This window comes from Danio rerio, chromosome 5 (genome assembly GCF_052040795.2).
Source record: "Danio rerio strain M-AB ecotype USA chromosome 5, GRCz13ab, whole genome shotgun sequence".
In the NCBI taxonomy this organism is placed as follows: Eukaryota; Metazoa; Chordata; class Actinopteri; order Cypriniformes; family Danionidae; genus Danio; species Danio rerio.
The window spans coordinates 56,119,766-56,183,873 of NC_141025.1; the positions used below are offsets into that span (position 1 = coordinate 56,119,766).

The following is a 64,108-nucleotide window of genomic DNA, read 5'->3' on the forward strand; positions in this document are numbered from 1 at the left end:
TGCTTCATGCTGTTGATGCCAAATTCTAACCCTACGATGCGAATGTCGCTGCAGAAATGGAGACTCATCACACCAGGCAACTTTTTTCCAATCTTCTATTGTCCATCTTTAGTGAGCCTGTGCGAATTGTAACCTAAAGATTGTTGTGTGTGAAAATCCCAGAAGATTAGCAGTATCTTAAATACTCAGACCAGCCTGTCTGGCACCAAGAACCATGCCAAGTTCAAGTCACTAAAATCACCTTTTTTCCCCATTCTGATGCTTGACTTGAACTGCAGCAGATCGTCTTGACCATGTCTACATGCCTAAATGCATTGAGTTGCTGCCATGAGATTGGCTGATTTGAAATTTGTGTTAAGGAGCAGTTGGAAAGGTGTACCTAATAAAGTGGCCGGTGAGTATGTATTTAAATATACAAGGATTCTGTATTGACATGCGATACATTATGTACTGAGCTCAAATGCTCTGCGAGAACACATACTTTAACAAATAGAAACACACTAACAACTGAGAAATCCTTTAGATCGGTTTGACACCACACACGTGCACACATATTATCAAAACACATGAAAACACAGAAACACGCTGCTACTGTATTACACAGACCACAAAGGAAATGTGTCAGGGGCCACAAAAAGTGATGAACCTTGTTGTTGAGTGAATCTTAATCTCTGAATCAATGTTCCATCTGCAGAACAACATTAGTAAGGCAGCTCATAAACCAAGTCACATCCTCTGCATTATATTTACCTCAGAAGAGCCATTCAGTATGTAAAACTCATTAGTTCACAAATGTAGACAGGAGCATTTTGCTGAAATAACACAATCTCACAGCAAATCTTTTTTTTTTTAGTAACTAATTTGTGTGACTATGATCTTATTTGTATAGTCTCATTTGCGGGTTTTCCTCATTCACCAGTGACAGTTTTACCCCTTTTACAATATTTAATATAAGTTTTTGTTCAGTTCATATTTTTTTAATTTTGAGGTCCCGGAACAGATTGGGGTAAAGGATCTGGCATGTTACTAGAAGAGGGATAGATGTCGTGGACAAAAGTGAATATCGGGGGCTGGTGAAAGTAAAAAGGGATAGGGAGGGGGATCGGTAAAATGAGGTGCCGAATTAGATTTCACAGGTGCCGGATCTGGCTTGTTCTGGCACAAAATAAGCCCTACTTTTGTGTCTCCAGAATGTTCCTGTAAAGTTTAAGCTTGAAACACCCATCAGATTATTTATTATACCTTTAAGAAAATTTTTATTTTCTGCTCTGAACACAATGTAGCTGTTTTTGTTGACTGTTCCGTATTGTAACATCAGTTTTTCCCACCCACCATTCCCATATAACTGTCAGAGTGTGCCTCAATCTCCGCCTCAGCTGCGTCAGATAAACAGCACAGTTACAAAAATGAAGGAAGCAGATCTCATTTGTGAGAAATACGACAGTGAGAACTTTCCCAATGATTATTTGATGTATTGGGGAGTTCTAGTTGGGGAATTCAAGTCTTTTGATGAGTCACACAGAATGTTGTTTCAAAGTTTACACACGTGCGTGTTTAACTTTACACTGTTTTTGCCTAGCAAATGTGACATGATACACATTAATATCCACTGCTGTATAAATATGTTATGTTAATGTACAAAATAAACCTGATTTACAAACAGGGTTTGAAGCATCTTCTTTTATTATTGTACTGACACGCGGTGTGGTGAAGTAAAGATGGTAAAATCGCTGTAATTTATTACAAACATGCACTGTTTGGTGAAACTTATTCTTGATCACATTTGATGATGATTGATGATCACAGTGAGCTGAACAGATCTTTTAATCCCAATTGCTTTGCGCACGTCCTGTCTTGTGGATAAGATTATTGTTATTACAGAGACATGTTAATACGTGGCTGTCAATCGATGCATTGGGCGGTGAAATTGCACTCCTACGTAACGTTGCGGTGGGCCTCAAAATGGGAGGTATTTGGAAAACATTTTAACGTCTGGAAATTTAAAAAAAGAGAGATTTGTGTATCGATCACTCTACAGTGAACACATGGACACTAACACACTGTTCTGTCAAAATATGATTTTCATCATAGATGCCCTTTAAGGGGTGTCGTTTGGGAGCATGCCTCCTCTTAAATGTTGTACGTTTTTGTATGATTTTGTACAAATTAGCCACTTTTTTTGGCAAAACATAAAATAGCAACGTTTCCACATGAGATCGGACAGGATAAATATGTACTAACAGCTATAAACAAGGTAGAGCGGTGTAACCAGTTTTTATATTTTGACTTGTTTTTTTTGCTGAGATTGCGTTTCCTTATAATCCTCCATGACTGAATCATATTTGAAATAAAGCAAATCAAGTAATTATTGTAAATGCTTATGTATTCAACCCCTCCTCCATTTAAAGTTTTCAATTCCACACTCTCTCACCTATCCCTTCTCTCTTTACACTTTTCCATGAAAGCGAGCAGAGCAGGAAGTGGTGGCGTCCTTGACTCGGCAGGCTCTCTGCCTGTTCTTCTCCCCCACTGACTGCAACCCTCAGTGGAGTCAGTGACTTGTAACCACCTGGGCAGGAGAAGCGTCAGGATACACAAGACTTCATATCAATAATTGAAAGCAACTCTGCCCCCTCATTTTAATTTATTGATAAGCCCACCTCGCAATATTCCTTAATTACTCGGCCACCTGCACGCCCACCCTATAGAATACAGAGGAGGGCATTACAGGAGGGCTGAAAATGATCCGCTGCGTAAACAATTGTATCTTTGTGTGGCTAAGACGGAGAGGTAAGTGTTGGGTTACATTAGTGCCCTCGTGTTGATCATGATAGTGCACATTTCTTTGAAGCTTATTGGCATTGCTCAAACAATAGGCCCTCACAAGCTGTCATGCCGCAATGACTGTGAAATGTTGCAAGTGTCTTTAATGCAGGTATTTAAAGAATCTCTACAATTACAACCAAGGGTTGTGGGGCATTCTTAAGGAAAGAAAGGTGTGCCTGACCAGCTATTCTTCTTAATTAAGTTAACCTTTTTAACAAACAATGTTAAAGGAGACCTATATGCAAATATAGTTGTAGTTGTCACAGTACCTGCTGAAGATAATGTCATGGGCTGTTTCTCAATACCAAATACGCAAAGTTTGGGCTTGCATCCTTGGCAGTTCAGACTTAGAAGAATGATCTCCCAAGGACACAAGTCAGGTACTTCTTCAAATGGACTGGCAGTGTACTTTATAACATCACTTACCTCACCATGGACTCATTGGTTTCAATTCACAGTAACAATAAAATGATTTAATTGTATAAAGCACGACCTTATAATTATTTAATATTATGAATAAATATTTTTGATTTAAGAAAATATAAACGTAAATCACCATAAATGTGGAGTGAAATGGTTTATTAATATACACAGACAGTGTACAACACTTAACATACCAGAGTCCGCATAAATGAAAGCAGATCGTCAAATACAAGCCATCTTGTAAATGAACTGCCGATTTGAGTTTAAAACAACTACATTCTCGCATGAATAACTCCTAAAACTTTATTTTGTGACACAACAGAAGATTATTTTTTAAATCGTGTGGGTTTTCCCATCCGCAACTAGCTTTCGCTGGTTGGGCTGCAATGCATTCTGGGATACCTGTGCTTCGCAAGTTCGCACAAATCACTTCTTGATGCATCCTCGACAAAAAGGGCTGAGCAAGTACACATCAGATCATTTTATCTGCACTTGGGAAAATGTGAACTTGGAATGGAACAGTACTTCGGCGACGGTTGATGACATTTCATGAGGACACAAGAATCCAAGTACAGACAAAAAGGTATATTGAAAAACAGCCATGGACCAAGATGCATTATAAATTTTAGAATACACAAATGAACACCAGAGTGACCTGTCTTCTTTTGAGCCATATGAGATAACCCTGTTTTTGAATCTGCCACTATGCTGTTGCATAGACATCTGTAGCTCAGCCCTTAATCTGTCACCAAAATGCCACAATTTAGATCAAAGCCTAAAAGGGACAGTTTCAAAGAGTTATAAAATATTTTAGGGGTATTTTGAGCTAAAACTTCACAAACACTCTCTTGAGACATTGAAGACTTATATTACATCTTGTAAAAAGGGATATAATAGGACCTCTGTAAATGAACTTAGCTGTGCATTTACCAAAAATTAAAATGACCATATATAATATATATTTGTATAAAATATTTTTTTTCTTTAAGACAAACAGTATTTTTATATTTAATCTCGGTTCTTCAATGCTGTTTAATTGTGTTGGATAGTGGCTTTTATTATGAAGCATAAAACAACCCATATACTGCCAGGTTAACACGTCTTATGTGTGATGTAGACAGATAGACATATGTATGCTGTATTGTAAGAGTAATATGCTGTATATTATTATATAGTGATCCCAAGCCAACTTGTTTTCTTGTTAGACATTGTCTTCTTTGGCAAACAAACTGTGTGGTACATGGTTTCCTGCTTCTATTTCCTAAATATTTTGTGACAAAAAGATTATTAAAAAAATTTTTGTTACAAAACGCAATGATATAATTTATAAGACGTGTCAATCACCTGTATGAGCTAGTTTCATGATGGATTTATGCACTTTTGGAAGCTTCAAAATAAAAGCCACTGGTCAAAAGCATTATATAACATGGAATAGTCTGGATAAATTATTATAATAAATAGAAAAGACAGGTGAATGCATTTTTGAGGGTGAATAAATTATAGCATCATTTTATTTTTTGCTTTTACTCTAAAATTTGACATGTGATTCTTTTGAGATTGGATCAATCTTAAAATAGGTTGGAACTGCATTCTGGTCTAGCTGAAATAATTCTGTAATGTGAATAACATTTTGTTGGTTAGACTGGATACTTTCTGAACATATCTCATGAAGGACAGGTTTTAGCTTCCAAAAAAGAACTCAGAATGTTTAAACAATGCTGGTAAGACCAGAATTTCAAGTTACTCAAAATACACTGCCAGGATTAGCTTCAAGACATCGTTGACACCCAAACATTCAAAATCAAAATCTGCTCAAGCCTACTTTGGTAAATATTTTACTATTAAACCTATTATATATAAGTCACAGATGAAATGCTCTCAGGTTTTTCATAATAAATAATTTTGGTGGTCTAGACAAATCTGCTAAGTTAAGAAAACACATGCAAACAGAAAAACACTGAGAAAATATCTTTATCAGTTTGACAACACGTGTATGAAACATTCACCTGCTTTGAATGTTAGCACTCAATTGATTGGGTGTTATCAGTGATTATCAGCTTATAGATATGGGCCAGTAGGGGCTCAGAAGGCTGTTATGATCCATCCACATGGATAATAAGCCATACTTATAGAGAAGACTCCAGATCCAGATCTGTTTATCATTATTGTGACAGTTGGGTTTAGTGTTGGGGTAGACGTTAATAAAATACAATTAATGGAAAATTTTATAAATATTGTTTTTTTACAATGGCTTTGACAGTTTTTTCAATACATTTAACAAGTTTCCTAAACTCTAAACACAGTTAATACAAATTCCATCTTTGTTGGCTATACAATTAACCCATTTCTTGTTGCTTTGACACAAAATGCAACCAGTTAACACCAATTTAAAATGCTTAAAACTTCTTTTACACACACGCTCAACCAAGATCAAAACAATGTAATATTACAGTCCAATTTACAAATACTTTCACACAGTATGTCAGAACAGATAACACCATGCTCTAAACAGAACTTACATAGGATAAAGTCAAAGTGAATTGTGAATTGAAACACACATATATTTTATTCCATTGCCAAGGAGAAACAGCTTATTGCAGTTATGTATGTATGTATGTATGTATGTATATATATATATATATATATATATATATATATATATATATATATATATATATATATATATATATATATATATATGCATATATATATATATATATATATATATATATATTTATATATATATATATATATATATATATATATATATATATATATATATATATATGCATATATATACTAAACACATTTACTAAATCTAGCCATCATTTTCCATTATCATAAACACATGTGTTTAGACAACTGTTCATTTGGTTTAGAGGATTGGCTTTTGTGTTTTAGCATTTGAGAAAAAAAACTGTAATCTGAATATCTGGAAATAAATGTGTTTATGCCTTTATTAAGATTTTCATGGTAATGTTTACTTTCACCGTCTCATTTAGGGAAACTCTCGAGATAAATAAGTTATATTTCTGACCTTAATAATAAATCTACATAAAATTCTGCATTTTCCGCCTTCTTTATTCAGCCACATAAACTTCTGGGACTTATAGAGGGAGTTCAGTGCTCAAGTCTGCATCTGTGCATCCTCAATACAAAAACACATCTGGGAACTTTCACGCATCCCCTGTTCTTGCAGTCTTGAGTTTTGGAACTGAACTCTGGCAGGTGATGATGACGTTACATGGGAACACAACGACCAAAGACAGCTGAAGAATGCATATTGACAAAACAGCCCATGACTGAGTCAAAGAAATGTTAAACATATAAAAATCATTTATAAATCATAGACAAAGACTGATGAAAGAAAGACTCAGTCAGAAGAAATGACTTTGAGAATGACCTATGAAGTTTACAAATGATTATTTTTCATATTTTTTTTCCGTAAAACTTTTTATTTCAGCCATTTTGCGAAAATGCTGTCAGGTATGATTAACATTATGAGGTGAAAGTTTAATTACAGCCCCCTAAATGAGTATTATTTAATATTAAAAACTATCCTAAATTACATAATATGTTAACATACATAAACTACCCTCTGGGGTCAGGACAACAGCAGCTGGGCTGGACTGAACATGTCCTTAGCCACAGGGGTTTCGGTGGCTCGAAAGACCCACCCCTAACTGACAAAGGTCCAGAGTTTGTCTCATACATGAGCTCATTTGGCCTATTTTGACTGCTATGCTGTAATACATTGTGAAAATAACCCTTGTAGGGTTTAAAACCAAGCAGAATGCTCTTTTGAATGCTGCTTCAGCTTGAAACCTCATAATAAAGTAAAAAATGAGGCTAATAACTGCAAAAGGATCCATATTTTGAAAAAAAAAAAATAACCACTCTTTTCAACAGGCTGGCTACGGGCCTGCTGAAAGAAGCAGACATGACTGAGTAAAGACAACAAACCAGCACAGGATTAAAAACAGAAGGAGAACAAATAGGAGAGCAAACACATTAGCTAATGAGGGAAAGCAGGTGGGGTAAATAAACAAAACAGCAGGCAACTATAGGTCCAGAGACCACGTACTGTACATTAAGAGAAAAAAAACTTGTGCTCACAGAACACATGAGACAAGAACACACAACTTAGGGACATACAAACAAAGAAAACACCCTCTGCTCTCACAAAAAATTAGACAAGAACACATAATCAATAAGGTACCTTTTGTCCTCATGCAAATGCTGTGTTTTCACACCAAACAAGAGACAACGTAAAAACACATGGCTAATAGAAGCACAAGCCAGTGTTTTGGCAAGTACAAAAGTATGACCATTAAAATCCCCAAAATATACAATGTTGATGTTGATTTATTACTGTGAATAAACATCTGTAAATTGAAGCATTTTGGATGACTATGTTCCATTATTTGATATATCAGTTTTGTTATTAGTGTAACTGATCATCCAATGAATTCAGTGTAATCGCTTGCCTAATTTTTGGCCGGTCATGGCTTTAGTGAGCAGTTGAAAAACGCAGTGAAATGCGCCTTTCCTGCTAACTGTGGTCAAACAACCTTATCAAGTGGCACAATGAACAGCTAAAAGTTTTTAAAAGGCTTTTGTTTTTTGGTCATACAGTTAACAATCAGACATAGACTATAATTAACTATGTAAAAAAACATTACTTTTAACTCTTAACTTTTAATTCACTTTTAACAAAACAGTTTGTTCTGGCTTTTTGTTTTGGCCACAGGCTGTCTTAAATGCATTTCATTTCACCTCAAATGTTATTCATTATTTTGGTTTATTTTGTAATGACCAACAAAACATGCATTAAAATTAAAATACACATGATCCCAAATTAAGTTTGTGGTGAAAAATGATGTCCCACCCCCTTTCTGACCCACATGCCTTTTCCTATCTCATTTAGATACGACATCCTTAATGACGTCTTTTAATTAACAAATTTAACAGAACAAAACAAGTCAAGTCATTCATTCATTGTGTTTCAGCTTTGTCCCATATCAGGGGTCAGCAAAGTGGGATAAACCGTCAAATATTTCTGCATATGTATTACACAGCGGATGCTCTTCCAGCTGCAACCCAGTACTGGGAAACACTCAAATGTTACAAATGAAAAACAATATTATGAGAAAGTAAATGTCATGAGTGTTAGCTGGAGTACCCATCAAACTCACTAGAGGGCACTCCAGACATATGTAAACTCCACCAGCCATTCATTCCAACTACACATCCCATCATGCTGTGTGCTAATCAACCACCTACAGCTGTTATCAATCCAGACACTGATTACAATAACAATAGCATGTCATAGTTTGCCAACATTTTTAAGATGACAAAATGTTGTCTTATGGATGCTTGAAATGGGGTCTTCAAATGAGAGGTTGCTATCAAATATCACACGACACAACTACACATCCTGTCATGCTTTGTGCTAATCAACCACCTACAGCTGTTATCAATCCATGACATTAACTACAATAAAAGCAAATATGATGTGCTTTAAGGTGCAGTCTGTCACACTGTTATCGTAATGTGACGTGGGAGGCTGACAACAGAGGTGCTGATCCAAATGCAGGGTTTATTAGCAGGATGGCCTGGCAAGGAATGATCAACAAGGTATGCAAGGTAAGAGAAAGATGTACCCGCTAAAATATTTTGATATTCTAGGAATAGCCAGTTGTCCAGAATGAAGTGGGAGTAGTGGACGTGAGGGGCAGTAATACAACGGGAGCTCAGCTAAGTCATTCAGATTCTTAGTTCTAGAAAGCACTCCAGCAGCTGCATTTTGAACTAGCTGCAGTTTGTTGATTAGACCTACAGGGCAACCACCTAGTAATGCATTATAGTCTAACTGAGAGATCAAAGTCGTGAATATGCTTTTGTGCATTAGCAAGTCATAGTTTGGCAGCATTTTAAGATGAAAAAAATGTTTTATAGATGTTTGAAATGACAGCAAAACTTTTGACTGCAACAAAGACTTTTATCTGAACGACAACCAAACATTGATTATTGATCAGATGTACTAGACCCATCATGTTGTCATTATGATTTGAATTTATGATGCAAGCTGAGATTGCATCACTCAGCCATGCAATGTCAGACACAATGCACTCAAATGGAGCTAGTGACTTCACTGTGAGGGGTAGGGTTAGGGCTGGGGTTAAGTGAGCCTATTTAAAAGCACTGGATGCAGCCCAGATTGCACTGCACCAGGTTTGCATCCAGACTCCTCTCTCAGTTAGAGCAAAATAAATCAAAACCTCAATTAAAGTGAAAACACAAAAATAATGAAATATATGTGAAAAATAAAGGTATAAATATTACTTAATATTATATGATTTTTTAAAGTAAAGATGATTTACACCCACCTCTCCCATGTGCAGTCAGCGCAAAAGGGAAGAGACGGGTGCTAAATAGGAAATTAAACTATGAACGTTTTTCCTAACAAATGCTTAAAAGATCAAATGATAAATCAAATGCTCAAATAAATCAAATCCTCAAACCAACATCGCAAATGATGAATCAAATCCTCAAACCATTTTTAATTGATTTTAATTTATTTGAGCATTTGATTTATCATTTGAGCTTTTGAGCATTTGAATTTTCATTTAAATCTTTTTAGGAAGAAAAACTTCCATAATAATATTTTGTGTAATTATATATACCTAAAGAAAGTGACATGATTTTCATACCTGTTTTACGAGCTCAATATTAATGTACATTTATGATTATACACACGTGATTATAATAATAATAATAATAATAATTAACACAGCCTAAATAAAAGCAGAAAATAAGTTGTGATCTCAACATAACTTTTATTATGTCGAGATCACGAGATAATTAAGTCGTGATCACGAGAAAACAACTTTTTGTTATGTCGAGATCATGAGAAAATTAAGTCGTGATCACGACATAACAAAAAGTTTTCTCGTGATCACGACTTATTTTTTTCTTTTATTTAGGCTATGTGTTTATTAATGGGGTTTGCCATAGGCAAAGTCCATTCTTACTATTGTGCTGGTTTATTATTCTTAATTCTGCCAAAAGTTCGGCGCGTAACTTGTCCCGCAGCTTTCGCCCCAGACCCTTGAAAGTGGTGTCAAATCGTCCGGCTCTATCGGGAATGGTGTGCTATGACTTTTATAAGCGGTGGGGGGTTTTTTGGCCCCTGCGGGGCCAAAAAACCCACCCAAAAATCCCATAGACTTAACATTGAGCCGAACTTTGACGAATCACAGCGCCGAATGTGAATTTCATAGAAGTATGGGATTCACAGCATCTGTAGGGGGTTGCAGCCTAAGTGAGAACATACCTCGCAAGGGGGTATAAGTTGCACCCCTGGGGCTCTAGGACGTCCCAAAGTTCTCCCATTGACTTACATTGGCCCCATTGACTCCCATTCATTTTTCTAGAAGAGCACTAAACGCGCCGCGAAATGGGACGACCTTTAAAGCGTTGTAGCGCCAAGTGTGAAATTCGTAGAAATATGGGATTCGCAACATCTGTAGGGGGTTGCAGCCTGTATGAGAACATACCCCAAAAAGGGGTATAAGTTGTACCCCTGGGGTGCTAGGACGTCCCAAAGGGGTCCCCATTGACTTTACATGGCACATTGACTCCCATTCATTTCTTGACTCACATGTCAATCACAGTACATAGCAGTGTCATACAGACTTGGGGGTTGGCTTACTTGACTGAGGCAACCAATCAGCATCTCAATATGATTTTGAAGCTCACAAGCCACGCCCCCCCAAACCATTTAAAGACCCTTAATAACTGCCCCATTGACTTAACACGGGGTGGGACATCCCATTGCACATCCCATTGACTTCCATTATAAAGGTCACACATCTGTAACATTACATAGGAGTGTCATAGAGACATGGGGGTGGGCTCATTTGACTCAGGCAACCAATCAGCATCACTATATGATAATGAAGCTCACAAGCCACGCCCCCAAATTGATCCCATACACTTCTATTATAATAGGGCTAGATGCATATCTTTGCATTGCAGTGTCATATAGGCTTAGGGGTTGGCTCATTGGACCCAGACAACCAATGAGCATCTCAATATGGTAATGAAGCTCACAAGCCACGCCCCCAAACTGGTCCCATAGACTGCCATTTTAACTGGCCTACATGCATATCTTTGCTTAGCAGTGTCCTATAGACTTAGGGATTGGCTCATGGGACTCAGACAACCAATGAGCATCTCAATATGATAATGAAGCTCACAAGCCACGCCCCCAAATTGGTCCCATAGACTTCCATTAAAATAGGCCTACATGCATATCTTTGCTTAGCAGTGTCCTATTGACTTGGGGGATGGCTCATCTGACTCAGACAACCAATAAGCATCTCGATATGATAATGAAGCTCTTAAGCCACGCCCCCAAATTGAGTCCATACACTTACATTAAAATATGCCTACATGCATATCTTTGCATAGAAGTGTTATAGAGACATGGGGGTTGGTTCATCTGACTTAGCCAACCACATTCAAGTTCACTATGTAACCTCGCCTATAGCAACAAAACAGAGTACCCTAGCAACCATTCATCAACAGCTATATCTCAGCATCAGAACATCGTAGAGACTTGGGGATTGGCTCGTTTGACTCATGCTAGCAAACGGAACTTCCTATATGGTACACATGCTAGCAGTGACTAGCTACATGCTAATATGGACTAGCCAAGTACTGTAACTTGCTAGAAATGCTCACTAAGTATAAATATTTTATCAGGCATGTATGTGAGGCTTGCCTAGTAACCACCCAGGGTACCCTAGCAACTGCCTAGCAACCACCCAAATTACCCTAGCAACCGCCTAGCAACCACCTAGCAACCGCCTAGTAATGCGTTAGTAAGGGCCTAGCGACCACTCAGGACACCCTAGCAACCACCTAGCAACGCCTTAGCAACCACTCAGGACACCCTAGCAACCGCCTAGCAACACCTTAGCAACCACCTAGCAACCACTTAGGACACCTTAGCAACCGCCTAGCAACACCTTAGCAACCACCTAGCAACCACTCAGAACACCCTAGCAACCGCCTAGCAACCACTCAAGACACCCTAGCAACCGCCTAGCAACACCTTAGCAACCACTCAGGACACCCTAGCAACCGCCTAGCAATACCTTAGCAACCACCTAGCAACCACTCAGGACACCCTAGCAACCACCTAGCAACACCTTAGCAACCACCTAGCAACCACTCAGGACACCCTAGCAACCGCCTAGCAACCACTTAGGACACCTTAGCAACCACCTAGCAACACCTTAGCAACCACCTAGCAACCACTCAGAACACCCTAGCAACCGCCTAGCAACACCTTAGCAACCACTAAGCAACCACTCAGAACACCCTAGCAACCACCTAGCAACCACCCAGAACACCCTAGCAACCGCCTAGCAACATCTTAACAACCACCATTTCTTACCTTTCCAGTGCTATTGCCCAGTTTAGTACCATTTTGTACCCCATCGATTTGCCACGCAAACCCCATTCACATTTCCTTTAGGAAATGTACAATTCTAGTTATTATTATTATTATTATTATTATTATTATTATTATTATTATGTTGCAAATGTCTGGCTAGAGAGTCTGCACCGGCCCTGTTAACAGGGATAGCCTGCAGACGTGCAAATGTGATAGGCGTTCAAAGCAGCCATATGAGAGCAAACGCTCAAGCTCATGATTATGATTATAAACACGTATGATTATAGCCTATACCTTTATTTACAATACTCTCTCTGTTACCATTTTAAAATAACTTTATTTGGCCCAAAATAATTGCTGCATATGAATGCAGTTATGAAAAATGATGAAGATGCTAACTCTTTGAGTTTAGTAAAGTTAGCAAAAGATTCGTAGATTCGTATTTTCAGGATCAAAAATAACTCGACCGAAACATTGTTCCTACACAAATGTAGTGCAGACTCACTGGCCAGATATCAATAATAATAATAATAATAATAATAATAATAATAATAATAATAATAATAATTAATAATACAAATAAGCAAAATAAATAAATAAATAATAAATAAGTCGTGATCACGACATAACAACTTTTTGTTATGTCGAGATCACGAGATAAGTAAGTCGTGAGATTACGACATAACAAAAAGTTGTTTCTCGTGATCACGAACTAATTATCTCGTGATCTCGACATAACAAAGTTGTTCACGACTTATTTTCTGCTTTTATTTGGGCTATGTGTTTATTATTATTATTATTATTATTATTATTATTATTAATATGTTGCAAATGTCTGCTAGAGAGTCTACACCGGCCCTGTGAACAGGGCCTGCAGGCGCGCAAATGTGCAACACATTAGGCGTTCAGAGCAGCCATGAGAGCAAACGCTCAAGCTCATGATGTACATGATTATAAACACGTATGATTATAGCCTACCATTATTTACAATACTCTCTCTGTTACCATTTTAAAACAACTCTATTTGGCCCAAAAGAATTGCTGTATGAATGAAATTATGAAGAATGATGAAGATGCTAATCTTTGAGTTCAGTAAAGTTAGCAACAGTTTCGCAGATTGTATTTTCCGGATCAATAACTTGACCGAAACAGATTTCCTACACATCGAGATGTAATCACCATTTTTCTAAAAATGAACTTTTCTACATGTAGGCTAGTTGCTTTAATATGGAAACAGTTGAGGGAATATGGTTGTAAATATTAATATATAATGAATATAATTATGAATAAACATTAATCATGAGCCCGTTTGCACTCTGTTCTCAACGCCTTATGTGTTCCAGGAATGCGCAGCTATTCTCTCCCTGTTTGCAGTGCAGACTCCCTGTCCAGACTAGCCAGATATCAACATTAATATTAATAATAAATAATAATAATTATAACAACAACAACAATAATAATAAATACATAAATAAATAAAAGCAAAAAAATAAGTCGTGATCACGACATAACAAAAAGTTGTTTTCTCGTGATCATGAATTAATTATCTCATGATCTGGACATAACTAAAAGTTGGCGAGATCACGACTTATTTTCTGCTTTTATTTTAGGCAATGTCTTTATTATTATTATTATTATTATTATTATTATTATTACTATCATTTATTCATTCATTCATTTTCTTGTCGGCTTAGTCCCTTTATTAATCCGGGGTCGCCACGGAACCCCGCAAACATGCCAGTGTGGGCCCACTGTGGTTAAGTGTGGGTTTACTGTGGGACAGTGTGGGCAAGACAATCCCACAGAAAAACACATGTGGGGCCCATGTGGGGTAGCCCATGCAGGCCCCTAAAATATTTTCCCCTTTGGGACCCACATGGGTTTTTCTGTGGGCAAGCCCACAGTGGGCTTGCCCACAAAAAAACACATGTGGGCCCCATAAGGGTCAGCCTATTTGGGGCCCAATGGATTTTACCCTTTGGGGCCCAATGTGGGTTTTCTGTGGGCAATACCACAGTGGGCTTGCCCACAGAAAAACCCATGTGGGCCCCATATAGGTCAGCCCAAGCAGGGCCCAATGGATTTTCCCTTTGTGGCCCCAACTTGTATTTCGTGGGTAAATTTAAGTTAAATTTTATATTTAGCTTGTATATAAAAATTACAATAAATCATTTTCATTTTAGTCAAAATAGTGTGAAGGACAAAAACTGCCTTGCTGCTGAGAGAAAATCATCCAGAAATTATAGTTTTATATATAATCTTGATCACATATGATCACAGTGTGGACCCTGTAAGTGTGGGTTTACTGTGGGACAGTGTGGGCAGGACAATCCAACAGAAAAACACATGTGGCTCCCATGTGGGGTAGCCAATTGAGCCACCCAAAATATGTTTGTTTATTGTCCACTTTTTTAGAAAATTTTGACACCAAAAGTGTTTAAAAAAAAGTGTCCTTAAGTGTGAAAAAAAAATCATAACTGGAGCAGTTATTTTCTAGGGGAAAGTGTGACACCCTGAATGGTTAGTCACACGTTTATATGTATGTTTTTTTCTTTTAAGTATATATAATAAAATCTGCTTCTCTTTGTTAATTTTCTTCATGATTCATCTAAAGCTGTATTTAAATATCATATGTGAAGAGTGGGTGGGACCGGGATGGTTTGTTTACAGGGTTGCTATGGTAACGGGGAACCGCAAGAGTGTCATTACAAGAGCGCCTTGATTTTGAACAACAACGCAGCCGTCTCATCTTTTAGGTAGGTAAATTCTATCACAAAATCGATGAAATGTACAGTTAGTGTACAGTGTTTAAAACTGTTGATTCATCTATAAAAGAGTCGACTCATAGTGCTTCAAACGAGTCGCCTTGATACCGATTCATTAGGTGTTTCGCCATGACGTACGAACGAAACCAAGTTATTCACGTGCACGCGCAAACCCGGGAGATTTCAAACCTGAGGCCCCGCCCTCTGACGCAGAAACCCAGACACACACACACACACACACACACCCACAAACACACACACACACACACACACACAAACATGCCGGTTGATTGAAATCACACTGCAGATGGATATATTGAGTCTCTACCCAAAGATGAAACCTCAGCATTATAGCCAAGCAGTTGGAAACTACTGGAAACTTCTGCAAACTACATGCTACAAAGAATACTTCATCAGCATTTGTTAAAGGAAGGATCAGTAAAGAGTAACTTACTGATGGACGTCAGGATGGATTTTTCTTCCTCCATTTCTCAAGTGTAAGTACGTGCGATTAAAGTTGTTGCCTCGTTGATTCTAGCTTGCAAATGTATTTAGTTGTGATTTGTTACTTGTAACCGCGTGTACTGTATCAGGTTAACTGGCTATATTCTCTCATCGCGTGCAAAGTCACGTTAAAAACGCGACGCGTGCTGCTTTGTTAACGGAGCTCCGTGGACGAGGAGTATGGCGAGTGTGTGTGTCTGTGTGTGTGTGTGCGCGCGCTGTCGTCCGGACGTGTGTGTGTGTGTGTGTGTGTGTGTGTGTGTGTGTGTGTGTGTGTGTGTTTGCGCGCGCGCGCGCGTTGTCGTCCGGAGCAGGGTTAAGTGCGTGTGTGTGTGCAAAATGTGTGTGTGTGTCTGTGAAAAGAGCAGAGTGAGAAGCTAGGAGATCTCCTCAACTGTTTTTGGAGTTTTTGCTCAATAAAATAGTTAGTCGTCTGAATTTTCAAGTCCATAGTCTGTATTTACATTGACCCACTGGCAGCGAAAATCCACGCCTACGCTATCGAGCGTGTATGAACTGTGATTACTTTTATATTGCTGATTAGCTGTTTGGCATTTCACTCTGACTGAAGGCAGTCGACCAATCGCAACAGACTGTCATTGGTCCAATCAGCGCAGATTAGCTTCGCGCTAAGGAGGGGTTTGGGAACAAATGAATGGCAGGCACTTTTTTCCAGGGGTTTCAGTACAGCGTAACCAAGTGTGCCGCAAGCCTGCGTTTGAGTGAAGGTCTCGGCCGTTAGATCGCCCCCTGGGGGCTGGCTGCAGTACAAGTCATAAAGCCCGCCTCCTCCGTGTTAATGAAGGAGACTTGAGCCCAAATAAAAAAAAATTATTACACTTGCAATAAAAAGTCCGGAAAGATGGTTCTGGTCGATTAAGGCACTGGTTATTGTGCTGAAATAGGTGCAGATCTTCATTTTTGTAAACAGTTTGTTTTTAGCAGTAATTTAATGCTGGGCGTGTCTTTGTGATTGACAGCTGTGATTGACCGTTTCTCAAAGCAGCGTGTCTGAGCTTCGGCAGGAGACTGAAGTGTTATTTTTCGATTTCTGTGTTATTTTACCATGACAAAATGAGTTCAGCAGTAAACTACAGTTTCTGACATACATGATCCTGGTGGAACACTGTTTATTCGCTAAAGTCAGGGCTTTTTTCGGGCTTATTAGTTTGCTGATACACGCCTAGCCACCCAGATGGCAAAATACACTCGGACCAGTTCGGCTAGATTCTCGCCTGCCGGAGACTTACCCCTCAGAGCTCAGACTGACTACCTCAGCTGGACCTTCTCCGGATGCCTGGACTCACTGCCCAATTTCAGCCCGAGTCAATCGAGCCAGATGCGGCGGCCGAGCGAGCTGGCGCTGCCGCATGCGAGCCGGAATCAGCCCGCGACGCCGCGAGTATGTTATGCGCTGCAGCCCGGAGCTGGCGCGATAGAATATATAAAACCCTCATATTTGTTAACGATATTACATCCATTTGTGTTGATATGACAGCAAACGCATGCTGAGAAGTTCGGGGGGCGTGGTTGATTTTACATAAAGCGTTTGGTTGGAAGCTCGACTCTGCTCATTTTCGCGGCTCCTCCTCTGGCTCCATCAGACAGTCCTTCTGCGCATGTCAAGGCTCCAATTTCAGCAGTCTTTTGCGACAGTTTGTGCCCGTCAAGCAGGCGTTTTGCCCTCAAGGCGTTCAATGGGAAAAGGGGCTGTCGCGTCGTCCATATTTTTTACAGTCATTGAGCGTAACCGCTACTACGTCATCGGGTGGGCGAGGCCTATCTGTTAATTTGCATAGGTCACTGATCATGCGCAGATTGTGAACAGCCGTTAGATTCAGATACCTGTACGTAATCGCAGGGGTTTCGTGTCCAATGCCTTTTATATGCAGTACAAAATAGCTGTCCTGACCGCAGGTGTTTCATGTAAAGTCAGTGTTATATTAAACAAATTAACTTAAGATACATCTCAGATTACATTAATACTGTTATAACTTAAGATACCTGTCCCGATCCTAGGGCTTTTGTGTCAAATACTTTATATATCATGTACAGTAGCATCAAATACCTCTCCTGATCCCAGGAGATTCATGTATGATCACTTTTATATGCAGTAACATCAGATACCTGTCCTGATCCCAGGGGTTTCATGTATGATCACTTTTATATGCAGTAACATCAGATACCTCTCCTGATCCCAGGGGTTTCATGTATGATCACTTTTATATTATATACAGTAACATCAGATACCTGTGCTGATCTCAGGGGTTTCATGTATGATCACTTTTATATTATATACAGTAACATCAGATACTTGTCCTGATCTCAGGTGTTTCATGTATGATCACTTTTATATTATATACATTAACATCAGATACCTGTCCTGATCTCAGGTGTTTCATGTATGATCACTTTTATATTAGTTAACATCAGATACATGTCCTGATCCCAGGGGTTTCATGTATGATCACTTTTATATTAGTTAACATCAGATACCTGTCCTGATCCCAGGTGTTTTGTGCATGATGACTTTAAATAAAAATAGAAAATAAATATGAGTTATGTTAATTAACTAAGATCGAGAAAGAAAAATTAACCACGGTTTATTACAGAAAATGTGGTATTTATTTGTTTAAACATGACTGAATACCATATTTTAAACTACAAAAACACGGTTAATCTTACCACAACCATTATTATTTGGTTTAAAATGGAAGTACAAAAGCCCAGAGACATTAAAACGGATTAAAACGAGGTGAGCTGTTTTTGCTAATGAAATCTTTAAAATATAACATTATAACAACAAAAAAATAACCTGTATGATTGTTTTTCCTTCGTTATCCACCGCGGTAGGTTCTTTATCCATAATCATCCTGTTTGAAATGACCGCGCTAAAAAAGAACCTGTACTGCGCATGATCGGTGACCTCTCAGTATTGTTTTTTTTTTTTAAGGGGGCGTTTCCCAAACACAGATCAAGCCACGCCCATTTTACGTCATGGTAATGAAACCCCTGGAATTTAGTGCATGCCACAAATGAATCACTGGACGATTCATACAGGAGTCGCTGGGATACTTAGGTAAAAATAAATGCAGATTATAAGACCACGAAAGTGTTTTTTGACCTTGCATGCATATTAAACTGTTGTTGGAGACCCTTACAACCAAGATATGACCTTATTTCATGTATATTATGGGCTCTTTAACTAAAGGGCTCCACCACGATGAAATCCTCTGTAAATGCTATGTTACAGAATTGTTTACGTTTGGATTACACAGAGCTGTCCCAGAGATGCAGAGCAGATGTGTGATACTGTGCTGACACTCCACTAGCCCAGCAACTGCTAGAAGGGCTAGGTCATTAGGAGCATGCTCATCTGCAAAGCATTTAAAGGTAGAGTATGTAATGTTTCTATATTATAACCCTCTGTAACAGGAGTTAAAAAGGAAATCTGAAGGAAAAATTACTAGTCATATACAGTACGAACAGTAGAAACAGTTAAGTAAGTAACATTTATTTGTCCACAATTTTTTAAAGACTGAAACACTTTTCATTATCCTGGAGTCTTTTTACAACCCCTGGGGCTTTGTAACAGCTACAAATAATAATATAAGTTTTTAACTTTATTTATAATGTTGGTCAATTTGTCTAATTTTAAAACCTGCCAAGCACATCTTTTTAACAGTTTTTAACAGTTTTTAACAGTTTTAACAGTTTAACAGAGTATTAACGATTTAGAAACAGAAACAACCCTTAAAAGAAAATCTAATCTCAGATTCAATAGATGTGATATGCGTTATGTATTAACTACTAGTATACTTGTAAGTGTACTACTTGAAAATTTCACAATGACATTTTTCATTTGTACGGCAAGTGAACTCCTGAGTAGTATACTTTTATAACACTTGTTGTAAATATTTAGTTTATGTACTCTATTCTTTGCTTAGAACTTGACTATTGCACTTAACCATTACAGCTGCACACAGAGTAATAGATACACACACACACACACACACATACACACACACACACACACACACACACACACACACACACACACACACACACACACTTCCTTGAGGTACAAAGTGAGTACACTTTCAACAAACCACTATAGTTTTATTCTGCTGTATACTGAATATACTCTATACTTTCTTAATTGTAGTTTAAAATAAATATAATAGTATACTTGAATACATTTTTTTGTAAGAGTACATGGACCCTTTTCACAAAAAGGTTATGATGTGTTTAATGGTGATCAGCAACTTAAATCTTTAGTTCTTTTTCATTTTGGATTTTTAAAAAAATGTATGTACACTTCTAAAGCTATACTTTGTATTATGTCATCTGTGCGTCAAACTACAAAAAAAAAAAAAAAAAAAAAAAAGATTGCTTATGTCAGGTGTTTCTAATGCAGTTCCAATGGGCAGGTTCTCTCCTCTGGTTGCCATTATCAGTCTCACACTAATATTATTATTATTTAATTTTTATTTTTTTGCTTTTTCTGAAAGTATTGATAACACCATCACTGAGTTTTCCTTTGGTTATTGGAGCAAAATAAAATGCAAACATTTTGTTGTATTCTGCCATAAGTATGATGACTTCTGCTACTAAACAACCCAGAATTGTGAAAAGGGTCCATTGAACCTAAATAACACATTGTTTTAAACATTTGTATTTCAATTGTTTTATTTCCCAGACACTGTAACAAAAATCAGCAAAGGAACAGCTTGCCAAGTAGAAGCAACAATAAAATCATGGTTAAGAAAGTCAAGAGACAGAGATGGTGGGCGCCAAGAAAGGGCCAAAACTCAGAAGGGACTTACTTTTAATTACATTTTTTGGAGTTAAAAAATTGCGTTTTCTTTTGTGTGTTTATTTATGTTTGATTTTGTATAAAATATAATTCTGTTTCAATATCATACAGTTGTTCATTTTTTGTTATTAAACTCTGTAAATAAATATTTACGAACATGAAACAGTTTATTGTCAAGTAAAACTGTTCTGAAAATGCATTGTATAATGGTTTTCTGTATGTACAAAGTAGAACCAGACTCAGTGGCTCAGACAGGATCATTGCGAGCAGCCCACTGTGGGCCCAATGGTGTGGGCTGACTGTGGGCTGTCCCACACTAATCAGAGCGGGTTATCCCACAGTCAGCCCACACTTTTGGGCTGTCTCAAAGTGGGCCCACACATGCCCCACACTTAATGCTACTGTGGGCCCAGATACCGGGGTGAAATGTGGGGCACTAACAACTTTTTGTTATGTCGAGATCACGAGATAAATAAGTCCTGATCAACACGACAAAACAAGAAAAAATATTTTTAATGCATGGCCTCTTAGGACTTCCGTAATTAAATTCCATGAGCAATTTCACAGGAATGTTTGTACTAAATTTATTATAGTTTCTAATCGAGTAAAATTTGAATCTATTATTAAAGCCATATTTTCTGGCTACCCTTGCAGCCGCAACTGTTCCCCCCTTTTTCATTGAAGGTGTGATTGCAAAGAAGGTTCAAACAAAAAGATTAGAAATTAATTTAACAACATTATCCTCTAGCGGTTTAGAAACTCAATTTCACTTAAATTATCTTAAGATACCATTCACATAGAACTGAACATTTAAAGCTTTCTCTGCCTCCAAAAACTAAAGAAGTTTTTATATAAAAATGTTATTTTATTCGTCAAGTTCGTCAAATTATTTACAACTTGAACATTGCGCCAGAGTTACTTTAAAATGGAAACAGTTGAGGGAATATGATTTTAAATAGTAATATATAACACATTAATAGAATGTAGGCTACATTAATCACGAGCCCGTTTGCGCTCAAATCGGGTGTTCTGAACGCCTTTATGTGTTGCACGAATGCGCGTTTGCAGTAAGGCTATTTTCTCCGTTTGCAGTGCATATATTCACTGCCTGGCCAGACATTTGGCCAGATATTAATAAAAATATATAGCCTAATAATAATAATAATAATACATAAATAAATATAAGCAAAAAAAAAAAAATTAAGTCGTGATCACGATATAACAACTTTTTGTTATGTCGAGATCACGAGATAATTAAGTCGTGATCACGACAAAACAACTTTTTGTTATGTCGAGATCACGAGATAATAAGTCGTGATCACGACATAACAACTTTTTTGTTATGTCGAGATCACGAGATAAATAAGTCGTGATCACGACAAAACAAGAAAAAATATTTGAATGCATGGCCTCTTAGGACTTCCGTAATTAAATTCCATGAGCAATTTCACAGGAATGTTTGTACTAAATATATTATAGTTTCTAATCGAGTACTATTTGAATCTATTATTAAAGCCATATTTTCTGACTACCCTCGCAGCCGCAACTGTTCCTCCCGTTTTCATTGAAGGTGTGATTGCAAAGAAGGTTCAAACAAAAAGATTAGAAATTAATTTAACAACATTATCCTCTAGCGGTTTAGAAACTCAATTTCACTTAAATTATCTTAAGATACCATTCACATAGAACTGAACATTTAAAGCTTTCTCTGCCTCCAAAAACTAAAGAAGTTTTTATATAAAAATGTTATTTTATTCGTCAAGTTCGTCAAATTATTTACAACTTGAACATTGCGCCAGAGTTACTTTAAAATGGAAACAGTTGAGGGAATATGATTGTAAATAGTAATATATAACACATTAATAGAATGTAGGCTACATTAATCACGAGCCCGTTTGCGCTCAAATCGGGTGTTCTGAACGCCTTTATGTGTTGCACGAATGCGCGTTTGCAGTAAGGCTATTTTCTCCGTTTGCAGTGCATATATTCACTGCCTGGCCAGACATTTGGCCAGATATTAATAAAAATATATAGCCTAATAATAATAATAATAATAATAATAATACATAAATAAATATAAGCAAAAAAAAAAAAAAAATTAAGTCGTGATCACGACATAACAACTTTTTGTTATGTCGAGATCACGAGATAATAAGTCGTGATCACGATATAACAACTTTTTGTTATGTCGAGATCACGAGATAAATAAGTCGTGATCACGATATAACAACTTTTTGTTATGTCGAGATCACGAGATAAATAAGTCGTGATCACGACAAAACAAGAAAAAATATTTGAATGCATGGCCTCTTAGGACTTCGGTAATTAAATTCTATGAGCAATTTCACAGGAATGTTTGTACTAAATATATTATAATTTCTAATCGAGTAAAATCTGAATCTATTATTATTTTCTTGCTACCCTTGCAGCCGCAACTGTTCCCCCCTTTTTCATTGAAGGTGTGATTGCAAAGAAGATTCAAACAAAAAGATTAGAAATTAATTTAACAACATTATCCTCTAGCGGTTTAGAAACTCAATTTCACTTAAATTATCTTAAGATACCATTCACATAGAACTGAACATTTAAAGCTTTCTCTGCCTCCAAAAACTAAAGAAGTTTTTTTTATATAAAAATGTTATTTTATTCGTCAAGTTCGTCAAATTATTTACAACTTGAACATTGCGCCAGAGTTACTTTAAAATGGAAACAGTTGAGGGAATATGATTTTAAATAGTAATATATAACACATTAATATAATCATGAATGTACATTAATCATGAGCTCGTTTACCCTCAAATTGGGTGTTCTGAACGCCTTTAATGTGTTGCATGAATGCGCATTTGCAGTAAGGCTATTTTCTCCCTGTTTGCAGTGCATAGGCTATTCACTGCCTGGACAGACATTGGCCAGATATTAATAAAAATATATATAGCCTAATAATAATAACAATAATAATAATAATAATAATAATACATAAATAAATAAATATAAGCAAAAAATAATAATAATTAAGTCGTGATCACGACATAACAACTTTTTGTTATGTCGAGATCACGAGATAAATAAGTCGTGATCACGACAAAACAAGAAAAATATTTTAATGCATGGCCTCTTAGGACTTCGGTAATTAAATTCTATGAGCAATTTCACAGGAATGTTTGTACTAAATATATTATAATTTCTAATCGAGTAAAATTTGAATCTATTATTAAAGCCATATTTTCTGGCTACCCTTGCAGCCGCAACTGTTCCCCCCTTTTTCATTGAAGGTGTGATAGCAAAGAAGGTTCAAACAAAAAGATTAGAAATTAATTTAACAACATTATCCTCTAGCGGTTTAAACACTCAATTTCACTTAAATTATCTTAAGATACCATTCACATAGAACTGAACATTTAAAGCTTTCTCTGCCTCCAAAAACTAAAGAAGTTTTTTATATAAAAATGTTATTTTATTCGTCAAGTTCGTCAAATTATTTACAACTTGAACATTGCGCCAGAGTTACTTTAAAATGGAAACAGTTGAGGGAATATGATTTTAAATAGTAATATATAACACATTAATATAATCATGAATGTACATTAATCATGAGCTCGTTTGCGCTCAAATCGGGTGTTCTGAAGGCCTTTAATGTGTTGCATGAATGCGCATTTGCAGTAAGGCTATTTTCTACCTGTTGCAGTGCATAGGCTATTTACTGCCTGGACAGACATTGGCCAGATATTAATAAAATATATATAGCCTAATAATAATAATAATAATAATAATACATAAATAAATATAAGCAAAAAATAAAAAATAAAAAAAGTCGTGATCACGACATAACAACTTTTGTTATGTCGAGATCACGAGATAATTAAGTCGTGATCACGACAAAACAACTTTTTGTTATGTCGAGATCACGACAAAACAACTTTTTGTTATGTCGAGATCACGAGATAATTAAGTCGTGGTTATGACAAAACAAGAAAAAATATTTTAATGCATGGACTCTTAGGACTTCCGTAATTAAATTCCATGAGCAATTTCACAGGAATGTTTGTACTAAATATATTATAATTTCTAATCGAGTAAAATTTGAATCTATTATTAAAGCCATATTTTCTGGCTACCCTCGCAGCCGCAACTGTTCCCCCCTTTTTCATTGAAGGTGTGATTGCAAAGAATGTTCAAACAAAAAGATTAGAAATTAATTTAACAACATTATCCTCTAGCGGTTTAGAAACTCAATTTCACTTAAATTATCTTAAGATAACTTTCAACTGAACATTTAAAGCTTCCTCTGCCTCCAAAAACTACAGAAGTTTTTATATTAAAATGTTATTTATTCGTCAAGTGAATATTTAAGAATTAGATTTGGATTTGAGTCTAATAAATGTTTTGTGATGATATTGAAACAACAGATCATCACTGTATGTTTGTGGATGCGTAATGCCTGGCTTTACCAAAAGATTCCACACATCAGGATCTTTAATGTGAATGACATCATTTATGGACTTGTCATGGACAGTAATAAAGATGCTTTTTTAATCAACAACATCCTTATGCTTGGAAAATGTTACAAAAATCAAAATATTTAAAGGTGAAACCAATGTTTTGTGCTTTTTATAATGAGATTACTTCATATCTAAAATCCCTAAAGATGATGCAATTAGTCTGTCTTTGAGAGAAAAGTATAAATTACAGGAAAACGCCTAGTCCTTTTCATTTATTTTTTATATTTAGTTATGTATTATTTTAATTAGAATTATTTTATGTAACATATTATCTGTTCTTTATTTGTACCTGTTTTATTTTTATTTTTTTGTAATGTAAAGGTGTAATGATAATGCCAAGTTGCTGTACATTAATATTTGTTCAATAAAAAAAATAATGAAACGAAATATGAGCATAAAATGACATTTGAAAAGTTGTAAAGTAAAAAGGTTAAATAGGTAGATTTAAATGTTACATTTAATATATGATCTCACGTTTCTTTCGTTTTATTTTTCACTGTGATTTAGTAAAAAAAATTAATATTGGTTTGGTGTTTTTTTATATTATGTGAGTCATAGTGAGATTTTTGATTAAACATAATTAAAGCAACTGATTTAATCTGCACACATCCTAATTGTTTATTTTAATTTGCACAAAATTAAAAAAAAAATGCACTATAGGAGACGCACCAGGAAATGTGGCCACCATACAGCAGTGTTTTAATATAACTTCATTTTTATACGAGAAAGTCTGATTCAAAGCACTGTGATCTAAAAATGAACATCGCACGCCACCTAGTGATTATACAGCGTACATCAAAGTTTTGAATGTTTTTAAATAACAGTACATTAAACTAGTTGAAAGAGGAAATTGTTAAACTGCAGGTTTATCAGCGTTCAATTGAGTATTAGTATTTCTGGGCTCTTTATTTATTTTCACTCATTAAAAATGTGACAGGGCCTGACTTTTATTTTCGTCCTGAAAAATTATACAATTTATGTTAAATTTAAAATGCAAATGTGACAGGACTGACAGAAACAATTTATTTGTATTTTATTTTTTTAGTAATTGTTTTTATAATTGATTAATAATTTAATGTTTTATTTAATTGATGTGAATGATAAAAACTTAAACTTAGCTATTTCTGAAGTAATTTTATTTTCAAAATAACCGTTTTTAGCATAACAAAAATGTAGGTTCAATTGTGCTGAGCACAAGGACAATGACAGGGTTTGTATATTTGTGAGGTGTTTTTAATAAAGAAAAAAATGAATGACATATCCCTTTACTAAACAACTCACAGATATCAACCACCAGTCCATTTTAGACATCTTTGGGATGGAATACTTTTTATTTACTGTATTTATATTATTAATTTAGGGACAGATCATGTACGTTACTGTAATGGTAATTCATTTTAAGTAAAAGTCAAATTTTTTGCAGTCATTGGTGTCTATGAAAATGCATATTGAAACGGTAATGCGAATATTCTTATTTGTAACACTTTTTTGACATTTTAAAGTTTGTAATTGTGAAGATTATGCCATTTGTTGATGCATTTAGTTCTGTGTTTTCACCTTGAATGTTTTCATGGTGTTCAATATTTTAAGGTGTTGCTGTTAACCTAAATGTCTCTTTTTGTCTATATGCACTGATTCTTGATTCTTGAAAAAGTATGTTTTACGATTTTGTTAAAGGTCATTTAAGTCATGTGGAAATCTTTAGTAGAAAAAATACATAAAAATGGAACTAAAATATATATTACATGATGCAATGCTTCATTCTGACATCTTTATTATATTTTGAATGCAGTGTTACATTTTGAAGGAGATGTGAGACATTTTGCCTTTTTGAGTGCAGTTTTGAGAATTGTGTGTAGAGTTTTAAAAAAGCAGATGTTGTTTTAAAAGATGTGTTAGCAGTTAAAAAACTTTAAAACTGTTCTTCTTTCTGAGAATATATGTTTTAAACTACATGTTTTTTTGTTTTGTGTTGTATTGTTTACTGACTTCTTGATGGTGTATATCATTTTGATCACTTTGTGTATTATTTGAAATCAGTGCTTTACTTTGAACACAGGTAAAACTGTTTAAGACAAAAGTTTAATTTTGCAAGAGAAGTCAGTGGTTTTGTTAGTTTTTTTTTTTTACAATTGCTTTGACAGTTTTTTCAATACATTTAACAGGGTTCCTAAATTCTTTACACGATTAGCACAACATTCGTCTTTGTAGGCTATACAATGAACACATTTCTTGTTGGTTTGATACAAAATGCATGCAGTTAACACCAATTTAAAATGCTTGAACTTCTTTTACACACAAACTCAACCAAGACCAAAATAATGTAATATTATAGTCAAATTTACAAATGCTTTCACTCTGAATGTCAGAACAGATAACTTCATGTTCTAAACACAACTTATATAGGCTAGTAGTCAAAGTTAACAGCTGCTCATATTGTGAACTGAAACACAGATATATTCCCTGTATTTTATTCCATTGCTTATTTTAGTTTTTAAATGTATCTCACAACTGATTTTATCGAGAAACCACACTCATGTGTTGAAGTTTTTCTGATCACATGATCATATGTTCTAAAAGAGGACACTGAATGGAACAGTGAGCGAATCAAAGAACTCCATCACCAATACATCCAGGTAAGGTTATGCAATACAGTCCTTACTGTACTATACACAGTGTGTTTCACAGTAAACTACTCTAAAACCTGGAGTTCATTAGTACATACAGTAGATATACAGTACAGAACAGCATTTGCATACACTGTGTCTAATTACTTTCAGAGAGTCATGAAGTTGGAGGCCAATCAAGTACCTGGAATTATCTATGTTGATGAGGCTGGGGATGTAGCCATGGGAGAAACATAATAATGGCTACCATTACCGTGCCGGGCCATAGAAGATATCAAGTGTAATGTGGATGAGAACATGTGGCCAAATGCAGAAGACCGGGAAGAATAGAAGATTACCTTGTTTGGATTGCTTACACACTAAAATTAAAAGTAGTACACTATTAGCAAAACCTTACACACAAGTATCAAAACATCAGCCCATATTTGCACAACTATAAGCACATTGTCAACTTAACACTTGTTGCAAAAATCTACACACAGTGATTTTCAAAACACTAAACACACTTAACATACATTACACACTAAAATCTATCATGAAGTCACTTCCGTCAGGAGTGCAAACACTTGTTTGATTAATTGTAGACACATCAATCAGGTGTTTAAGCACTGTAAAATGCCAGTTTAAATGAAAACCATTAGGTCTCAATATCAACACTGGCACACACCATAAAAAAATTTTTAAAAACATATTCAAATGAAGCAAATTTATGGAGTGCCTTTCGAGCACAATTTCGAAAGGGTGAAAAGACTGTGGCATGATTATGCAGAGTTATGTATTCACTTTAGCAGTGTAATCTTGCATACTGTCTCATTATCTTTTACTGTACTGTAATACTAGATCTACACTGAACTGCACAATTTTGCCTGACACTGTGCTTCAGGTAATTTTACGAATGGATGGAGAGGAGATCTAGCATGAGTTTGCTTACGTAGATGATGGTGTGTTCAACCTGATGAGAACATGGAATAGAAGAAACATCATTGGGCACAGGGCTATAGTCAATGTCCCAGGGCAACGTGGGGGAAATATACAGTAACACTCTGTGCAACCATTACAAAGAATGGGGTCCTCCACTGCCATGACCATATGGGCCCTTACAACACAGCACATATACTTACATTCTTGGACCAATTGCACAACATAACAGCAGAAAATCAAATCGATCATTTGCAATACATTGTTGTCTGGGACAATGTGTCTTTCCACCGTTCTGCTCTGGTTCAGAACTGGTTTCAGCAACATCCACATTTCACCGTCCTATATCTTCCACCACACTCTCCATTCCTCAACCCTATAGAAGAGTTTTTCTTGGCATAGTGGTGAAAGGTATATGATCTCCGTCTACAAGCTGAGGTTCCCCTCATCCAAGCCATGGAGGAGGCCTGTGACCAGATGGAGGTAGCAGCAATACAAGATTCTACATTCAAGACATTTCTTTCCAAGGTGTCTAGCTAAGGACAACATTGCAATGTTGATAATTCTCATGCCAGATCCAGCTAGACGAAGAGACAATGTCTAACTTACAGTTCAATACGTAAAGTGACATGTTACAGTACTTTGAATCTTCATGTAAACATGTTGGACATCTTGGGGAATAAATGAGTTTCTTCAAGGTACAACATTGTTCTTGAGTAGTGTTTGGGAATTTACTTTTTATTTGTGCTTTGTTGATGGTAGCCTACTCTAATCATAGGGAAGTAGAAGTGCTAAAAGTGTTTTAGGTTTATCACAGCAGTGTGTAACTCGTGCAAACAGTGTATAGTAAATGTGAAACGTGTGTTTCTTATGGTAAAAAAGTGTGCTTTTTAAACACAAGTGTATAGTTTTCACAAGAGTGTTTAATTATGCAAAGGATCTGTAGTGTTTTGCTAATTGGGTGTGTGGTTGTGCTAATTGTGTGTAATTGTGTGTGTTTTGAAAACATGGGCCCTGTTTTAAAAATCGTGCTTAAGCAATCCAAAAAAAAAAAAAAACTGTTAGAGTTTAGGAAACGTGTTAAATGTATTGAAAAAACTGTCATAGCCATTGTAAAAAAGCTGTAATTGTTTTTTATTTTTGTCACCTTTTCTCACCACATAATGCAGGAGTGGTGCATCACAATAAAAAACGTGTTGCAAGTTGTGTCTGCAGGTGAAAAGTGCTTATGGTTTTGCCAAAAGAGTGATTGATTCAATCAGTGGGTTCAGGCAACGGAGCATTTGGTTCAGACAATAGGGTTTAGTGTTTTAGCAGTTGAGAAACACTGTAATACAACTTGAAAATAAGGTTTTGTGTTTAATGGTGTAAGAAAATGGAGAAAGGGTTCAGAAATTGTTTTAGCAATCAAAAAAAATAATAAAATAAAATAAATAAAACTGTAAGATTCAAACAGATTGTCACAAATTCCATGTGAAGTGAAATTAATAATAGCAAATACTGTTATATGCAAATCAATGTGCATATAACTGAACAGAGTATATGATAAGTACAAACAATAATTATATTAACTTAATATATTTAAATTTAGACCCACATATATAATATGTGTCTGTATATTAAACATTTTCAGAAAAAAGGTACACAGTGGTACAAATAATGTTCCTTAAGGAACAGTTTTGTACCTTTGTAAAAGTTGCACCTTATGGTACAGATAAGACCTTATATAGTACTGTTCTGTACCTTTTATGGTCTAATTGAAATGAAGCTACACAATATTTCTCATATAAAAGGTACATAAGTGTTGGACAACTCCTTTATTACAACATCTCTAAAAATAAATAGTACTGGAAAGGCAAAGTGATTTATAAATAAACTCCTATTAAAACAAAAATCTTCATTTAAAAGCATACAGTTGAGGTTATTAGATCCCTTTAACTTTCTTTTTAAAATATTTTCCAAATAACGTTCACCTGAGCAAGGAAATTTTCACAGTATGTCTGATAATATTTTTTCTTCCAGAAAAAGTCTTTTTTGTTTAATTTTGGCTAGAATAAAAGCAGTTTTTAATATTTTAAACACCATTTTAAGGTCAAAATTATTAGCCCCTTTAAGCTATATTTTTTCAAGACTGTCTACAAAACAAACCTTCGTTATACAATAACTTGCCTAATTACCATAACCTGCCTAGTTAGCTAATTAGTTAAGCCTTTAAATGTCACTTTGGGCTGTCTTGATAAATATCTAGTCAAACATTATTTAGTCATCATGGCAAAGATAAAATAAATCTGTTTTTAGAAATGATTTATTAAAACTATTATGTTTAGAAATGTGTTTAAAAATCTCTCTGTCAAACAGAAATTGGGGAAAAAATAAACAAGCGGTCTAAAAATTCAGGGGGGCTAATAATGCTAACTTCAACTGTATGTTTAAAGAAACTCGTAAACATTTATTATTAAGTTCTATAATACAAAAAATGGTAAAACAAAACTTTAGGTGTTGGAAAGTAAATATGTAAGGCTTTTTAATAAACATTTAGAAAACATCTACTTATAATTACAGTTTCATAATTGATATTCGCACCTTTTGGTGTTTGCCTTCCACTAGTAGCTGGCGAAAGTCCTGCATATACAAAGTGTTCATGCAAACATTTTAGTATTGTAAAACTAATTAAACATTGTGCATATCTCATTACAATATGTTTGCATTTCTATTTTAAAATTAAGTAAATTAAATGAACTTTGACATGCTTACAAAGGCATTATGTGAAAATTTGAGATTTTTTGTTTGTTTGTTTGTTTAATATTGTACATGGGAGAATGTATTTCTGTAACTTTTTGTGAAAAAAGTTGTGAAATGTTTAGCAAAAATAGATATTTTGATTTATGTTAGTGTTTTTTTATTCTTTATTATAAATGGAAAAGGTGCATTTACACAACAAGAAACGTCTTTAAAACATTGTTTAAAAATGTATTTGATGTTTTATATTTACTGAAAATAAACTGAGGCATTTTGGATAAAGCAAAATGTATTTAAATAGTTTTTGAAGAAACACCTTTGACAATGTTAGGGTACAAAATGTCTTGTCACTGTAGTGGTATTGTATAGTGGTTTGTCATAGATCAGATTTGTGCCTTTGGGGTACAATATTGTTTTTGCAGATTTAAAAACCAAAGGTACATTTAGGTTTTCCATGGGTCAAATCATGTCCTTGTCCTTAAAAGTACAAACTGCAATAGCACAAATTAGTTTCTTTGTATTAAGGTACAATTCTGTCCCATAAAAAGTTACTGCCCCAATGCCAAGGGTTTGTACCTTCTTTGGTATACAACATTTTTTTCTGAGAGTGCAGTATTGGTTATTCATGTGACTTTGGTTTTATATATCATAGGGGGTCTGTAAAGATTATATCACTGATTTATAGGCTAATATTCAATAGCAAAACAAATAAAATAATGGCATGTGGAAAAAAAAAACGTAGGGGGCTGGACTCTACCCTCTGGGGTGTTTCTTTACTGTTTCCAGTGGCAAACCGATGGTCATTTTTTCAGTCGTGGCTTGTTATGCTCTCTGAGCATTCTCTGCTTTCTCTGAATAATTTTCTGCATCAGTAATTTTTCCGGGTTATCATTTTAAGACCGTACATCGATTTTATCTGAAATGCCTACTTTTATGATTTAGTATGGACTTCTAAATTCCACTAATACTTCATATGTGTTTACGTGGTGTCAAATCTATTTGTTTTTTTAATATAAAACGCGTTCCAGATTTAGTCTGTGATTGCATAACGCGATTGTGCGCTCCTCTCCCGTTGGCTGCTCGTGCGCTGCTCAAAGTGGAGGGAACGAGAGGGAGGGAGCTTCGGCACGCGCGTATGCACAACTATGTAACAGCCACGTAATATTCATGCACTGAGGTTCACGAGAATAAAAAATATATCATAAACGCCGGGAATTTTAAAAAGCCAGGTAAGTTATTCTTTCTTTCTATGACACATTCTGGGTGGTTAATTTTGTTCTTCAAATCAAAACAACAATGTAATGGCGCGACGTGCCAAATACGCATCTTCAGCGCGCTGGATTAGTGTTTGTTTACTAAGCTTCTCCTGCTCGAGTTCACAGGGTGCAGTGTTTATACTGAATAAATCCTGCATGTTTATTGAAAAATATCACTTTTACTCATATGTCTGACCATTTGTGTTGATAATAATTTTCAGAAAGCTGTTTTTAAACACCAGTTTCCCCCTTGCAGAGCTGCAGAACATGTAACAGCACGACTAGAATGTTTAATTCAATTAGTTCATTATTAATGACATATGTGCGCTGTATTATGCAATTGCAATCTTTTCGGGGCTGCATGTTTTCCCTGTGTTGTAGGCTACTACAACTGAATCCTGCTCACTCCAGCTAAACAGTAGGTGGAAATCACTCGACGGGCCCACATAATCCTTAAACATAGATGTTAAAATATAGAAATGTTTGCAAACATGCGCGCGCACAGCTATCCTCACTCAAACCCACCAAAAACAAGTTTCAACTAATTACAAAACATAAACAAAGGGTTCCATGTGTTGATGTATTTGACTTTAAATGTTTTACAGACAAGTTTTGCTGGTTGAGATGGATTAACTTGTGCAAAAGTGTTGGGTTGGTTATTGGTTAGTTCGTGGGACTTTAAATGCAAAGATTCCTGCAGCGAGGTTGCACACACACCCACGAGCTTTAGGGCGCTTTAAGTACACCGTGTTACCAAACCCATTGTCAGGCGATCCATGTACTGACGACCTTTCACAGAAATACACGTTCGAAATCTGACACTGTTGCAGTACTTAAGTATTATAAAAGTACAAAATTGTAGCTTTTAAATACAGTCCCAGTGACAACATTGTAATGTAACATTTCTGTGTGTACAAACTTTAGATAATTTTAGTAGCATTGTAACTGGATTAAGCATTCGCTTTGTTTGAAAGTTGTCAGAAAGTTTGTGTTTTGTGATTTCTTTATTCAAATAAATAAAAAGCTTCATTAAAATAGGAATTCATAGGCTACAGCATCATAAAATATGGCAATATATTGCAGTTGGTGTGGTTATGTTGACAAAAAATGACAAAAAGTTATGATAAATTATTTTAAATAGCTTTAAACATACGCTGGAATAGTTGGCGGTTCATTCCACTGTGGCGACCCCTGATAAATAAAGTGACTAAGGTGAATGAAAATGAATGATTGAAGAGACTTTTATGAAAGTACAACAGCACATATGCTAATAATCTAAACTTGTTTTTATGTTGACCTACAAACTCACATGCAAATGCCATGTGCAAAGCACTTCCCATGGGCAATACTAAATTTGTTCTGTACAATGCATTTTATAAAAAACATCAGCTATACTTTTTTAGAGCGCACATGAATGTGATACTCTTGGAGGGCAGCTTTATAATCTGATAACCCTAATACCTTTGAATTGAAGGCATGAATATAGCAAGTTTATCTGAAGTTGACATTAATTACGTTTACATGGACACCAATAATCCTAATTTAATGCGATTGAGACAATACTCTGATTAAGAGTCTACCATGTAAACAGTGTTTTTTGATTAATTTAATCATTAAGGTCTGATATAAATCAATAATTAAGGTCATAATGGAACTATACAGAAATCAAACTAACGTGGAGTATGCTGATTTTACTGACATTATTGAACTGCAGTATAGACATGTAAACACTGCAATCAAACTCTTACTGTCGTGTAGGATTTTCGCTGCATTTTGCGTCAGGATAGTCTACACATGGCTGTTTGATGTTATTTTTTGCATCCACTAAGTCAGTGAAGGACCACAGACATCTGCATCACGAAATGTGAAGGTTTTCTCCCATACAGTGTGCGGCAGGGCACCTCATTTTACAGATCTCCCTCCTCAATCGCCCTCTTCCCCCGTCCACTGTTCACTTTCACTTTCTTCCACGACTCCCTAACCCTCTTCACTTTTATCCGCGAAAAACCAACCGCTCTTCACTTTCGTACTTCGTCAGCGACACCCCTCTGCCGTCCAAAACCAACCCCCCCTACCACCTCTCTATCGTGACATTTCTCCATCCTTGGGTAACCTGCCGGATCCATTACCCCGATCTGTTCCGGGACCTTGCATAAACAAATTAAACAAACTATTTAATGCGGTATCAAATTCCATTAAAACAACACTCTTCCAGCAGTTCATACTCGCATCCAACATCTCGTTTATCATGGGGGGCATGCATGAAATGTTTCTGAATGAAAGTGAAAGTGCCAAACTGCATTTAAAGTCGACAAATTAAAAATGAAATACCTAAAATTACATGAAACTCTGGGGAAATTGTGGATATCGTGATGACATTAGGACGTTAATCAAATTATGTGCTATAACACATAAAACTGGATCATAAATGGAACTTTCAAAAAGCAACTCATGTAAACACCTTAATTATATTATTGTCTATTCAGATTAAGGCAAATAATTTTATTACTGATGTCCATGTAAATGTAGTCATTGTCTTATGTCACTAGTGTTGTTAATCTGGCACATCATGACAACCCAGCTAAGTTGTGGTGGTAGCATTTAGCAATACTGCTATGTTTGATGTTTTTATCTTCCAGAGCACCAGTTTTCACAGGGGTAGTGTTTTAGTGAGCGTGTTTCTGCAAAGAGCAGATATTCATATTTAGTTGCCCTGAAGGTGTGTGCATGAGGAAGGTGTTCATCTGGTTCAGCAAACCCAAATGCACAGACACAAACAAAGCTCGCTCTTCTGCCTCACTGGTAATGAACTCTGACAGAAGGCCCACTGACGCATTCACAGCCTTTAAATGATTTTCCTATCAAAATATGTTCACTGTAGAGGCACAAATGTGAACAAATACACATGATTATCTGGCTTAATAACAACATGTTGTAGTATTGACTAGTTCAGGCGGGGCTAACGTTCAGTTTGTGCTTGTAAAGCTTTTATTTAATACGTATTGACTCAATCCTTATGACAATGTACTCAAACCCAATTCCTGGAGGGCAGCAGCTCTGCATAGTTTAGCTCCAACCACCTCCAACTCACACCTGCTTAATAGTCTTTAGTAGTCTTGATCGCCTTGATTAGCTGGATCAGCTGTGCTAGATTAGAGTTGGAGCAAAACTGTGCAAAGCTGCGGCCCTCCAGTTTTTGAGTTCTGTTTTTGAGTATCTTCTGTCTTTTGGCATACTCTACAAATTTGATTGTACACTGTACATACACAGTGGTTTTTTAAGCAATAAGTGAGCGTGCCAAACCAGGAAAGGAGCCCACAGCACAAATGTGTTTGTTTATGTGGTGCACACATTGATTTTCCCACTTCTTCAGCTCCTGTTCCATATTTGTGCAGAGCTGTTTGTTATGAAACACATGGGTACTACTATGTGTTGTAGTTGAGTTGGAGGTGTGGCACGCCAGAATATCTCATTAAGTTGATATATTTTTCTCTGCCTCTGCAATTATTGTCAGAAGCAGCTGTCAGCTGCATCACTCAAGGGCAATTCAGGTTTATGTCGCAAGCAGCTTTTACCGCATTCCTCAACCACAGTTAAAAAGGTTCACACAGAAAAATATGAAGAACTATGAAGTGATATGATAGGGTGGTAAGGCAGGGAAGGGGGAAGCTCTGTCGCCTCGCAGCTAGAAGGTCGCTGGTTTGAGCCTTGGTTGGGTTAGTTCTGTGTAGAGATTGCAGGTTTTCCCTGTGTTTGTGTGGGTTTCCTTTGAGTGCTCTGGTTTCCCCCACAGTCCAAAGACATGTGCGGTAGGAGAATTGGGTAAGTTAAATCGTCCGTAGAGTATGTGTGTATGTCCTGGTCCTCCAGATTGGGGGTTGAGTGTTGGGCTAACAACTCACCTCATAAAAATAGATGTTACAAAACACCAACATGGTGCGGCTATGTATCAACTTCAATATAAATGGCCCAGGAAGTAAGTATGAAGTGATATGATACACTTTTGCTTTGTTACTCTTCAATAAATGTAAATCAATTATAAAGTGTATTATATTCATTCATTCATTCAATTTCTTTTTGGCTTAGCTCGTTTAATTATCCGGGGTTGCCACAGCAGAATGAACCGCCAACTTATCCAGCACGTTTTTACGCAGCAGATGCCCTTCCAGCCACAACCCATGTCTGGGAAACACACACTCATTCACACTCATACACTACGGACAATTTAGCCTACCCAACTGACTTGTACCGCATGTGTTTGGACTGTGGGGGAAACCTGAGCAGCCAGAGGAAACCCACGTGAACACAGGGAGAACATGCAAACTCCACACAGAAATGCCAACTGACCCAGCCGAGGCTCAAACTAGCGACCTTCTTGCGCCACTACGTCGCCAAAATGTATTATATTTAAAAGGTAAAATTGTTTATAACTGTCTTTTCAATCAAATGTGTGTTGACGGTATGTGTACACAACCACTCTAGAATGATAAACATCCTTTTGTTGTGGTTCTGATCTAGATTTTATTTTTTGGTTTTACATGAGTAAAATAATTGAAACATGTTGATCGGCTGCAGCTCTGCACAGTTTAGTTTTAACTCTAATGAAACACACGTAATCAAAATAAATGAGTCCTTCAGGCTTGTTTGTAACCTACAAATAAAGCTGTGGTTACACTAGAGTTTGAGCTTGGATTTAACAAGATGATTAGACATTTAAAAAAGCGAGTGATTGATCCATATTTTAAATTTCTGCCCAGAGAGGTCATGTTTTGATCTTTGAGTGGTCTCACGCAATCATCTGATGCGATTCGCAGGTCAGAGTTTACCAAGCTCAAACTGTACAACGTAGCAAACTGTAAAACTTGTCGGACGAGTTTACGTTTCCTGTCTGACGCATTCATGTATGGAAGTCTATGGGGAGAAAAGTGCAGTGTGACTGCAGCTTCAGTGTGTGTAGAAAGTTGAAACTAAACTCTGCAGAGCTGCAGCTCTCTAGGAATTTCTCACCACTGTACTACAGCATAAACTGCACAGACTTGCTGCCCAAAAGTTTGACTGATATAAGTTGAGATGACTAGAAAATTTAAATTGATTCAACAACAACAAAAACACAAGGGGAGCAAGAATGTATTTATAGTGGCAACAGCAATAAGCACGGTAGTGTTGCTCTGAAACAACAAAATGTTCTGCACCAGCTTTTTTGAACAGTAATAACTTGTTAGTTGTTGTATAAAATGAGGATCACATTTGCAATTACACCCATGCAATTACCCCATGATAATCAGGAAAATGTCACTCTTTTAGTTGTGTGATTAGCTTAATTACATCATCTTTTATAAACATAACTACTTAACTAATAGAGCCTTTCTGACAGGTTTAAGAGTCTGTCTTTCTGTCTTTCTCTCTATTTCTGCTTTTAGTTTTTTTGGTTTTTTCCAAAGTGAGTGACATACTTGATAATGTCAGGTTGCACATTGTCCGAACAAAACTACAGTATTATCAAGTGACAAATATCACATTGTTATATTTTGTACCATGTACCAAGTCCAAAAAGCTGTGTTAAAGTAGTCATAGAATAATAATTGGAAATCACCATTATCACCCTCATTCCAGAACAGGATTTCTGATTTGATGTTATTTGGATGGAGATTCAAATTTTTGGCTATGAGGTCAATTTCTTGATTTATTTGACAAATCCATATCTTAAGAGCAATCCAGTGACCCCTCTGAGGTTTAAGTCATATACCCTCTCTAGTTTTGACTGTATGTTTTGTGACTATGATGCTTTTTTTTCTTTTTTGATTTTTTTTATATTGTCTTTTGTATGTGGGCTGCATGGTGGCGCAGTGGGTAGCACGATTGCCTCACAGCAAGAAAATCGCTGGGTCGAGCCTTGGCTGGGTCAGTTGGAGTTTCTGTGTGGAGTTTGCATGTTCTCCCCGTGTTCGAGTGTTTTCTCTCCAGGTGCATCCCCCAACGGGTGTTTCCCCCTTAATTCCAAAGACATGTGAAAAAGGTGAATTGGGTACGCTAAATTGTCTGTAGTGTACGTGTGTGAATCGGAGTGTATGGATGTTTCCCAGTTATGGGTTGTAGATGGAAGGGCATCCACTGTGTAAAGCATATGCTGGATAAGTTGGCGGTTCACTCTGCTGTGGCGACCCCAGATTTACAAAGGGACTAAGCCGAAAAGAAAATGAATCAATGTCCTTTGTATGTCTACAGTATGAGCCAGTGTTTGTTCTTGTTCTGTGTCTATATGCATATTTTATAGACGCAGTGGCATAGTAGGTAGTGCTGTCGCCTCACAGCAAAAAGATCACTGGTTGGAGCCTCTGCTGGGTCAGTTGGCGTTTCTTTGTGGAGTTTGCATGTTCTCCCTGCGTTCACGTGAGTTTGCTCTTGAGATAGAGGGTGTGCGGGGGCACTTTTGATCATTTTGGAGGGGCACTTTCTATCCGAGACTAAAAAGGGCATGTGCACTGCACAGGTTGATATATATAAACTTAAAATATAGGTAATTAAAAAGTAGTCAGAGGAAAATTTAAATGTTTAAATGTTTAAAATTTAATGTGTTTTATGTGAGTGAACTTTTCTACTTTTTTTTTTTTTTTTACGTTTACTATTATTACTGTTATTATTGTAAAAACCATCTACCTTTTCTTCCATAGGATGGCATTTCCTGTAGATATTCTGACAAATGTGGATCATGAGTCCTTGGAGCAGGCAGCAGAGGAATACATGTCTCAGCTTCCATATAGAAAACCTGAGTACCTCATCCTGCCTAATTCCAAACAGGTAATATGGGAAAATGCCATATACTGATATGGTACCAAATCTCTCTAAGAGTTGTCATGACAGAAATAAGAAATACTTCTTTCTTTAAAAAATAAATGGTAGTTAAAACAGGGTATTAGCGTGGTCTTAAAATTCAAAAACCAAATTTCAGGCCTTAAAAAGTCTTAAATCCACTGAAATATTGTGTTGTAGGTCTTAAATAATTTTAAATAGGTTTTGATTTTCCTACACTGTAAAACCCAACAGTCAACTTTATCATAAGAAATGAGTGTAGTTAACCCAAATTTTACTAAAAATTAATTCTACTCATTTGAAAAGAGTTTGGAACTCAGTGTTGAAGGTAATGCGTTAATTAAATACTTCATTACTTCAACTTAAGTGGATTAAGTTTACAGTACTCGTTAGGATTAGTTTTTGAACTTAAATGTTTTGTTGCAATCGGTTTCCTCAAATGGTTGGATTTTACAGTGTGTTCATGTAAAGCTAAAAGTTGTAAGAAATGTTTATTTTTTATTTCTTAATATGGTTGAATTGTCTTCCCTACAATAACATGTTAATAAGTATTGTTAAGGTTTTAAACTGGTCAATTAAAAAATCTTTTTCATTTTGCCTTGTGTAAGTCTGAAATTTCATTCATTATGGTCTTAAAATGTCTTAAATTTGACTTGATGAAAACTGTAGAAACCCTGTTAAAAGTTATAAGAAACATTTTAATCTTTTCAAATATGTTTCCTCATCAACAGATAGAGATTGGTCTCTGCAATGTGAGTTTCGTCCCTCTATATGGTGCAGATACTAAGAAGAAGATTCTTGCATTGTTCTCGCCTGACGACTCCATCACAGGTAATATGATTATGAAAATCTGAGTTACTTGCACATATTGTGATGTTACCACTATCTGTTTTATGTGAGATTGAATTATATCTACTGTACAGTTGTAGGGCTTTATTTGCTGGGGAAGTGGTGGGGAGTTGAAGAGGTTCTTAAAACAGCAGAGCCTTCAAGAACAGGCTTGATCAAGGTCAGTGTTTTCTCTTTTTTATGCAATGCTTCAATGGCCTAAAAGTGCCATCATTAATATTTTGTTAAACTGCAAATGTATTCATTATTTGAAATAGCTTGCAAAACTGCTACAGCACTATTGCCATGTTTATGCCAGGTCAGCACTGTTGGGGAGAGGATAGTCCTGTATGTCCTCAACAGAATTGTGTTGAGAAATGAGAAGAGCGGTGAAGAGGTTTTCTTCCTCTGCCATGGGGAGCATGAATCTGCAAAAATACTGTGGAAGGATGGAGTGGCCATTGGCTTTTACTCATTCAAGCCCAAAGGTAAGGATAGTTCTTATGAAGCCTTGTCTATAATTTTTAAGCAATATTTCCTGGCTATATTGTAGAGTGATGTTGCTTGGCTACTTTTCTACTGAGAATGCACAACAAAACTGTGCGTTAGATCAGTCATCTGCAAATTTTGAGGTCCTCCAATCAGAATAATAGCAGCGAATCACGTGACCAGCTTGGAGCTATCAGTAGCAGTTGTTCGGTGGAAAGTGAGCATTTCCTACAGCTGTGGAATTTAACCCTTTTCACACTTATAATCAGACTGGTGAGATCATCACACTGGTCCCTCGAGCGTACGATCACATGTCATTGAGCTGAGGTAGGGATGGGGAGTGGACTCTCTATCGATTTCTCGACTCTTAATGGACATAGACTCCAGGACAGGTTATTGATCAATTAACGATCGAGCATGTGTTGCCGTTAAAAAAAATTACAGAAAGTAACAACTTTAAATTGACAATTTTGGGCGTGCCTTATGTGAATGTTCTCTGTGCCAAATTATTTCGTTAGGTTAAGATATTTAGGCTATTAAGGCTATCTTTGTTGATGTACTGCTATACTTCTTTTCATTAAAAATTTTGATAATAATTTCATGTTTTAACTTTCTGTCTCTTGCAAGCAGTATGTAAAAGGATCTAAATTAGACAATTAAAATATGCTGTAAAAAAATTGTAGGCTAATAACTATTTTACTTTCAACTGCCAAAGAATAGCATTGTATAAAGCGTCATTAATGTTTCATTCTTGCGCTATTTCAAATTAATGTAAATGGAGTTGATTCTGCAGTCGATTTCATGGACTCAAAAATTAGGAGTTAAGAACTCAAAACAAATTAAATCGAACACCCCTAGGCTGAGGTATAGAAAGAGGCACATGGTGCTCGTAAGAAATGACAGTTTATCAGTGTTTTCAAACAAATAACATTTATTTTAGGTTTCAGACTTTCAAATACACATATGTACTAGCAAGTCATGGGACAATAACTGGTTTTAAGGTATACTGCGGTTCGGAAAAGTCAAAGTTTTAAAACCACCAAAATTTTCTGCTATACCGTTCCTAGGGTATATGTAGGATTTTTTATCTATGTTTTTTAGAACAACATTATCTCCAGCAGAAAAGATATCCAAAGATTTAACGTTTTAAATTGTAAAGAAATCTGTGTTTTAAAATAAAGACAACAGAAGTCAGCGATTGATTTGAATTATTCAGCCTGACATGTTTACTGCTCCAAAATATTTTAAATGTTTCTCAAAATAAAATATATTGTGTTAAAAGGGGAAATGCTGTGCTTCATTGACATAAGAAACACACTGTTTATGTTTACTCTTTTCCTTTTACAGTTAAACAGCTGCTAACTTCCATTTATTTTGACAGAAAACTATGAATTGACATGTTCCAGCAAATCTTCCAACAGAATAGAAATACCCATCAAATATCAAACAATGATCATTTTTAAGCTGCTTTTTTATGATGGAATACACATGAGGATTGGAATATCAGATATTTCACAATATAATATTTACATTTATCATTTGCATTTGCTGGAAAGGGAAAAAAGAAACAATATACAGTATGCATAAATAACTGGGGCTGTGGTGATAAACTTGACGCAGTATGGTCATACAGTATAGTCGTATAAAGTATTTAAACTGTACGTGTGAAAGGGTTAAAGGTGCAGTAAGTGATTTAGATTCCTTGTATACTTTTGCATAGGTGTCAAGTTTCTGTGTGTTTGTTTTGTGCTTCCTTGTCATGCATTCATTATATTAGCTTTATTATTAATGTGTTTCACTTCTGCTATGATAAATAAACAACCACTCTTGCATTCAGCTAGTGGGAGCTGTTCAAGAACATTAAACTTTACGATTGGGGCTCTGAGCAAGGTTTTGGTAGCAGATGGTAACAATGAATTTTTGTTCCACTGAATAGTTGACCTGTGTCCCACCCAGTTGCCAGTTGACAGAAACATTGCCCAGAGTTGCCAGACAACATTGCACAAAAAATGACATCATGTATCATTACATTTAGACCTTAATTATTGGATACATCATATTACTCTTCATTTACAGGGAGCTTGTGCAAAAACTTTGTGACCCAGTGCTATCAGCTTCCTGTCATGGACACGGTTTTTGTCAGGAAGTGTCACCGAGGCAAGGATCATGGCGTAAAGATACTGGAAGATTTTGTTTGTAGCTTCAGAAATGAGGATACAGGATTAAAATTTCCTCTTTCTGAAGCTATGTATAAAGGTATGGAATCAATCTTACATTCTGGCTAGTCACCTTTTCATACATTCTATCAGATATTGTTCATGGAAACAACTGTCTCTCTTCTTACAGTTTGTGAAAAGTACTTGAGAATATATCCAGCAGACAAAGAGTTCCTATGGGAAGTAGAAAATACAGGAGGCTTTTTCCAGAGAACTCTAATAGCGAAGAGGCTACAAGGGTTGAAGCAAAAAGGTAAAGAAAATATGTGTATTTTTAGCTTTATTGGCACTTTTCCTAATCAGTGCTTTTATAAATATATGTTTAAACTGCACCAATGATGAAAATCAACTTTTGTAAGCTGTTTGGACAGAACTGTTTGTAGGTATAGTGTGTCCACAGGCATATTGGAGTGATATAAACACAATAAGTCTCTTTTTTATTTCTTGACGTTAAAATAGGATCTAAATCCCTCCCAATTTAAGGCCCCCACAACGTAACATAAGAGTTAGAGGATGACGCGGGAGTGGATTTTTACTCCAGTCCACAACAAAGTTAAAAAAAATAATCCTGTCCCATCCCGCTCCTGATAAAATGACTCCCACTCCAATCCCGCTCCTGTTTAAAATGTCTCCCGCTCCTGTACCGCTCCCATATATATATTTTTTAAGTAGTACGTAGAATTTGATTTTATCTGCTGTTTTAGACCAGCTTCTGAGTCCCTGTTTCTAGATTTTATGGAGATCAGTTACAGTAAATAAACGAAAAACAGTACATCGTTTATACCAAGCTGCATTTTACTCATTTAGTTGAAGTTTTTTAACTTTAACAATATTCATCCAATATGCTCTTGCATAATGAGAGATAAGCAGCATGCACAATTAAAAAGTATTAATTAAATATTTACACATTTTGAAAAAAAGGAATTAAAAAAGCAGAAACAAAAGTTATAGTGCACTTTTTAGTTATCTTCCTATTGGTTGATTCCCGCTTTCGTCTGCTCCCATTAACTATTTAGTCCTGTACTGTCCCAATCCCCTGATTAAAAGCAAAGATGACTCCCATCCTGCGGGAATCCCACGGGAATCCCGAGACCCTAGGGATTCCCAAAAAAATGCCATCCTCTAATAGGAGTGTGGTTTTCCCCGTCCACCGAATCGATTAAAAGCTGAGTATGAACATGTCTATTTAGTAATACGTATAAACATATCAACTAGACAAGACGTGAGCAAAGCAACCGGGATTAAAAGATCTGTTGAGCTCTCTGTGATCATCAATCATAATCAAATGTGAGCAAGAATGAGTTTTACAAGTTTAAAACGTTTCTAAAACAGTGAATGTTTGTAATGAATTACAGCAATTTTACCGTCTTTACTTTATCAACACAGCTGCATATAAGGCATGTATACAATTATTAAAGAAGATGCTTTAATCCCAGTTTGTGGACATTAAATCTGTCCACAAATCTTTTTATTGTGCATTAACATAATGGATATCCATGCAGCAGTGTATAATAAAGTGTATCCTGTCACTTTGCTGAGCAAAAACAGTGTAAAGCTAAACGTGTGTGTGTGTGTTCGCACATGTGAACTTTATAATGAGATTGTGTGTGAATCATCATTGCAGAAAGCCTTGAATTAACTCCACAGCAAGTAACATCAAATAGCCGTTTATAAACTGTAGTAAGAGAGATGTGCTTCATTCTTGTCTGTCACTGTGCTGTTAATCTACATGAAGTTTATGGCTTTGACATGCACGTGGGAACGTTGGGCGGGAAGAACCAGCTCATTTGCATTAAAGGCACAGGCAACAGCTACAACAGCTTAAATCTCCCAGATTTAAAAAGGCATAATAATAATCTGATGGGTATTTTGAGCTGAAACTTTACAGACACATTCCTAGGAGACACAAAAGACTTGTATTAAATCTTGAAAAAGAGGTAAAATAGCTGCCCTTTAAAGTTTCTCACTGAAGATTTCTTAGCAATTACCATTTATAATTAGTTGTGTGGATGGACTTATCCAATGGGATGATCTAGTTAAAATGTAATGAACTTATAACTCTAATAAATGTAATACCTTGTTAACAGAAAAGGACCATGTTGTGAGCAAACTTATTTTTGAGGAAGAAGATGCCACCGCTCCAATGGAAATTGAGATCACAAAGATTCAGGAAACCACTGAATCCACAGTGGAAATTGAGGTAAGATAAGAAACAACATTCTGTTTATTCTGAATTAAATGACATTGATTTGATTTAGTATATAGAAAGTATAGGAAAGCATATTTACAGTGATACAGTTGATTAAAGTTGATTAACTTAATCCAAAAATCACTTAATTACAAAATGAAAGTAGGAACTCAACATTAAATATGAAAAAATAAAATAAAGAGTTAGAAGTAAAATAAATTGTCACTTTGTAAGATGTTTGGCATATTTCTTTTTTTTTTACGGAGATTTGCATTGATATGCAATTTTTCAGCCAATCCACCTAGAAAATGACTTTATCTTATTATGAACTTGAAGTAAATCCAATGTGATGATCTCTATATTAACTTTACCACTTTAGGAGGAGACCATAGCAGACATAATGAAAGGCAAGTATGATTTTGGTTTTAACATTAATTTACTCTGAAAAATCAATGAATCTTTCTAGCCTAAAATAACTGATGTTCTTCGCTGTTACAGAAGCAGATGACATACCTGTCACAAGACGTAGTACAAGTAGCAATCTGAAACGTAGAGGTATCAGAGAAAATTCAGAAGAGAGGCTTTCAAAGAACATAATCAGGTAACACATAATGTGTCAGTACATTACTAAATAACAATATTATGTACTACACAATTTACACAATCAACTGTCTTTAAAAGGGTGGAAGACATTGAGGCGGGAGTTAAAAGTCCAATTGAAGTGGCCACTGAGGGAAGTCTTGATAACACTTTTTCTGTAAATGACTCAGAAACTGTGATCATGGTATGTATTCAAACAAATCAATGTTCATGGTTGCTTGATTGCATAACAGATCGAACAATATTATTACATGCATTGTTTTCTTAAAGAAACCCACTTTTTTGGAAAAAGGCTCATTTTAAAAGACCCCTTATAGTTAAATAATTGAATTTCTTTTTTTTACTTTTCAGTCAATCTCCGGGTCTGGTGGGGGGATTTTTAGCATAGCTTAGCATAAATCATTCAATCCGATTAGACCATTAGCATCTCAATCAAAAATGACTAAAGAGTTCCAATCATTTTTCTATTTAAAGCTTGACTCTTCTGTAGTTACATTGTGTAGTGAGACCAAGCTGATATTTTGTAAGCAATGGTACTGCAGCAAAGTTCCTTGATTATCACTGGAATGAGAGTATAGTTTATAACCTTGTTGACCAAAAATATAGCAACTTTTAATTTTCAGTCAATCTTAGTTGATGGTGCAACTACAGAAGAGTCACACTTTAATTAAGGAAATTCCTGAAACTCTTTGATCAATTTTGAGCATGTGTTTATGATCTAATTCACAAATCTGATTGAATTATTTATGCTAAGTAAGCTAAAAGTGCTCCTACCAGACCCAGAGATTGGCTGAATGGATTCAGAATTGGCAAAACTCAACTATTTAACTCTAGGGGAGTGGTTAAAGGAGCATATTTCCAAAAAAGTGGAGTGTTCCTTTACAATGCAATTTTTCTGTACATTAACATCCTTCTTCTTTTTTTATTTGGCAGAGTACAACTGACACAGTAACTGCGACTGTCACAAGAATATCAGAGTTTAGAAGTTCACAGAAAGAAATGGGAAAATACATAATTACAGCAACATCAGATGGGACTCCAGTCACTCAACTCACCACATCCGAGGAAATAAAGAGTAAAAAAGGCAGTAAAGAGGAATTTGGAATGGTTAAGGAGCATACTGTTGAAATACAAGGAACCATTATAGGGTCTAATGATGAAAGCCAACTTCAGTCTGTGGTAAATGTAGAAATTGTCAAGATGAGTACAGGAACTGAAGAGGAACAACATGAGAATTTAGAAAACAAAGATCTTGAGGAAGATAAATCTGTCAGTGAGACAGGGAAGGGGGAAATAAGACAAATGCTAGATGAACTCGAAGGAGGAAATGCTCAGAGTGAGACTGATGAAACATTTAGCAGGACTGAAGTTTTGGAAGAGATTACAGAGCAACCTGAAATACACGCTAAATTAAGTGAAAAAGAACAGGTTTCTTGGGATGTGGAAATAACAGAGAAGAAAGAAAGAGAAGGAAGTGAGGTTATTGAAGTTCATGGAAAGGACCTAATTGAGGAAAACAGAAATGACAACTTAGGTCCAGAGAAATGTGAAACCATACATAAAGACATAGTTCTGCAGCAGTCTGTAAAAATCAAAGACCAAACAGAGATGGAGGTTCTTTGTACTGAAGAGGTCTTATGTAAACAACAAAAACTGTGTGAGGCTGAAAAAGAAGTCTCTGAACCACACCAAAGAAAGACATACAAGGGCACAGCATTTGAAAAAGCTAAGAAAAATAAAGTAGGCCCTGATGATACAAAACAAGTGTTCAGCCAAAGTAAACTGACTCAAAAGAGAACATCACCTGAAACTCCTTCAAGGAGATCCAAAAGACTCAGGCATGAACCTGCTGAAATGATTAAAATGACAAAGTCTGTAAAAACAAGCCAACAAAGAACCAAACATCACAGCAAAGCTGTTATTCAAGAGGAACATACTGAACAACCAGTAGATAAATATGAACATGATAGTTCTAAGGTTATTGAAGAAAGCTCAGCTGAACACCAGTCAGGAGCAGAGAATGAAGTTAAGGAATGCATCGAAAATGAGCTTACAGTGGAAACTGTATCTACTGTGGACAATGAAATTAGACAAATTGAGAAAACTCTTTATGTGGTTCCAGCTGTTTCTGAATTAGTAAAAGGAGCAGAAAAATCTCATGAAGAAGTACTGCAACAGTCATCTGCAGGACCTATTGAGGTACAAGAATCAAAAACAACATTCGAAGAGCATGAGGAAAGAGTGGAACATAGCAAAACCAAAGTTGTTATTATAGAATTTGATGAGGTTTCTTCTAAAAAGGCAGGTGATGATCATGGAGAAATGGATATTGTTGAACAAGGCGAATTAAAGGATTTGGTGTCAACAAAACATCAAATAGCTGAAGATACTTTAGTTGAAGAACAAGATGGAACATTGAACATGGACACCAAACCAATGGAAGAACTAGCTTGTACTACAGGAGGCTACATCGTAGCAACTGATGTTTCTGTAACTCAAGAACAAGAGAATAAGTCAGAAGTGAAAACCACAGATCTTATTGTTCAAGGCAAAGATGAAAAAACTAAAACTGAACATTCTAAAAAGGATCAACAGGATTCATATGAGGAAGACAAACAGTATCCAAAACAAGGTGAACAAGCTAAAAAGAAAAAACTGACCGACGTCTCAAGTAGATCCACAAGACTTAGAGATCAACCTATTGACCCTGGGGTGACACCTGTTAGGAGATCTACACGTAGCAAAGAAGTGATACAACACAAACTGAGTCAGCCACAAACTCGGGCAAAAATTCTGACCGAAAAAAGAATTGACATGGATGAAAATGTTACGCCAGAGGAAAGTGAAATGACAAACACAAATATTGATAAAGCCACAGCAACTTCTTCTGGAAGTTCAGAACTACTGAAAGCTACTGAAACAGATGACAAAGTGGAAGTACCTCAAATTACAGAGGCTACAGAGGAGAAGATCCCAGCAGTGGAAGTAGAAAATGACGATGCCACAGAAAAAGCAACCAAAGAAATCAAAAAGATGACAAATGAGGAAATTAATTTAGCTGGTGAAACAGACATAGAAATGTGTAGCCTTGTTCATGAGCAGGACATCCATGCACCTGTCAGCACAGAAATAAGTCTTAGACATAGAACAATAAAGGTTACATCTACACCAATAAAAAAATCTGAACGTGTACAAAAACGAGAAGATGAGGTAGTTGTTGAACATCAGGCAAGACATACATTAATGAGCAAGAAAAAAACAGAAATAATCTCAGTTACAGAAGAGAGACATGAAGTTATGGATCAATGCGTGAGTAAGCTGGAGAACACAGGAGCAAGCTTAGCTGAATTGGAGCCAGTGGAAAAAACAGATATAAGTAGAGATAAATATGAAGAAATCTCAGCAACAACAGAAGAGGTTGTGAATGTCTGTACGTCAGTTAGTACAGCAGAGACCTGTCTTGAAGAAATGTCAAACTCAAATGTTAAGGAAACTATGGCTGTTGAAATTAAGAGTTCTGAAAAAGTTGTGATTGGTGTAGATATAGATGATAAAGAGAAGGCCATTCAGACTGTTGGAAGTCCTGAAGAAGAGGTCTCACTTCTAGAAGCAGATCATGATGAGGGGGCAGAGAAAGATGATGGTACTCAAATAATAGGATTACAAAAATCCACAGTAGTACTTGTAGATTTGAGCCAGGTTTCCCAAGATAGAGAAAAAGATGGTGAGAGTTCAGATTTCTTAATACATTCCAAAACTGAGGAACAACTGAAACTAGATGAAACAGACAAAAATGAAAAAGAACTGGAAGAGGATAAACAGCAAGAACAACAAAAAAATAACGACACTGAAAAGATTCCTGAGGAAGAAAAAATGGAAGACACAGTTGTAGAAAAATATGACCTTAATAAACTCAATGAGGAACAAATGCCAACAGAAGATCAGAGTAAAGATAAAAAGATTAGCAGTCTTTCTCTAGAGAAACCTGTTCAGGAAAACCTAGATGAGGCTGCAGTCACCACAGAAAGAAGTCTTAGACGTAGAACAATACAAGTTCACTCTCCACCAAAAAGGAAATATGGGCATATACAAAAGCAAAAAGCTGAAACTTTGGGACATACAACTGAAATAGTCCTAATAACAGAAAAAAGAGCTGATGAAGGGGATCAAGCATGTGCAGAAGTAGATGATGAAGACAAAGAACCTCATGAATTAAATGTAAAAGCTACTGAGAAGGGCATCCCTGAAGAGGATGTTGCAGAAAAAGAAAGTGTAGAAATAAACAAGATGGTCATCAAGGAAACAAGTGTAGCTGTGACAAAGAACATGAATCAGGAGGCAGATCAAATGAGAGAAGAAGCCACATCAGAGCAACAGGAAAATCATCCACTGGAACAGAATGAGAAGGAAACAGTTGAGACAGAAAATCTGACTGACTTAGTGGTTAGCAAGGAGCAAACAACCATTTCAAAGGGGACTATCGTTCAAGTAGAAGAAGAGGTCTCACAGGTGGAATGCTTTGAACCCAGTCAAAGTGACCAAGAGGGGATCACAAGAAGAAGTCTTAGGCTCAGTACCAAATCAGTTAAATCTACACGAAAGACCAGATCATCTGCATGTCTCCACAAAGCAGAGTCAGAACCAGTGAAAAAAGTAGACAAGAATAGAGATGAATATGAAAAATCCTCAGCAGCAACAGAAGAGACTGTAAATGTCTGTGAATCAGTAATTACTGTCGAGACCAACTTGGAAAGTCTTAATGAATTAGCAAACACAAATGTTGAGGAAACTCCAGCTGTTGAACCTGAGACTTCTAAACTGCTACTGGGTGCAGAAATAGATGGTATAGAGGAGAAACCTCAGACTGTGGAGGTGGTCCCTTTTTTAGAAGCAGAAGCAGATGACTTGGATGAGAAAGATGACAGAACTTCAGTTATACAACTGCAGAATGCCACAGTAGTACTTGTAGATTTAAACAAACTTTCTCAAAACACAGAAAGAGAAAGTGATTCTCTAGAATTCCCAACACTTTCTCAGACAGAGGAAAACATTGAAATGGAGGAACCAAACAGTGAACATGAACTATGTAATGTAACACCAGAGGAGAAAGAACAGCAAGAGCTACACATCGAGAAAGACACTAAAGAGACCCATGAGCAGGACAAAATGGAGAAAGAAAACAGAGATGAAGAGAAAAATAAACCCAATAAACAAGATGTGACATTTGTGAGGCAAAAACTAACAGAAAATCTGATAGAACAAATTGATGTAATAGAGACAGAAACCATAGAGGGTTATAGTGCTGTAACATCTGGAGAGACTCAAGAGGTAACACAAATGGCAGACAAAACAAATATCATTAAGGAGACAGAACAGGATCAAGATGTTGCTTTAAAAGAGAAACAAGCAGACAGTAAGGCAGAGATGAGCAGTATTGCTCACGGGGCATCAGAAATTGTCCAAGAGATCTTAGAAGAGGAAACACCCTTCAGCACAGAGCGAAGTCTCAGGCGAAGAACAATAATAGTTCAGTCTCCACCAAGAAAAAAATCAAGACTTGTACAAAAACAAGTGGCAGAAGCCTTTGAGGATAAAAATGGAAAATTAACAGTTACAGGAACGGTAGTTGAAGAAATGCCTCAAAAATTAACTGTAGAAACTACAGATAAGGAGATCCCACTTGCTGAAGAGGAACCTAAAGATTGTGTAGCAGAAAAAGTGGCTAAAAAAATTAACCAAGTGGAGAACAATGTAACATACACAAACAAGGAGATACTAGAGACGGAAGAAGATAATTTAGTGCAACAAGATATAAATGAGAAACAAACAACTGATGCAGAAGAATCCTTAGAAATTGACCCTGTAGTTAGCAAGGGGCAACCATACAATGTAGAGGGGACCACCATTCAGGTAGAGGAAGAGGTCTCACAGGTGGAATGCATTAAACCCAATCAAAGTGGCTATGAAGGAATCACAAGAAGAAGTCTCAGGCTCAATGTCAAATCAGTTAAAACTACACAGAAGACCAGATCATCTGCACGTCTCCACAAAGCAGAGTCAGAACCTGTGAAAGAAGTATATATGAATAGAGATGAATATGAAGAATCCTCAGCAACAACAGATAAGACTGTGAATGTCTGTGTACCAGTAATTACTGTTGAGACCAACTTGGAAAGTTTTGATGAATTAGCAAACACAAATGTTGAGGAAACTCCAGCTGTTGAACCTGAGACTTCTGAACCTCAACTGGATGAAGAAATAGATGGTAAAGAGGAGGGAACACAGACTGTAGAGGTGGTCCCTCTTGAAAAAGCAGAGCTTGATGGCTTAGTTGAGAAAGATGACAGAACTTCAGTTATACAACTGCAGAAAGCCACAGTTGTACTTGTAGACTTAAACAAACTTTCTCAAAACACGGATGGAGAGAGTGATACTCCAGAAATCTCAATGCATTCTCATACAGAGGAAAACAGTGAACTGGACAAACCAATTTATAGTAAACATCAACTATGTAATGTAACGCCAGAGGAGAAAGAACAAGAACTACAAAATGAAAAAGAAACTAAAAAGACTCCTGAGCATGACAAAATGGAGAAAGAAAACACAGATAATCCAGAAGAACAAAATGATGTAAAAGAGACAGAAACCATAGAGGGTTATAGTGCTGTAACATCTGGAGAGACTCAAGAAGTAACACAAATGGCAGACAAAACAAATATCATTAAGGAGACAAAACAGGATCAAGATGTTGCTTTAAAAGGGAATCAAGCAGACAGAAAGGCAGAGATGAGCAGTATTGCTCACGGGGCATCAGAAATTGTCCAAGAGATCTTAGAAGAGGAAACACCATTCAGCACAGAGCGAAGTCTCAGGCGAAGAACAATAATAGTTCAGTCTCCACCAAGAAAAAAATCAAGACTTGTACAAAAACAAGTGGCAGAAGCCTTTGAGGATAAAAATGGAAAACTAACAGTAACAGGAAAGGTAGTTGAAGAAATTAATAAAGAAATGACAAAAATAGATGGTAAAAAGGAAATGCCTCAAACATCAACAGTAGAAACTACAGACGAGGAGATCCCACTTGCGGAAGAGGAACCTAAAGATTGTGTAGCAGAAAAAGTGGCTTTAGAAATTAACCAAGTGAAGAACAAGCTAACATACACAAACGAGGAGACAATAGAGATGGAAGAAGCTAATTTAGTGCAACAAGATAATGATCCACTGGTTATAAATAAGAAAGAAACAACTGAGACAGAAGAATCCTTAGAAATGGACCCTGTAGTTAGCAAGGGGCAACCATACATTGTAGAGGGGACCACCATTCAAGAAGAGGAAGCTGTCTCACAGGTGGAAAGCAATAAATCCAACCAAAGTGGCCAAGAAGGGATCACAAGAAGAAGTCTCAGGCTCAGTACCAAATCCGTTAAAACTACACAGAAGACCAGATCATCTGCACGTCTCCACAAAGCAGAGTCAGAACCAGTGAAAGATGTAGATATGAATAGAGATGAATATGAAGAATCCTCCTCAGTCTGTAAAGCAGCAATTACTGTTGAGACTAACTTGGAAAGTTTTGATGATTTATCAAACAAAAATGTTGAGGAAACCCCAGCTGTTGAACTTGAGACGTCTGAACTGCTTCTGGGTGTAGATGGTAATGAGGAGGAACCACAGACTGTGGAGATGGTCCCTCTTGAAGAAGCAAAGTCTGATGACTTGGTTGAGAAAGATGACAGAACTTCAGTTATACAACTGCAAAATGCCACAGTTGTACTTGTAGATTTAAACAAACTTTCTCAAAATACAGATGAAGAGAGTGATACTCCAGAAATCTCAACACATTCTCAGACAGAGGAAAACATTGAACTGAAGGAACCAATTTATAGTGACCATGGATTGGGTAAACTGACAGCAGAAGAGGAAGAAAACCAAGTACTACAAATGGGGGGAAATATTGAAAAGACCCCTGAGCTGAAAGAAATGCAGGAAGAAGTCACAGATAAAAAGCAGAACAAATATAACAAACAAGATGAGATATTTGAGGGGCAAAATCTGACAGAAGATTTGGAAAAACAAAATGATGTAATAGAGAAACAACATCTGGAAGCCACAGCAATAGCAGACAAATCAAATATAATTCAGGATGTTGATTTAAAAGAGAAACAAACAGAGGGTGAGGCAGAGATGAGCAGTCTTCTTCAGGAGTCAGAAGTATCTGTCCAAGAGGTATTGGTGCAAGATGAGGCACCTGTCAATATAGAGAGAAGACTTAGACAAAGAACAATAACAATTCAATCGACACCAAAAAAGAAAACTAGAGATGTGGAAAAAAAAGAGGCTTCTGGAGATAAAGTAGGAAAAGTACAAATAACCAGAAAGGCAGCAAAAGAAATGCACAAAGAAATTGCAAAAGTGGATGGCAAAGAGGAAACTATTAAGCAATCAACTGTAGAGGCTACTGAGAAGATCTCATTTATAGAAGCAGAACCTGATAAATGTGTAACAGAAAAAGTAGCTGAAGAAATTAACAAGGTGGAGAACAAGGAAACAAATTTATTTGTGGCAAAGGACACAGATGAGGAGGCACCAGACATGAAAACAGCAGCCAATTTAGAGCAACAGGAAACTCATCCATTGGCCATAAATGAGGAAGAAACAACTGAGACAGAAAAACCCATGGAGATCAATAAAGATCTAGTGGTTAACAAGGTGCAAACATATATTTTGAAAGAAACCCCCATTCACTTAGTAGAGGAGGAGGTCCCACACGTGGAAAGCATAGAAAGCAATCAAAATGACCATGAAAAGATTAAAAGGAGAAGCCTCAGGCTTAGTGCAAAGTCAGTCCCATTAAAACAGAAAACCAGAAAATCAGCACGTCTCCACAATGCAGAGTTGGATCTAGCAAAAGAAGCAGATATAAGTAGAGATGAATTTGAAGAAACTTCTACAGCAACAAAAAAGATTAGCTTAAATAAAAAAGTTAGTACTGTAAACATCAATGTTAAGGAAACTCAAGCTGTTGAACATGAGACTTCTGAACTGCTAATCGGTGTAAAAACATATGATGAAGCACCTCAGACTGCGGAGGAGGTCCTTCTTGAAGACATAGGATCTGATGAGGGAGCAAAGAAAGATGATGATACTCCAGTAACACAACTGCAAAAAGCCACAGTTGTACTTGTAGATCTAAACAAACAATCCCAAAATACAGAGGAAGAGAGTGATACTTCAGGAGCCCCAATACATTTTCAGACAGAGGAAAATATGGAACTGGATAGCCCAGTTTATAGTGAACATCAGCTATGTAATAAAAGAACAGAAGAAGAAGAACAGCAAGAGCTACAGAAAGAGAAAGATACTGAAAAGGCCCCTGAGAAAGACAAAGTGGAGGAAGAATGCACAGATGAGGAGCACAATGAAACTGGAAAACAGGATATAACATCTGAGGGACAAAAACCAACAGAAGATTTGGAAAGACAAATAAATGTACAGAGGACAATTGTAGAGGAAATCATAGATGAGCATGTGCAAGAAGCTGTAAAATCTGGAGAGCATTCAGAAGCAACAACAATGGCAGCGGACACAAATATTCAGGAAACAGAAAATGATCAAAATATTGCTCTAGAAGATAAGCATGCAGACAGTAATGTAGAAATAAGCTATCTTGCTCATGAGGTCACAGAAGCTGTCCAGGAAACCTTAGAAGAGGAGGTACCAGTTAGCACAGAGCGAAGTCTCAGACGCAGAACAATACAAATTCAATCTCCGCTAAAAAGGAAATCAAGACGTCTACAAAAACAAGAGGCTAAAGCTTTTAAAGAGAAAACTACAAAAGTCCCAATAACAGGAAAGGCAGTTGATGAGCATCAAGAGGCTACAAAAATAGATGATAGGAAGCAAACACTTCAGAAATCAACTGTAGAGGCAACTTTAGAGGAGATCCTACCTGTAGAAACAGAACCCGAAGAGTGTGTAGCAGAAAAAGTAGAAAATATGGAGAATAAGGAAATACATTCAGAAAATGAGGAGGCACATAAGATGGAAAGAGAAGAAGCCATTTTAGAACAACAGAAAAACGAGGACTTGGTTGAAAACATCATAGAGACTGATGAAGTTTCAATGGTTACAAAAGAGCAGATTTACATTGTAGAGGAAACCACCGTACACGCAGAGTTAGAATTAACAAAAGAAGCAGATACAAGCAGAAATGAAGATGATTCATTGATTACAATAGAAACTGTACGAAGTAAAACAGTAGAGACTAATGCTGAACTTCTAAATGTATATGGGGATATGGTTTCTGTGAGTGGAAATTTGGAAACTAATTCAGACGAACAAGGGATAGACTCAACAAATGATGGAGGGAAGGTTGATGAAAGTTTGCATAACATATCTACAGATAAAGAAGATGTTGATATCAAGGGCTCAACTAAAACAACTGAAAACACAGTAGAAGAAACACAAAAAGATTTAGATGAGGGAGTTCAGGAAGAACAAAAACCTGGGGAAAACACAGACCAGGAACAAGAGAAGAACAATCAGGATAAGACAGAAAATGAAATGATTACTTATCAAGAAGCAGTGTCTCAGGAGGACAATGTTTGGGAAACCAATCCAGGAGCTAACTTTAGGGCAACAGCTGTTGAGGCAAAGGTTGCTTTAGAAAACACAGATCAGGAAACAACCTTAATTACGAGAAGAAGTCTCAGGTCCCGAACAGTAACAGTCCAATCTACACCAGGAAGAACGCCAAAACGGCTCCACAGACAGAAGGTGGAGCCAGAAAAAGAAACAAAGAGTGACACATGTGGAAATGAAAATGACTCGGCATTACCACAACTAGCTGATGATTTAAGTATCACTGTAGAAAGTATTGCTGAATTTGAAGACACAAAGGATCAAGAGGACATTATTCAGCTAAATACTGAAGATATGGTTGCAGAAATTGAGACAAGAGAGGATACAGTGGAGGAGGGAAAAGAAATCCAAGAAAAAAATGAGCTGGAGAAGACTCACAATGACAATCTTGAGAGAGAAGATGTTCAGGTCTCTAAAGAACAGGATGAGGTCTCTGATGTACTGGATAAAGAGAAGCAACTCAAAGAAATTCAAAATGAGAGTGCTGCAGGTGTGCAAGGATGTTCTTATGATACGGAGGAAACAAGAATAACCCTTAGAAAAAGAACCATAGTGGAAGAAGCTGCTCCAAGAAAATCCAAACGTTCTCGCAAAGAAGTACACAGTGAAGATATCGAGCACATAAAGGAAGCAGTTATGGGGCAATCTGAGTCAGTAGAGGACAATGTAGAGCTGAGGTCAGATGAATCTACAGTTATTTTTAAGGCTAGTAATTCACAGGAAGAAATATTACAGAAAATTCTGAGAAATACAGAGGAAAGCAACAGACAAATAGAAACGACAGATGAAACACTGGAGACAGTGATATCTGAGCAATGTCTGGAGGCAGAAGAACAACAACTTGAGTCCAGTGCAAATGAGGGTTTCACTTTAGAGTTGGAGGTAGAGGAAACATCTGATCTAGAGGAAAACAAAGTAGATGAGGAAAACAGCATGTCCATTGAGCCTCCAAAAGTGGTATCCACATCTGCAGAAAAATCAGAAGGTGAAGAAAATACCTCTGATAACGACGAGAAAGGGCTTTCCATTGAAAAGCATGTTTGTCAGAGTACCAAAGCTGCAGTTTCAGCTAGGCGAAAATCAATGAGACTACAAATGCACGAATCGAAAAAGAAAACAAATGAATCTGACTCGGAAGAGTCAGAAGTGAGATTTCAGAGAAAACGAAAAGCCATAACTGATTCAACACCTGCACGTAGGTCAAAACGCCATGCTAGGGGAAAAAACGTTTAGTCGATTTATTGCTCCTGTGTTTGTTAAGTTTTTAATAGATCAAGTAAGGGACCAGCAAAATATTTACATAATGTGAAGTTTTCTATTACATTTAATATGCAAAATAATACAAATTATCTAAACAAATATAGATTTGTAAACGAAAATGAAAAACGAAAAGCCATAACCGATTCAACACCTGCACGAAGGTCAAAACGCCATGCTAGGGGAAAAAAAACATTTAGTCGATTTTTTGCTCCTGGGTTTGTTAAGTTTTCAATACATCAAGTAAGGGACCAGCAAAATATTTACATAATGTGAAGTTTTCTATTACATTTAATATGCAAAATAATACAAAGTATCTAAACAAATATAGATTTGTATTTTTTTAAAGATATTTGTGGGATTTTTTAAAAATACTGTTTTTTTTTAAATAATAATTTTCTTGTAAACTACGCATGTTAAGTATAACATTTAGGGTCAGATTTACTAACAGCTTGTGCCTGCAAAAATGCTCTTTTACACACAGATAGTTTTGCAGCTGACCTCTTAGCACATAAATAATTGGGAGTTTCTCTTTAAATGCAAGTTTCAAAATTTGAATGTTTAAATGAATAGTGAAATTAAGTGAGATTTAGTAAGGGTTTCAGTGGTCAAATTACTGGTGTGTGCACTATTATTTAAAGGTGCCATAGAATCCGTTGATTCATTTCATGTTTAAATCATTTTCTGCTATCTCCATAGAAGGTATAATAGGGAAAAAACTCCAGAAACTGTTTTACAAGCCTATAGAATCCATGCAGAGAGTTGAATTATGTGGATTTAACATATTTGAAATTACAGCAGGAATTAATATCAACTTATTACGTTAACAGATGAGTTTTATAAAGTTCATTATGATCCTTTCACTCTAGAAAAATCACAAGAGCTCAGTGATAGGACAGAAACGTGAATGAGCATTTGCCATTTAAGAGGTAATCGTCTTTGAGAATTACGATTTCCACACATCAGTTCTAAGAATTCGTTAAATTTATTCCAAAAATATCCTAAAAGTTTCGAAATTATATATATACTTCAGAAATTACCTCAGTATATTCATGAATAAATAACAAGCTGTGTCATATTTATTCTGTGAATGATCAAAAGTGAATATTTCTCAGCAAACAGTCCATTCTGAATGCAGAAATGCATGATAAAAAAATAGTTTTGCTTTTCTGCATTTCCATGAAGTGACAAATCAGCCATTTGGCTGAGCATGTTTTTGAAAATTTATTACAAACAAACTAAATATTTTTTACGACACAAAGTAACATAACTTTGTAAAGTTAGGGCTCTTAGAGGGTAATATGTCAAAAAAATGCTTACCTTGCAAATTATCACCAAAAACAATTCACATGTATGGTGTGATTTCCTTGTTTTTGACTTCAATGGTAGAAGCAATTTTGTGATGAGTGCAGTTGATTGAGTTATTGACAACTAGTAGATTTTGTTGGCATAACATACTTTAACCAGATGGTAGAGATGGCTCAATCAGGTTTAGTTAAGTTAGGTACCCCCAATAGTATCTGGATGCAGCCTTTATGATGCAAGCTGAGATTGCATCACTCATAGATTAGGGTTAGGGGTGGGGTAACGTGAGCGCATTAGTTGAGTGCACTGAGTCTGCAGCCAGACCCCTCTTGGTACTCCTCTAAAGTATAGTCACTCAAAATATGGTCAACTATTTGGTCAAGCAGGCAGTTAAAGGGTTAATCACTTATATGGAAAATTACCAATATACACGTTAAACTAACAAAATATACAGTTAAAAACTGACCTTATGCCTCCTTACGGTGCCGCTGAATGAATTTATAATCCATCATTTTCCATTTTAACAAGCTACATACAATTAAGTTGCCATTTCATTGGCTTACCTCAGAGCTAATGTCATTCTCATTTTCAAAATAAGAGTCCTATACATAGGAAATATAACAGAAAATGGGGGAGGGGGGGGTATAATTGTTGTAATCACAATAGGAAACATTGCGGCCAAACAAACTCTGCAGTGGCGTGAATATTTTTGATCTCTTGAGTAACGTCAGAGTTTGGGCTTTGTTTGGATTGACCTGTTTTTCACCATGTTTTACACTGAGTAGTGTTTGAGGCTTAATGTATGTCATTTAAATGTACAGAAATTTTATTGTTTGGCTATGCCTAGGTATATCCTGTTTTTCATTCTATGGCACCTTCAATGCCAACGCCAATATAATTAGAAGATTTTCCACACTTGCTTATCATTAGCTCTGCTTGTTTGTACCATATTTTTGCTGGTCATGGTAGATTATAATACATTTTATGGAATTGTTGATTGTCAGTGGAGCACTTACAGAACTGCTTAGTTAATCTGGCACAGTTGATTTGTTACACTATATTTTTAAAGTTAGACACATTCTTTCTTTTTTGTTTTTTTTTGTTTTATATAGTGAATTTACATTCAGCAAATCCCTAATAGAAATAGTTTGTAATGTACAGTGATATTTTTATATGCATTTCATATTAAATAATTTTGTTTACCTTCTGTAAATCTTCAGTGTAGTTTGGCTCTGGATAGGAGGCTAAATTAAACATTGTTCACATGTTAAAGTGTTTTGTTTGAAACAGTTTTTTAATAAATCAAAAAACAACACAAAGCTGTGGTTTGAAGTGAATATATAATATGTAAGGAACATTTCAAGCCCTTGGATGTTATAAACTCACTGCAAACCTGCTTCTAGGGATTTATTGCCTTTAGAAAATAGGTTTTCCATAATCGTAGAAAGGTTTCACAAAACAATAGAAAAAAAAAGTTTCTTTGGGTCAGTACTTAGTGGAATTGTTGCCAAGCAAAAGTCACAGGTGTGTTTTTGCAGAATTAAATGCAGCTCAACCAATCAGACCATAACTATATCTTTAATAATGTGCAGTTTGAGCTTCCATTACATACATTATACCTTTCAAGGTTTGTAACATGTATAACTTTAATGTGTATAACACTTAATTTTTTCTAGAAAACCTATTTGCATTGCGGGTAACACTTTAACATAAGTTTCCATTAGTTAATGTTATTAAATGTATTTGCTAACTTGAAGAAATGATAAACAATGCATTTAATAAAGTGTTGGATAATGAAAACAAAGTTAACAAGCATTGCATTAGTAAATAGTAAACTATGATTAATAAATATTGTTTATTCTTAGTTAAAGTTAGTAAATACACTAATTAATATTAACTGGAACCTTATTGTTATAAAATGTGACAGCAATTGTGTATCTGAAAGCAATTTACTTTGTAACTGGATCATTTTATCATATTCATATGTTTTCTGTAATATGTTGGTGTATGTGTAATTCTGTGGGTTTGTAAAGGGTTATTTCATCCTTCATTTTGTTAGCAGAGGAGTGTAATTTGTTTTGTTTTTCACATTCATTATTTAGTTTCATTGAGCTTTGTGATTGTCCTGTCAAACATTTTCTTACCTGTTTTTTTTTTTTACTTGTTTTAATAAAGTCATTAATTACCTGAGTTTATTTTGGTTTTATTTATTTGTGTCAATTGTTTGTTGGGGTACTCACAATCTTTAATCACATAAAGCAAACTGTTAAATTTGGTGGGGAAAAAACTTTTTTAATACAACCAATAACAGTCGAACGTTATCACTGGATTGAATGGGCATAATCGGTTATCAGTTGATAGATATAGGCCCGTAGGAACCTTCCGCTCCTGCTGGTAGGCTCAGAGGGCAATTCATCCACATGGTTAATCAGCTATAGATCACATACAGCTTCGGCCGAAAGTTAGGTAGAATTATTTCTATTTTTTATTAAATTTCCATTAATTGTATTTTGTTAACGTCTACCCCTACCCCAACCCTAAATTCATCTGTCACAGTAATGTAAAAACAGATATGAATCTGGAGTCTTCTCTATTAGTATAGCTGATTAACTATGTGGATGGGTGTTAACAGCCTTCCGAGTGCAGAATGGCCCTACTGGCCCATATCTATCACCACTGAAAACGCCCATTCAATCCAGTGATAAGCGAAGCGAAGTTCGTCATATCAAATTTACTTTACTTACTATACATGAAAAATCTTTCTGTCTTATACAATAACCCCAAAATTTAATTCTTAACAATAAATGAATGTTAATCCATTTTGCACAGTAAAATATGACTTTTTACTTTTGGATATATTAATGCTTAGCTTTACTAACTCTAAGGCAACTATGACTGAAGAAATTTCACAAGGAAAACACTCAATGCCTTATCACTGATTAATGTTTTGAGTAACATATATATTTATCTTTTAGTTTTTCAATGCAAAAATTTATGTCATCTAAAATTTGTAACCACACAAACAGCAACATAAATGAAAGGCATCGTAATTCTGTCTTCATTTCCTTTACCTTTATGTGTTCAAAACACATTACAAAACACACACACACACACACACACACACACACAAAATATTTTTTTATCTTCTGATGAACACAAAAATAAAATATTTTGAAGAATTTTAGTTGCTGAGACCAGTGGTGGAAAGAGTACTGAAAAAGCAAACTTAAGTAAAAGTGTCATTACTTGCCTAAAAATGTAGTGTGAGTAGAGTAAAAGTACCTGTTGTAAATATTGCTCAAAGTAGGAGTAAAAAGTAGCCCTTTTAAAACTACTCATGAGTAGTGAGTACTGAGTATTATGCTGTTAAAAGTTGATGCATTTAAATGTAATTTGTGGATGTGTGTAAACGTAACATTCTGTAGTGCATTTAGTTATTACCCAGCAGGCACAAGATGTCATAAAACGTTATTATTAGGTTAGATTCAAGTTGTGATGTCAGGTGACCAAAATTCAATGTCTAGCCAGTGTCTAAGGACAACATTATTTTGATGTCCAATAATGACATCAAATGACGTTGATATTTGGTTGATTTTAGGTTGTTATAAAGTGACCAAAATAAAATGTTACACATCTTAAACCAACATCCTATTGACGTCAAATACTGACATCTATTCATCAGGTATGGCGACCAAAATTCAGCGTCTGATAGATGTCATAGTGGTAATGTTGAAACAACATCAAGCTGTAACATAATTAGATGTTGATATTTGGTTGGTTTTAGGTTGGACGTTGGACATTGACATCTGGCTGATGTTGAGTTCTGATGTAAACCTGATTTTCATTTCCAAACAAAATGCAGCATCTCCACGACAATAGGGTACAATTTCAATCTGACGGCATGTTGACGTCTTGTGCCTGCTGGGTGTTTAAGGCCATTTCGGTCATCATACAGTAATTATCCATCATCTTCTCATCAGTGACATGCATCTAAACCAGGGGTGCCCATACTCGGTCCTGGAGGGCTGGTGTCCTGCAAAGTTTAGTTCCAATCCCAATTAGATGCACCTGGGCTAGCTAATCAATCTCATACTAGATTTTCTAGAAACATCCGTGTAGGTGTGTTGAGGCAAGTTGGAGCTAAAATCTGCATGCAGAACATCGGCCCTCCAGGACTGTGTTTGGGCATCCCTGATCTAAACAGTCTCTGGGTCAAGGCGTGTAAAGTTTTTGTACATCTTTTAGGATACTTAATGCATCCAAACAGTTTGCTGCAATGTAAAGTGCACATGTCTTAAAGTAGTTCATTATGATGCAATTTACCTTCTATGTGTTAGTTAATTGGACAGGAATTACATGACTTTTCTAATTCCCATAAACCAGAAAAAATAAAGAAGTAACTGCAGGTTGAAGAAAAGTAGTGAAAGTAAAAGTAGATACTGCACTAAAAATGTACTCAAGGAAAAGTAAAAGTACACATTTTTAAACTACTTAGTAAATTACACTTTCTGAGAAAAACTACTCAATTACATTAACTTGAGTATTTGTAATCTTTACACCACTGGCTGAGACCCATTAAAATCCATTGTATTGTTTTGCATACTGTAGTGACCAACATTCTTTAAAATATCTTTTGTCTTTAACACAAGATAGAAACTCATAAAGAATTATTACCACATCAGGGGTGTCAAACTCAATTCCTGGAGGGCCGAAGCCCTGCACAGTTTAGTTCCAAACAAGCCTGAAGGACTCAATTAGTTTGATCAGGTGTGTTTAATTAGGGTTGGAACTAAACTGTGCAGAGCTGCGGCCCTTTTGGAACTGAGTTTGACACCTGTGGCATAGATGAACCCTTTATGTAACATTAAAGCTACAGCAGTAAAGTGATTAATTTAAGTTAGTTACAATGATACAATAAGGGGTGACTTCTTGCAT

The 64,108-nt window shown here is 36.1% G+C and overlaps 2 protein-coding genes and 1 long non-coding RNA gene across 7 annotated transcripts; all 3 read left to right on the forward strand.

Moving 5' to 3' along the window:
- Window positions 1-15,400: 15,400 nt before the first annotated feature.
- LOC147844385 (uncharacterized) lies at window positions 15,401-20,963 on the forward strand. 2 transcript variants are annotated; one of them, XR_015491774.2, is made up of 3 exons: window positions 15,401-15,471; window positions 19,263-19,377; window positions 20,684-20,963. It is a non-coding gene; the product is annotated as an uncharacterized LOC147844385 (long non-coding RNA). The 2 variants fall into 2 exon arrangements; XR_015944612.1 differs by lacking the exon at window positions 15,401-15,471 and adding an exon at window positions 18,936-19,063.
- Window positions 20,964-32,707: 11,744 nt separating this feature from the next.
- On the forward strand, window positions 32,708-49,795 carry fam169aa (family with sequence similarity 169 member Aa). Of its 4 annotated transcripts, NM_001441511.1 has the most exon segments (13): window positions 32,708-32,812; window positions 39,511-39,637; window positions 40,381-40,480; window positions 40,573-40,658; window positions 40,797-40,965; window positions 43,043-43,222; window positions 43,313-43,435; window positions 45,270-45,382; window positions 45,750-45,777; window positions 45,869-45,971; window positions 46,052-46,154; window positions 46,904-49,227; window positions 49,230-49,795. In NM_001441511.1, coding segments are annotated over 12 exon segments (3,489 nt in total). In that variant the 5' UTR covers window positions 32,708-32,812; window position 39,511; the 3' UTR covers window positions 49,264-49,795.
- A 5,407-nt stretch (window positions 49,796-55,202) lies between these two features.
- On the forward strand, window positions 55,203-57,867 carry zgc:194398. Its single transcript, NM_001135142.1, is given in 1 exon segment — window positions 55,203-57,867. A coding segment is annotated over 1 exon segment (2,607 nt). The 5' UTR covers window positions 55,203-55,237; the 3' UTR covers window positions 57,845-57,867.
- Window positions 57,868-64,108: the final 6,241 nt, after the last annotated feature.